General features: G+C 34.2%; 5 protein-coding genes across 7 annotated transcripts; 2 read left to right on the forward strand and 3 right to left on the reverse strand.

Annotated features, from left to right (window-relative positions):
• Positions 1–449: 449 nt before the first annotated feature.
• Positions 450–17,561, reverse strand: hpse (heparanase). Of its 2 annotated transcripts, none has more exons than XM_056447138.1 (12): positions 17,209–17,561; positions 16,987–17,129; positions 14,197–14,325; positions 12,798–12,968; positions 9,655–9,826; positions 9,505–9,552; positions 9,335–9,428; positions 9,117–9,223; positions 8,469–8,583; positions 7,809–7,933; positions 6,418–6,570; positions 450–1,902 (listed from the first exon to the last, which is right to left on the reverse strand). In XM_056447138.1, exons 1-12 carry the CDS (start codon positions 17,430–17,432, stop codon positions 1,743–1,745), a joined length of 1,641 nt encoding a protein of 546 aa, XP_056303113.1. In that variant the 5' UTR covers positions 17,433–17,561; the 3' UTR covers positions 450–1,742. The 2 variants fall into 2 exon arrangements, with proteins under 2 accessions (XP_056303113.1, XP_056303112.1); XM_056447137.1 differs by having other exon boundaries at positions 12,798–12,971.
• Positions 17,562–17,747: 186 nt separating this feature from the next.
• helq (helicase, POLQ like) lies at positions 17,748–36,376 on the reverse strand. Of its 2 annotated transcripts, XM_056446217.1 has the most exons (18): positions 35,927–36,376; positions 32,797–33,376; positions 30,392–30,570; positions 30,057–30,257; positions 28,961–29,033; positions 28,782–28,879; positions 28,608–28,706; positions 28,332–28,477; positions 27,090–27,329; positions 25,080–25,221; positions 24,434–24,538; positions 24,143–24,353; positions 23,349–23,506; positions 22,304–22,402; positions 21,794–21,967; positions 19,423–19,536; positions 19,207–19,341; positions 17,748–17,934 (listed from the first exon to the last, which is right to left on the reverse strand). In XM_056446217.1, the coding sequence occupies exons 1-18, from the start codon at positions 36,242–36,244 to the stop codon at positions 17,851–17,853; spliced, it is 3,156 nt and encodes a 1,051-aa protein (XP_056302192.1). In that variant the 5' UTR covers positions 36,245–36,376; the 3' UTR covers positions 17,748–17,850. The 2 variants fall into 2 exon arrangements, with proteins under 2 accessions (XP_056302192.1, XP_056302193.1); XM_056446218.1 differs by lacking the exons at positions 30,057–30,257; positions 30,392–30,570; positions 32,797–33,376; positions 35,927–36,376 and having other exon boundaries at positions 28,977–29,020.
• Positions 36,377–37,162: 786 nt separating this feature from the next.
• Positions 37,163–38,469, forward strand: mrps18c (mitochondrial ribosomal protein S18C). The gene is made up of 6 exons (XM_056446835.1): positions 37,163–37,291; positions 37,514–37,572; positions 37,659–37,742; positions 37,828–37,885; positions 38,159–38,218; positions 38,317–38,469. The coding sequence occupies exons 1-6, from the start codon at positions 37,219–37,221 to the stop codon at positions 38,391–38,393; spliced, it is 411 nt and encodes a 136-aa protein (XP_056302810.1). The 5' UTR covers positions 37,163–37,218; the 3' UTR covers positions 38,394–38,469.
• Positions 38,470–38,556: 87 nt separating this feature from the next.
• On the reverse strand, positions 38,557–45,682 carry abraxas1 (abraxas 1, BRCA1 A complex subunit). The gene is made up of 9 exons (XM_056446834.1): positions 45,467–45,682; positions 45,254–45,344; positions 45,070–45,106; positions 44,008–44,074; positions 43,730–43,926; positions 43,530–43,649; positions 41,826–41,910; positions 41,625–41,739; positions 38,557–39,091 (listed from the first exon to the last, which is right to left on the reverse strand). Exons 1-9 carry the CDS (start codon positions 45,551–45,553, stop codon positions 38,715–38,717), a joined length of 1,176 nt encoding a protein of 391 aa, XP_056302809.1. The 5' UTR covers positions 45,554–45,682; the 3' UTR covers positions 38,557–38,714.
• A 5,044-nt stretch (positions 45,683–50,726) lies between these two features.
• Positions 50,727–65,384, forward strand: gpat3 (glycerol-3-phosphate acyltransferase 3). The gene is made up of 12 exons (XM_056446188.1): positions 50,727–50,873; positions 52,496–52,562; positions 55,120–55,414; positions 56,222–56,296; positions 56,640–56,729; positions 58,805–58,898; positions 58,986–59,101; positions 59,181–59,236; positions 61,914–61,999; positions 62,085–62,213; positions 62,753–62,832; positions 63,464–65,384. The coding sequence occupies exons 1-12, from the start codon at positions 50,727–50,729 to the stop codon at positions 63,579–63,581; spliced, it is 1,353 nt and encodes a 450-aa protein (XP_056302163.1). The 3' UTR covers positions 63,582–65,384.
• Positions 65,385–72,089: the final 6,705 nt, after the last annotated feature.

The raw sequence follows: 72,089 nt of genomic DNA on the forward strand, positions 1-72,089 counted from the left end.
TATCCAGCACCCAGTCCTGGGAAAAGGTATGCAAAACAAAATTATGTCATCAAATGTCAACTATAAGAAATCAAAACGATGCTTTTGATGCTATATATATATATATATATATATATATATATATATATATATATATATATATATATATATATATATATATATATATATATATATATATATATATATATATATCATCGAAAACTAACAAAAATTGTAATTGAGACAGAAATTAATGTATATAAATTAATGTAAATTAATGAAAAAAAAAACATATTTATGACCCTGATATTATGAAAAGTTCAAATGAGGTGATATAAAAATATAATTATAGTATTTTTGACAATATTTACATTATGGCAAGGTCAAGGTTCTCATAGAAACTCAATGTGTGATTTTGAAATGAAAAGTCAAAGAACAAAAGTCTAAATATTTTTATATTTTGTCATAATCAAAATGATGACATACTCCCACGCCTTTTAAATATAAAATCTTTTACCAAAAGACTATAGAAAAAAGGTTAAACATATATCACAAACGAAAACCTCAACGAAATTCAATCAATAACGTGGTCTTCATTAATTCACTCATCTACTAACAAAAGTGTCCTCCAAAACGATCTGAACAGCGGTGAATATCGCCTCCTGCTGGCCGAAACAACACACTGCTGTCTTCTGAGTCACAGACTAGGCAGTAAATAAATTCAACTCCAAATGTTGTCTATTACTTAAAAATCTTTACACGCTTTAAAAATCCCCCTACCGAACAACGTTTTATTTTTGGGGAGAACTATCCTTCTAACATTAACAGCTTTTCACTTGTGGACGATTCTACAGGGAGCATTAACTATTGGTTTAATTGGTAATCAAATTAGTAATGAAGTTCATATTTCTGTTTCTTTTTCCTGTTCTATTGGCACAGGAAATATCCTATTTACTATCATATTCTAAGAAACAAAAGTTCAACAGCCAATAAATGCTCCCTATTCTTTTTCATCCACCCTGTATATGTTGGTGGTGTGCATGTTCATGCAAAGCTCTTTCAATCATTTTAAATGCTAAATGTTTATATTACAAACTTGCCATTAGCAATCCTCCCTGACATGTAAACAAATTCAAAAGATTATTAGTGTTAAGTCTAGCAATATTTAATCCAGCTGTTCTCAAATAAAGCACACCAGATGTATGAGTGCTCCGCCATATACTCTCAAGTAAGTGCACAGACAGTAGAAAGTGCACTTAAATGTAGACCTCTTATGTCTGCGCTTTGACAGGACTCTTAAAAGTCTCTAGCACTTTTTGAAAATCTAAATGTAGCCGAATGCAGCACTTGAACACACAGATGCGAATCACACAGCTAGAAAATGATGAGAATCAAATGGCTTAATTGCTACAGCCGGCCTGCACTGAGAATAATAATGAATCACTCGGAAACGTCAAAAAAATAAAAGGAGAAATGAAAGTTCAGACTAATGAGAACTTTTTTTCAAATCTGTTTATTTAAACAGATATAAAATGGATTAAATCCGGCCAGTGTTGTGCATGAATTATTAAACACCTTCTTCAGAGGTTATTCTTGTTATTTAGAATAATAAATATGATTTTTTATAAATAATAAAAAGTTGATTTCATATTAATAGACATATTCATTTGATTCAAGTTTTAAGTGTTCCCTCGCATTAAATAATCTTACTGTGAAAATATTTACTCCCTGATTCTCCGGTAAAAGCAGTCTTTTGTAAGAGCTCATTTGCAGACCGCAGCTTGTGCATCAATCAGAACGTAGAATGCAAATGAGAAAGCGGGCAGCTTGATATGTTTATCAGACGGCAGCTCACGTCCCGTCAGTGGAGGAAGAGTTCGATCGTCCACCATCTTCAACAGTTCTCCATTTAGACGAACTGACCTGGAGACAGACAAAATGAGTGATTTAACAGCCTTGAGGTTCTTACTATGACAGCTGATGATGAGTATTTGGGGATTAAATGTATAGACCATTTTGATGGATGTAAACAAAAACAATGGTCCTATTGTATTTCCTGTTTTACATCTTTAATTTCTATAGCTTCCGAGAATCCAAAAAGAGACAAATATTAATAATGCTATGATAGCCGGCTTAACATTGAGTTATGATTGAATTGCCTCTTGTTACAGTTATGAAATAGTTTGACAATAAGCAGGAAAGGTTCATGGACCAATGACATCACTTCAAGAGTTCACACATAGCTGATGATTGATGATAAAGCGTGCTGTCCTGGGAGAGAGCCCTGAGCTCAGAATATCCTCGAGCCCGGGACTCCCTCCCGTTTGAAGGGCAAGAGGGGAGTTTAAGCTCAGGTAGGACTCGAGAACTCCCCTGCTAGTGAACATGCTGGGATTTAGCTAAGAGTTTGTCTTAAGATGCTACTTTGGAGTAGTCAATTTACTTATGGTGTATGTCTTTGGACGGTGGGAGTAAACCGGGAAACCCAGGGAAAACCCAACGAGCATGGGGAGAACATGCAAACTCCACACAAAAACGCAGACTGGCTCGGTCAGGGGTCGAACCAGTGGCGTTCTTGCTGTTAGGCAATAGTGCTAACCACTGAGCCACCGTGCTGCCCTATCAGGAGAAGGGGAGGAGTAGGAGTGAAAGGGGGATTTTTCAAGACGAAGATGACTGGAGTGGAAATCTCTGGTTATTTATAGTGAGTCAGAATTCACCTGATTGGTACAATATATGGAGCTAATGAGGTACCAGCAGTGTTCAATCATGTGATCCTCTCGAAATTAGTTTATAAATAAACCGCACTACATTGAAATGGTCTATATGAATAAATAAGGGAATAGTGAATATCTTGTAATTAATTTCTAGCAAGGTTTACATACAAAGTTGCAAATTTAACATATAGAAAAAAATGGCATGAATAATTAGCAAATAAAGTACTGTTTTCATCCCATGTTTAATAGAACAGAATTGTTACTTTGTGGAAAACTGCTGCAAATTATTAATAAAAGTTGCTATTCTCATTGAAACTGCAGTAGTTTTATAAATTTAGGCAACATAAGGGGTGACTGGGTGTTATTTTTAGTAACATAAGGGATGACTGGATGGAAATAAATTAATCAAACAGTTAAGCAATAAGTTGGCAAATGTGTTACGTTTCCAGTTTTCTAACCATACATATTAATCTCAACTGAATGCACAGTCCATTCCAAAGATTTGTACTGAGTATTCAGCAATGCTCATTAAAAATATTTGGATGTAAACATAGCTTAAGCTATTAATCTCAACTGAATTGATATTAAGTTGACAGTTGAGATTAAAAGTTTAAGCTGTTTACATACACACATTTTTAACGAGCATTCCTGAATAAACAATACAAATATTTGGTAGAAATTATGATGAAGCCTTTATTTGTCACATACACTTTTGTATCGAAATGTATCGAAATTGGACCCCCCCTACAAATACAAACACAAACATCACGCATTTCAGGGGAAGACCAGTCAGACGAGAGGTAGCTTTTAGAAAGAGAAAATTTACATTTGGGAAGAGAGAGGGGGGAAAAAAGTCCCTCAGACTGTCCTTGAAGTAGGGCAGAGTGATATCAGACAGGAGTAAAAGTAACCAGCACATAAACACATAGACATAACATCATAACAGGGAATGTGGACATAGTCCGATGAGGGCGACAACCATCTGGTCCTGGCGCTAGAGACACAAACATGCCTACCCACACTGGTGGGTGAAAGCACACAAAGGCGTGGGGTGTGGGGCTAGGTGATGATTGTCTAGCTGTAGCTGTGTATCTGTGTAAGCCTGTAGAGTCTCAGCAGGTGTCCTTGGAACAGGAATTTCAGAGAGTCTCCTTATCTTGCTATCTCGGGGAAGTTGTTTGTCTCCAGCCGAGATAATAATTAATAGATATTTAATGTCTGTCTCAGGTCTCTAGGTCTGACCAAATCTTGTTGCAAAGCCGCTAGTTTCACCTGATGTTTTCCAATTTGCGGTTCAAGGCCACAGTTTGGTTTGTAACGACCCTGCTCTCCACCGTTCAATCCAGCCGGCCAGCTTGGAGGGGTTTTGAGCCGCACTGACCGCTTTTATCAATCGTCGATACCCCAGTGGCCCACATAAGCCCATCAGCAAAAAAACTTTTATCAAAGTTCTGAACAGATAGATATCTTCAATATCCTCCAGGGATGGAGCAGCCAGACACACGATGCGTCATCTCTCCCACCCATCCATCACGTATTCAGCACCCCAACCCCACATCCCACGCCTTCGTGTGCTTTCACCCACCGGTGTGGATAGCAGTGTTGCCAGATATAGCTGACTTTTTCCAGCCAAACGCTGTCCAAAACCCACCCAAACATACACAAAAAGGCCAGAAATATTAGATGAATATTTTATTTAATTTTAATTCATTTCAATTGAAATTAACCTCGTTACTTTAACTGTCATATTTTTTAACCATACAGCAACCAACACCAGCAGTTACAGAACCACAACATTACCGGATCACATCAAAACACTGCCCCTCTCACCCACACACTGCACTTGTGTAGATTACACTACCTAAAGCAGGGGTCACCAATCTCGTTCCTGGAGGTCCGGTGCCCTGCAGGGTTTAGCTCCAACTTGCCTCAACATGCCTGCCTATGTGTTTCGAGTATACCCAGTAAGACCTTGATTAGCTTGTTCAGGTGTGTTTGATTAGGGTTGGAGCTAAAATCTGCAGGACACTGGACCTCCAGGAACAACTGGTGATCCCTGACCTAGAGTATGTTTTACTTTGGAAATGGGGTATAAATTAGTCCCATTTGCCATTTTAAATCCTTTTGAACATAATTAGGTGCTGCTTGTTAATGTTAACGCTTCTATGTTTGTTCTTGCTGTCAAAAAATATATATATATAAAAGTGAGTTTAACTGCAGCCTCTGCATGATGCGCGTGCATGTGAACGGGAGTGAGATTTGTCAGGGAGTCAGATTTTGATACAATGTTCCTTCACCTTTTGAGGGTGGGCCCACACGGTTAGTGCTATGCACTGGTCACTACAAACTGAATGAAGTAGGAGCACACAGTTATGTTTTGTTAAATAAGTTGCATATTAAAAATAAAGCTTCAAAACCACACAACTTTTGTCAATCCCCTATGCTTTTTTTTTTACCCCCACAATCAAATTCAAAATCACCCAATCTGGCAACACTGGTGGGTAACCGGGTTTGTGACCAGCGCCACTGGTTGCAGAACCAGATGGCTGCCGCCTTTATCAGACTATAGCCACATCCCCTGTTGCGATTCTATGTCTATGTCTGTGTTTATGTGCTGGTTGCTTTTTTCCCCCTGATCTCACACGACCCTACTTCAAGGCCAGTCTGAGGGACTTTTTTGCCTCCTTCTTCCCAAATGTATCTTATTTCCTCTTTCTAAAAGCCATCTTTCGTCTGACCTGTCTTCCCCTGAAATGTGTTGTGTTTGTGTATGGTCAGGGGGGTCAATTTTTGCTACATGTAAAAGTGTATGTGACAAATAAAGGCTCTAACATCATCATCATATGACATAATCATTTGAAGATGTTTTTTAAAGGCAACAGTTTATTGAATCTTTAAACAAAAGTTTGAAGATTTTCCTTTTTGTTGTGTGCACCATTCAAATCTTACCAATTAATATGCTGTATTTAATTGTGTGTATGGCACTTTGGTGAGCACCTGTTGTTTTTAAAAAGCACATTATGAATAAACATTAACTTGATTTGACACATTAATATAAAATATTATTGAAATATTTTTTAAGGATACTGAAAGACCTTTTACTTGTAAATAAATTTGAACTCTATAAATAATGCAACAGAAGGCATGTGGCATATTGGGTATAACTTGTTTTTCGGCCTTTATGTTTATAATTTTAGCAAGAAATCAGCATATTAAATATGACACCATAGGTTTTCAGCTGACAAATTAGAAATTAACCATTAAAATGAATAAAACAAACAACATTATGTGTAGTCTTTTTAATAATATGAGCTTATAAAGTGTATTATGGGATAATTTTGTCAAAATTCTGTCATAGTTTACTCATCTCACACTGGTTTGAGTTTCTTTCTTCTGTTGAACATAAAAGTAGATATTTTGAATAATGCTGTAAAGCAACAGCCATTGACGATGAGCCATAGTATTTTTGTTCCTATTATGGATGTCAATGGCTGCTGGTTTCCAACATTCATCAGAATATCTGCTTTTTTGTTCAACAGAAGAAAGAACCTCAAATAGCTTTTGAACAAGTGTAGGATGAATAAATGATGACAGAATTTTCACTTTTTGGTTTGACTACCCCTGTAAGTGCACTAAAGCATGTGACACCTGAGATTGTACTGTGCTAGGAAACAGATTTTCGGGACAACATTCCACACATTGTGAGATTATGAGCCATTACCTGGAATAAAGGCCTTGTTCGCCAGCCTCATCTGACTGCAGCACGAACGCTTCAATGGAGCCGTTGACCATACGAGCTGGAAGACTAATCGTGGCTTCGTTTTGATTCAGGTTTAAGGCAAATAAGGTCACAGCTCCTTCTTTGTATTGTGTACTGGAGAAGAAAAAAACAAATGCCATTTTAAAAATATGTTAGGCTTTGTTTCATTCGGTTTAAAATAATTGTGAGCCTTCACTATTCTAAAACCAGATTAAGTAAAATATTTCCCTCTGTATCTCCTAAATGTGACAGATGTGGTGGGGCAGAAGGGACTTTGAGACATTTATTTTGGTTTTGTCCTGTTCTTTATGAGTTTTGATCCAACAGTTTTAAATTGTTTTCCAGTGCTTTTGGAACCGATATCCAACCTAACTACAATTTGGCTATTTTTAATTATTCTAATATAATGGACACCTTTCCGTTAACCCAACAGCAAGCTCTGATGGTTAGCATGATTACAGTTAAAAAGATGATTTTACTTAATTGGAAATCTCCAAAGACTCCCTGTTATCAGAGATGGTTAAATGAGCTGCGTTTTGTCATTCAAATAGAAAAACTAAGTCTTGAAACTTCACAGAAAAAAGCTGAAACCATATGGGGACCTATCTTCAGACTCTTGGCAATTTAGCATCTTAAGTTTGTAAATCTTCATCTTTATTTCTTACCTTTATATTCATGACACTGGCTTTGTAAAAATGTGATTATTGTCATCTCTTGTTTATATGTTTATACTACACACACACACACATATATATATATATATATATATATATATATATATATATATATATATATATATATATATATATATATATATATATATATATATATATATATATATATATATATATATATATATATATATATTTGGAATATTAGGAATGCAACGGTTCTCTGTAAAAATCGTATCGTCCCATTGTCCTCCCATGGTTCAGTGTGCCCTGTAATCATTCCAATCATTCATTCATTAATAATGCAGTTTGGTGATAAAACCAACTGCAACAAAGCAAAAACATTTTACTTTTTAAACGTTAAATGTTTTACTGCACATGCGAAGACCTGTCCAATCACATCTTAGCATTTAAATCTGTTGTTGACTTCACGTTTCCTCATGTGTCGCTGCGTGTGGAGTTACTGTGCGTTTCAGTATGGCAAGTGAAGGAGATACAGCAAAACCGTGACCATAAAACCATGACATACCGAACTATGAGTACACTGAACCGTTGCACCCCTAATATTTTATAACCCAAAGAGACAATCCCTCCTTTTTTGTACCGTTTTGTTAAATATCTTATACATGTTAAATAAAACAAAATATTATAAAATAATTGTGAACAAGACAATAAAAGTACCTCATTTTGTTTGTGCAGTGAAGGTAAACCCGTATTGGTTTCTTTAGTCCTGAATTGAAAGTAACGTCTGCTTTTAAGACCTCTTGACCAACAAGCCTTTTGTAGAGCAATGACAGCCAGTAATCCTGATTTAGGAATACAAAATGTAATGTTATGAAAAGCAAAACATATATATTAAAAAGAAAACACTAAAAATAACAAATTTTTAGACTAATATAGGGCTAAATAAGGATAATTTTTACTTGCCCCATCAAAACACTAATTCTAATTATTTATTTCTTTGCCACATATTTTAAATAATATGACAAAACAAGGAGACCCTAGTTGTACACATACTGTTTTTTCAGCATAACTTAAACTAAATGTATGAACAACAGCAGACTGATAATAGTTCTAAATCGAGATTTGTTAAAAGAGATTTGTTACTGATTGAATGTGTGTTGGATTGATTGGGTAGCTAAAAATGGAAAATGAAGACCTGTTTAAAATGATTTAAGACCTACAAGACAATATTTCAGACAATATTTCCTAAACTTATGTTTTTGAAATTTAAGACCCCGTAGACCCTCTTTAATAAAAATAAAAGTAAATATAATTGAATAAAAATAAAATAAAATAGAGTCTGGAGTAATATAATTATACTGAGTGATTTACACTTACTGGAAGAGGATCGAGGTTATCATCCACTAAATGGTACGTGCCAGAACCAATTAAAACCTGTCTGATAACAACATCCAAACCAAGCTTAGCAGCAAGCCCCAGTTTGTCCAACCACCTTTAATAAATAAAGAAAAGATACACTCATTAAAATTAATACACCAAATATTAATAATAAATTTAAATATATATAGAGGATCGTTTTCATTTTTTTTTTTTTTAGATCCAAGGTATGGATGGATTTTTTCAGCAAGGATGCATTACATTTATTTAAATTTACAGTAGAGACAATTATAATGTTAGAAAATATTTGTAAACATTTTATATTTATTAAAAATATATGAAAAATCGAATGGGGAAAAAAAACTGCATAAAATTAATAAAATGCTTCACGAGAATGACTCGATCACCATATTAGAACAAAGGATCATATGACATTGAATGAATGAATAAATAAATAAATAAATAAACAGAAGCATTGAACTAAATGAGTATTCCTTCAAAATAAATGGGTTTTGCATTAGAACAGATGGCTAACACCAGAACTGTCATTTTCTTATTTGTTTTCTATATTTAATTGTTAGATTTTTTTTTCCTCACAATCTTACAAACATTCATCTTAATTGGCATGAGATGGATGAACGTCCTCACATGAAGCCCGCCACAAACGTGTCAGAGAGCCCAACGGCACCTCCACCATATGCTGAACTGGTCTCTCCCAGCCAAACCTTCTTCCCCGGGGAAACAGCTTCAACCATCTGAGAGCACAGTTTACCAGTTAATTCACTTCATTTATCTCATATCTCTTCTCTGCTGAATGTCACAGGAGAGCTCCAGTTTTAATACATTATGCAGAATTATTCCAGTACCTTGAGGACCTCGTTAATTTTTGTTGCCAGAGAATCAAGCACTTCAGGGTCAAGAAAATCCTCTAAAGACGTGTCTCGGCCATTAACATAATAGCTGTTCAAGAGTAAAAACATGATCAACTTAATGAATTATAAAAATAAATTTACATGAAAAGAAAATCCTAACTTACTGATGCCAAGTGCATGCATTAATGACCTTTCCTCCAGTCTCCAAAAATCTATAAAAGTGAATAAATATTCATTCAAATTAACTTTAACTCAACAAATGCATTAACAAGACCAGATGCAACTTTTCAAATATTGTTATAAAAAGTGTTTACCCAGTTAACAAATCCTTGCGGTGATCTTTTGGTTGACTAACATCTGGTCCATAAAGTCCTGTTGAGTTGTAGATAGCAGATTCCTGAAGGATTTTATGCAAATGAACGAAATCCTGACCAAGTTGGTATCCATCCACTCTAACCCCTGCTTTCTTCTCATAACTGTTGGGTTCTAACATGAGATGAAGGACTGTGTTAAATAAACTGGTCAAATTAGAGAAACTGCAATGACATATAAACACAGATGAAAGTGTAAAGTTTTAGAAAGGATTTCTAAATTTAAAAAATGCATAAATAATAGAGTACAAAAAAAGAAAACACAGACAGATCATTTCCGTAATGACTAATGCAGTAAAGAAAAAAGCAGAGTGAACAGTAGCTTAAGTTTGTGTAATGTTGGATTGCAGCATTCAAATAAATAGATAAATAATTAAAATAAATAATAAATAAAAGTATGTAAATAAGTATATTTTAAAGGATTTCTTAATAAAATAAACTGAATAAATAAAATTGTACAAAAAAAAAAGAAAAAAATAGCGCAGACAGATCAATTCTGTAATGACTAATGCAATAAACAAAAAAAGCAGAGTGAACAGTAGCTTAAGTTTGTTTAATGTTGGATTGCAGCATTCAAATAAATAAATAATTAAAATAAACAATAAAAGTATGTTAATACGTGTATTTTAAAGAATTTCTAAATAAAATAAACTGAATAAATAAAATAGTACAGATCAATTCCGTAATTACTAATGCAATAAACAAAAAAAGCAGAGTAAATGCAGCTTAAGTTTGTTTAATGTTGTATTATAGCATTCAAATAAATAAATAAATAACAAAAATAAGTATAGTATTAAAGTATTTAAATAAGTATATTTAACTATTCACACAATTAGAATCTATAATAACTTAATTTATATGGAATTACAAAACTGTTAGAATATCTAAAAACACTTATGTAAATCTAAAGTAAAAGGAGGATTCAACCTTCCTTCGTTCAACATTATTACTGGGCTGCAAATTTACAGTCCCTTGCTTGGTGGACACAAACTCACACATTAAAGAAATACCAGAATGGGCTTTACTAGAAAGAACCTCCTGTAAGGCAACATCATTAAAAGCTTTTTTGAATAGTCAATTAAAAGTTGAACCAAAAATGTATAATTAAAAATATTATGATAAATAACTCACTTAAAATATGGAAACAGATTAAACTATTCCTCGGTCTCCCAAATACTTATTTGGATTGCCCAATAAGATCAAATCATGCCTTTATTCCTGGAACTCAAGACAAAACATTTTCACATTGGAAAGAAAAAGGATTAGTACATATAAGAAACTTATATGTTGATAATAAATTTGGCTAATTTAGTCACCTAAAATCTAAATATGATCTTCAATCCTCTGAGTTTTTCAGATATTTACAAATAAGGGATTTTACTAGGAAAAATTTCCCTGGGTTTGATAATATAACCATACACCAGACACTTGAGAATATAACAGAACACAACCCAATAGAAAACGGTCCTGTCTCTTTTTTTATAACTTATTATTAGATGAGGTTAATTTAAACACTTGGCAGAGCATCTTTAATTTTATATCTGAAGTTTACAGGATTGATCTGTCACCAGAGTCAAAATTGGGCATTTTTGGAGACACCTTAGAAATAGGAGATAAATGTATATCACAGGCAGTATCTTTGTGTATGACATTAGCAGAGAAAATAATTTTACAAAAATGGAAGTCAGATTACGTGCCAGTCTTTGAAACTTGGATTAGGGGCTTAAGTTACGTGTTGCCCATGAAAAAAATGCGATATGGGATGGCAAACAAACTAAACACATTTTTTAAAATCTGGAATCCAATTATGTTTTATATCAGTAATGCTGACTTGTAAGTCTTTATAGGTGGGATTGGTTTGGCATAAGTCGAGTTGTGGAGCCTACACATTTCTCTGTAAATTATTATTAGCTTTTTTATATTTATTTCTCTTATGCTTTCTGGATGATATTGTATTATGTTGTGTCCGACTTTGTGTGTATTTTGAAACGGCCTTTGTACCCTTTACTCTTTTTTTTTTTTTTTTTTCTTTTTTTTGTTCTGTTTATGTTATTGTTTATTTTCTTATGCTAAAAACAATAAAAAGATTATAAAAAATACATTCTGTAACTAATTTTAAAAAAAGTATATTTAAAAGGATTTCTAAATAAAATAAACAAAATAAATAAGAGTACAAAGAAAAAAAATTATGCATAGAGATAATTGCCGTAATGACTAATGCAATAAACAAAAACAAAACTGCAGAGTAAACGTAGCTTAAGTTTGTTTGTTTTATCACAGTGTTCAAATAGATAAATAATAAAAATAAATACTGTAAATAAGTCAACAAATTAAATAGAAATAAGTAAATAAATAAGCAAAAAAAAAATATATATATATATACAAATATTCAGAAACCATAAAATTATAACAGAATAAACAGTACATGGTGGAAAGAAATTAAATGTAATATAGGAAAGAATAAAACTAGTTGAACAACGCCCTAATTCAAAGTTTAAAAAACAATACATAAAAGTTAAATTTTAAAATAAATAACAGGGAATTAATCAACGGCACAAAGACCAGTAAACTTACTAAAATAAACTGTAAAAAAATCATGATTCATTTAAATATTCTCCTTTTGTAAATTTTGTATCTAAAAGTGAAATTCCAATAAATACACAAGCAAAAAAAAATCAATGCAAATATTCAGAAACCATAAAATTAAAACAGAATGAACAGTACATGGTGGGAAGAAATTAAACATAATATGGGAAAGAATAAAAGGGTAAAAGGACCTAAAAAGGGTAAATATTAAATCAAATAATGAAATGAAATAATGGCACAAATGCTTTGTAAATTTTGCATCTGAAAGTGAAATTCCAATAAATACAAAATCACGTGAAACTATGTCAAATGTCTGTGTCCATGCCTTGATGTTTCACTGCACATATAAAACAGTGGGTTTGTGTTCATGCAGGCTGTTAGTGAATCTGCCTTTTTTGTGGAGGCAAATAATAAACTAATAATCTCATCATAATTCAAAACAGGAGCATCAGCACATGTACAAGCTAAAAAAAACTCAAAAGAAATCTCCCAAATCCTACCATTGCCCAGCTCCCAGGACATCACATACTGCCTGGACTCACAGTATTTCAGCAGCAGTTCTGCATTCCCACTGTTCCAACAGTTTTTGCTGGTTCGCAGCAAAGCATTTAACCCAAAGATGAGCTCCAAACCAGAGCAGTTTGCAAACGAGTACAGCAGGTCCACAGAATCTTCTGCGAGAAAGACAAACATTTGACTTTATTTTCTTTGCAAACAAAAATGGCAAATTTATTAATTCAATTCATCCTTATTTCTACAGCACTTTTTACAATGTAGATTGTCAAAGCAGCTTAACATAGATAAAGTTCAGTCTTCACAGTTCAAGTTCAGATTAGTGGAATAATGTAAATGTCACTGCCTAAAGTCAAAAAACTGTAGAGCAACTCCAACGATGCGAAGTTCCACAAGTCCCAAAGTGATATCAAATGATCTTAGAAATAGATTTATTTATAACTGCTGTTCATTTTTTTTTCATCTTCTATTATCTTTTTATGTTATAGTTCCCATAAATTCCCATACTTTTCCAGACTCAACTTTTCAGTCTGCAATATACATTTGGCCTCAACTATAAGATGAAATTCAGATAGGTTGTAATGTAAATCAGCGAGTTTGTGACAGTACAGTGACTTTTACCATAAATATTTTGCCATGTAAAAATAACCACAAATCTGGGAAAAAAAGGGATGTTGAGGTATAAATTACCAGGCTAAAATCATCATTGGCTGTTTGTTCAAGCATACTCGTAAACACTGTTTAGCAAACAATTAGGAATAAAATATTTAACAGTTTTATATTAAAATAATGCATTATGTATATTAAAAAAAGGATTAGCTCCCAAAAATTGAATCTTTTTGTCATAATTTACTTACCCTCATTTTATTCAAATAAATAAAATATTTTCTAAATTTAATTTATGTATAAGGGACTGAAATACCTCAGATGCCATTAAAAAAAACTCATTTGTGATCATAAGATCTAATTTAAATTAAATTGTTATGGGTTTAAAACAACAAAGAGGTGAAAAAATTTATGACAGCATTTTCATATCTGTATGAGCTAAACCTATAAAAACTCCTTTAAACTTAAGAATGTTATTGGCTTCAAGTATGCCTGACCTGCACTGAGATAGAAGGCTACATCATCACAGATTTATTTACGTTTAGACATTTTTAATTTTGAATATTAAAAAACTAGGAACAATTATGTGAAAAAAAAACTGTTTCAGACCTACAAATTGTTCAAATTAAATTCCAAATTTTTATAAACTGCGAATAAACCCTGTTATGTGTCAGCAGGACTTGATCTGGCATGAATTTATTTTGCTGAAACAGAACATTGTTTCGCTTACTGACTCATAAAAAAACTCCATAAACAGAAGTGGAACAGAATTAAACTGACCAGAGAATTTCGTGTTGCGGTATTTTCCGTCCAGTTCCTCCAGAAGTAAAGACTTTGACTGTAGGACCCATTCCTGCTTTAACCGGTTTTCCAGCAGTGGAGGCAATTCAAGTCTCTTACATACATTTCCTGATGAAACAATATTAAATGTGACTGACTGAATGAATGAATAAAACATTAAATGCATTAATAAATAAATAGCATAAATAAATAAACACATGCATATATAAATATATAAATAAATGCATGAAAAAAAATGTATAAATAAATACATACAAACATAAATATATAGAAACATTCATGAAATAAGGAAATTAAAACAATATTTTATGGGGTCATTCTCTGTCAAATTTTAAATATATTTAAATACATTTTTAATCCCATTTTGTTTTATTTAATTTCTTTAATGAAATTAAAAAATTTTCTTAAGATAGACAATAAAAGTCATGAAACTCATAATATTAAAATGTAATTGATATATATGACATTATGTATAAAATATCTAATAATTTTGTACCAATCAAATGTCAAAAACTTTTATTAATTGTTTTATTAAATTGCCAATGCATAAGAATATAGCCTTGGGGTTAACATGCAGAACCTTGAAATAAGCTTAACAGCCTACAGACCCATTCCTGCTTCATTTATGCTTTTTATTTTATGCTTTAACATGAATAAAATAAACATGCATTCGATTAAGATACGAGAAAAACATTTTAAAATAATAAATTATATAAAAACAATAAATAAAAATAACATTACAATTACCTTTAAACAAATATGCACTAGTAAAGCATCTAACTACAATATTTTTTCCTTTAATCTCTCCATAATATTTCAAGAATCTTAGGTTTTTTATGCTTTATAAGATTTTAGGAGTAATTGTTAGTGTTCCAAGGGAATTCTCAGAAAAGTGATGGCTTAAAGGGATAGTTGAACAAAGACTACTATCATTTACTGATCAGATTCATCTTGCCCCAGATATGGTTTGGAGCCAGCAGATTGGAGATATATGTTCTGGGAATGCCCTAGATTAGATGAATTTTGGACTGATATCTTTAGATCATTTTCATCTACTCGTAACAAAGATATGGATCCTAATCTTTTGACTTCAATTCAAAAGACGCCTGATTTCTCAGGTAGAAAAAAGTAAACCCACCATCCCACAAACACTGGATATTAGAAGTGTTATCACATCTTAAACTCGAGCACCTTAAATACACTCTCCAAGGCTCTACAAAATGTTTTATGAGGTTTGGCAGCCTTTTCTACCCTACATTGAATGCTCAGGGGTTACTATATCCAGTAACACTTTATTTTGATGGTCCATCTGAGTATTAGTAGACTCTCTGCTTAATATCTGCTGATACTGCTCCTTCAAAAGACATTTAACTGACTATAAGAAACTTTGCAAGTAAATGTCAACTTACACTAACCATAACCTCAACCTGCAGTCTACTTATAATCTAATGAGAATTAGTAAGCATGTAACTTAAATTCAACAAACGGACCATCAAAATAAAATGTGACCCTGTATCCTAAGTGAAAGTTTATTTCTAATTTCCTAATTAATTTTATTCATCTTTATTTATCTCTTTTTATATTTTTCTTTCTCTCTTTTTCTTTATGGGGTGTGAGTGTGAAAATTGAAGACTATTGAAAATTAATAAAAATATTTTAATAATCATTTACGGTTTCATTTGTTTCAAGTCTCTTTCAGCTCTTCTGTTGAAAAGCAAATATTTTGAAAAAAGCTGGAAACCCATAACCATTGACTTTATTATTTGTTTTAATGCCATATCTGCAGCATTGGCTATATTCATGGAAAAACATATACTACATATACAATATTTAATCATATAATTATATCAGTTTCTTAAAAAACAAAAAACAAACAAACAAACAAACAAACATACAAATAGCAACAACACTAAAAAGTCATATACAATCTTTTAGTTTGATTAAAGATAAATATTCTAAAATTGCTCCAGAAGGGACCTTTTCAAACATTTCAATTAAAATACTTGCTGAATAAAAAAGTTGTCTAATATCATTTTAAAATACACATTCTGTTAAAATCTTTTATCTTCAAAATATTCCTTCACAAGTAACAAATAGGTATTTTCTTTCAATAAATATGCATGTGTAAATCTTGATTGTCCGATTCTACATCTCGTCTGTACAATCTGGGCATGTCTATTTTCAAAATAGTATTTATTTCTTTCATTTACAAATGGATTCACTTCAAACATTTATTGTCATTTCTACATTCATCCCATTCCATTAGACTTGGTGTTTGTTTTTCTTACTATGGATGCTACTGGTTTTAGCTGCAGGTTCCGGTTAAAAATAGAAAAAGATACCTGAATAGATATACACATTCACTTACTTCATATCAGTGAATCTAATATCCTTTTCAGTGAATCTTTCTTGAAAATATCTTATTTTGTGTTCTGGATATTATTGGGTTCAACTACATAAAGAAACTCGTTTGGAGCCACTTGAGGGTGAGCACTGGACATTGCAAGTTAATTTTCAGTTTTAGGTGAACTATCTCTTTAAGCATAAGCAAATCCATCAACGGCAGATGCAACAGGTTATACAGGGGCACTGTAGTATGCAAGGAATGTCCAGAAAGGTCGTGTGAATCCGTTTACTGTTCCCCTATTAAAGAAAAACTGGAATCATGCCGGTAAAGTCAGATGACAACACAGAACACAACACAGACAGCTTACTCAGCCAGAGGATGTGGTTTACAAGTCATGTTGTGATGATAAGAAAAAAAAGTACCCTGTAAAGCGCTGCTGCTGTTTTCTCTGTCTTGCAAATAATATCTTCCGCGTGGGCTGAATTTCAGAAAATCTTGTTTGGTGCCTCCAAATCGCAGAAAGGCTGGGGTCAACGCTTTGGAGAGGGTTCTTAACTTTGGTGAACTGCAAAAAAATATCCTGTCTTTTACTTATTTTAATGTTTGGTCAGTCTGTTCATATGAAAGCTTTAAAAAGTACTTACTTCAGTAGGTTCATAAACTTCTCTTCAGTTAATAAACTCGCATCAATAGCCACGGAGAGAAACCTTTCGTCCACCCGTCGGGCAACACGGGATAAATCCACATCCACACGTACGAAGTGACCAACATCATCCACAGATATCACTGTTTTAGCCTCGAGGTAAAAAGCGTCAAACAAAAGAAGAGCGAATGTTATTCTGGAAAGCGCTGTGGCTGCAGACTTCATCTGTTCAGAATGCCGGTGTCCTCATTCACTGCTGAAGTTTCATCCGAAACACCCAGGCGAATTTGATAACGTAGATACTTCCTCATTTCTTATTAGACTGAGGAATTGGTTTATGACTACATTTTTAAAACATCCCACGGCAGCGGTTGATGGGCGTAGCTTCGGGACGGTTCCTTAATTTGCATACGCGCGCTGATTGGCTGGAACTGATAATAAAAGAGGTTGTTTGTGAGTTTGCTCCACCTTTGGTTGTAAAGTCTTTATGATACAAAATAACATCACGAGTAACAAAGGTGCTACAAGTTAACTTCCACTTTTATTTCAGCCAGACATGCAGGTACACGGTTGTTTACATAATTACAGGTGGATTCGATAATATACATGCCATTTACATCACTTAAATACAAATGTACAGAATCTACAATGACGGGAGATCCGATGGCATCATAAGCAGGTCGTCCACCTCCTCCCGCAAGGCTTCTGCTTTTTCTGTTAATAACATCTGAAAATGAACAGTGAGAAAGTTAACTATTACAGAAGTGTGAAAAACACCCTCAATCCGGTTAACGTTAGACTGACATTCTGAGAGTAATTTAGTTCCTGAAAGCCTAGTCAGTGTTTTGAATATAGTGACAGTGAATTTGTCTCCTCAAAAAGTATTCAAAATCATCACATTTTTATAAAAGGCTGTCTCTGTTATCTATATCTTGAGGCATATGATAGCAATCATGTGAGTTAATGCCTTTATGATGCTTTTATGATACGTCTGAAACTTTTGTGATGCCTGATATCAGCATTTGATTTCCATGCAAGGGGAAAAAACCTATGTAGATGTGGTTTATTTTATAAAAATAAATGTATAAATAAATACAAAACTAAAATATAAATAATACATAAATATATATATACACACATACACACACACACACACGCACACACACACACACATATATATATATATATATATATATATATATATATATATATATATATATATATATACAAACACACACACACATACATATATATATATGTGTATGTGTGTGTGTGTGTATGTATATATATATATATATATATATATATATATATATATATATATATATATATATATATATATATATATATATGTGTGTGTGTTATTATTATTATTATTTTTTTTCCAATGGTCCTCAAAGATTGAATATGAGTATATAGTGAATTACTTTAGAAGAGCAGAAGAGCATTCTGATGATCATTATTGATGATGATAATGTGTAACACAGCCATAAATGAGGTTGCAAATATGTAATGTAATCGTAAGCTTGGCATTCATTCATTCATTCTCTTTTCGGCTTAGTCCCTTTATTAATCACGGGTCACCACAGCGGAATGAACCACCAACTTATCCAGCACGTTTTATGCAGCGGATGCTCTTCCAGCTGCAACCCATTACTGGGAAACATCCATACACACTCTTTCATACACATATACTACGGACAATTTTGCCTACCCAATTCACTAGTCCCACATGTTTTTGGACTTGTGGGAGAAACTAGAGCACCCAGAGGAAACCCACACGAACACGGGGAGAACATACAAACTCCACACAGAAATGCCAACTGACCAAGCCGAGGCTCGAACCAGTGACCTTCTTTCTGTCAGGTAAACATGCTAGCTTGGCAAACAGTTTTGGAGAATTTGATGATTCCCCATTCAGACAGGCATTTCAAAGATGGCCGCCAAGTGAAATGACTTGCCTTAAAAGGACTTTGGTATAATGCAATACTATACTTACTTTTGCCGATGCAACAATTTGATACGCTTGTTTCTTAAAGAGGTTTTCAATAGTTTTGACCAGAGTTCGTGGATCTGCATTGGCTAGATGTGCTAGTGTCTTGTAACCAGCACTGTATAGCTGCTTAGCACGATGCTAAATCAAAAGAGAATAAAAAGCAAAATGAGCACACAAATATCAAAGCAAATATTCTGGTCATAAATATTGTACACTTACCTCCAGAACTCCAGACACCTCCATGAGAGGAATGAGCTCAGCCTGCACACAGTAAGTCAATCTCCGGGTCAACTCGGAGAGAAGAGCTTTGTATGCCCAAAACTCCTCCAGCTCCTGAAATGACCAGACAAATTTGATTTAGTACCCAAATCAATTTATAACACTGTATAAGAACACAATAAAATTGATACACGGCTAATACAGATACAGTTGAAGACAAATTATTATTAAAATGATAGTTTTTATGACACGTTTTAAACATTCATTTTAATAACTAATATATAACTAAATTCTTTTGCCAAGAAAAGTTCTCATTTGGCTATCTTTTAATCTAGGCTTTTTTAAACCAGCAGCTATTTTAATGTCATGTTCATGGTGTGATTTATGCAATAGTTTTATATTAGCTTATATTGCGAGACGTATGTCGCTCTCGCTCTCTCTCTCTCGTTAAATATGCTTAAATACTTGAGCTACATGGCGATATAAAAGCTTTTTTTGTCCTAAGATATAAGATTTAAGGTTTAGACACATTTCATATCGGATACATTTCCACATATGATATGAACAAGTCCTAAATCTGATTTGAGTAAACCATATATATACCATATATATATGTCATAATGTCATGTCATTTTCATACGCTTATCTGGGGCCGGGTTGCAGAGGCAGCAGTCTAAGGAGAGAACTCCAGACTTCCCTCTCCCCAGACACTTTCTCCAGCTCCTCCGGGGGGATCCCAAGGTGTTCCCAGGTAAGCCGAGAGACATAGTCCCTCCAGCGTGTCCTGGGTCTTCCCTGAGGCCTCCTCCTGGTGGGACATGCCTGGAACAACTCCCTAGGTGGTCATCCAGGAGGCATCCGAAACAGATGCCCGAGTCACCTCAGCTGACTTCTTTCGATGTGGAGGAGCAGCGGCTCTACTCCGAGCTCCTCCCTGGTGAAAGAGCTCCTCACCCTATCTATAAGGGTGCGCCCTGCCACCCAGCAAAGGAAACTCATTTCGGCTGCTTGTATCCGAGATCTTGTCCTTTCGGCCATGACGCAAAGCTCATGACCATAGGTGAGAGTAGCGACGTAAATTGACCAGTAAATCGAAAGCTTTGCCTTTCGGCTTAGCTCCTTCTTAACCACAATGGACCGGTACATTGACCGCATTACTGCTGCACCAATCCGCCTGTCAATCTCACATTCCATCCTTCCCTCACTCGTGAACAAAACCCAGAGATACTTGAACTCCTCTACCAGGGGTAAGGACTTTCCTCCAACCTGGAGATGGCAAACCACCTTTTTCCGGTGGAGCCTTGGACCTGGAGGTGCTGATTCTCATCTCATCATATATATATTCAGTGCAGTTAACTCGACCTAACTAGGTTAATTGGCTTAACTAGGCAAGTCATTGGAAAACAGTGGTGTCTGTAGTTAATTGAAGAAAAAAAATCCCAAGAGAACTAATAATATTGAAAAAAATCAAAAAAATATATTTACACATTTAAATTTTTAAAAAATACATACATTTATTCTAGCCAAACTTAAAGAAATAAGACTTTCTCCAGAAAAAAATATAATGGGCAGTACTGTGAAAACTTTTCTTGCTCTGTTACCGCACAGAAGAACAACAACAAGTCTGTTGGAGTTTGTTTTCATCCAACTGAACATTTTTAATCTGCGTTTGTTGGATCGAGGAACGCCTGAGCAGTGTGATATGGTTTTCCAACAAATAGCAATAACCTCGGACTTAATCTGAAAAGATAAGCTTCAGTAAATGTCTGTTTAGCCTTGAGAAGGATCATTTAATTAATTATTGAACTATTGTCAGGGCGACACAGGGGCACAGTGTGTAGCGCTGTTGCCTCACAGCAAGAAGGTCGCTGCTTGAAGCCTCAGCTGGGTCAGTTGGCATTTCTGTGTGGAGTTTGCATGTTCTCCCCGTGTTCGTGTGGGTTTCCTCCGGGTGCTCCGTTTTTCCCCACAAGTCCAGAGACATGCTGTATAGGTAAGGATGAGTGTATGGGTGTTTCCCAGTGATGGGTTGCAGCTGGAAGGACATTCACTGCGTAAAACATATGCTGGATAAGTTGGCGGTTCATTCCGCTGTGGCGACCCCTGATTAATAAAGGGAATAAGCTAAAAAAGAAAATGGATGAATGAATGAATTATTGTCAATGGCAACTGATGGGGCAGCCTGAACATGACAGTATTTTTTTCCCAACATTCTAAATACAACTACCAACTTGTTTGTTGGTGTTTGTTTGAGTGGTTTGAATTGGGTTATATATTTTTGGAACATAATTCAAATGTCTTAAAATAATTGTCTTCAACTGTATGTAGGCTTATGTGTATTCAACGGCTTTAACAAAATGTGTCTCTCAACCTCAGTAAAGTGCAGCACAGAGGATCCAAAAGCAGACGCTGAGCTGAGGAGAGTCTGAACAAAACCTCTATTCAGTTGGAATCGTTCGGACACAATCCACAGGTTTGTTTCCTTCAGTAAGGAGAACAGGACCAGAGCCAGATACAACCTGTTCACTACCACAACATCCACAGACTGACACAAAGAAACAAACAAACAAACATCATGAAATCCACCTCAGATGATGATTCAGCTTTACTCACAGTAAACCATTATTTTCATTTCTTTCAGAAACGTGAGAAAGGTTAAGAGTAGATTTAGCATTAATGCTCTGCAAATCCTTTAAGAGGATTAGGATGAAGGAATTTCATATTTAATTCATGGCTAATGTTTAAAAAACACTCAGCTAATGATCTCTTTCTACTGCTTTCGTTGGCCTATTATACCTAAGCTGTTTAATCCCAAACAAAAAATGCTCTGAATCACTTGTATGGTATTGTGAAGAATGAGAGGAATGCTGGTTTCACCAACCTTCCTCACACTCTGTCCTGCTGCCTTTCTGGCCACAAAACTCTCAGGAACTCCAACCGTGGTGGCCATCTTCTGCTCAGCAGCCGACAAATTTGTGAACTGGTACAGGGAAACATTTGTATTGAGGATGAATGCAGAATTGAGATTACAGAATAACCAATTGATCAGAAACTAAAATTAGCACTAAAATATAAAAACAAAAAAAGAAATGAATTACTGCAAAAACAACATTTATCTCTTTCATTTAAATGAATATAAATTATAAAAAAATATATTTTGCTTTAAACATTTAATCAACAACAAACTCAAATTTTGAAATGGAATTGTAAAGCATACAAATAAAATCTAATTAAATTATTTTAGGAAACTAAAACAGTATCTAAATAATACAAAAATCATGTTATTAAAGCATATGCTCACTCGAAATACCAAACTTGTAGGTGGTAATCAATATTTAATTAACAATTTATATAAAAAGAAATAATAAGTAAATATACAGTATAATAAATAGCATTTATTAAAATAAATAATTAATAAAAATGTATTAAAAATAAAAGAAATTAGTACTTGTGTTCAGGAAAGTTGCATTAAATTGATTAAAAGTGACAAATGTTATATATTCATAATGTTCTAAAATGTTATTAGAATTACATATTATTACAATGTTACAAAATATTTCTACATCAAATAAATGCTGTTTTTTACTTTAAGCAACATTATTTTATGATCATTTCTAATCATACAAAATGTTTTTTTGGAGAACTAAAACAGCATATCTAAAAATACTTTCTGAAAGATCACATGTGAGAGAGACACTGAAAACGTAAGTATTGATGTTGAAAACTCAACTTTGGCAACAACAAAAAAAACCTAAAATACTACAAAATAGCACATATATTTAAAATTGTAGTAATACTCCAAAATGTTATTATTGTTACTGTATTTTTAATCAACGAGACTTCATTTAAAAAGAGGAAAAACAAATTCAAACATTTGAACGATATGGTGCAAGTAAACCAGGATTAACCTGATAAAAGCATCCCACCTGCCTGAAGTAGATCATCCAATCCGGTTTGCACTGATGCACCATGTCATATGGAGTAACCAAATACACTAAGTGCAGGAAACTGTTGAGGAGTAAACCCTCCAGCCCTTTTGAGAGGTCTCGATAGAGCACATCACAGTAGCTTAGGTCTACTGAACCTAAAAACACAGGTAATAAATCAAATGGAAAACATTACACGTGGAAAAATTCTAAATAATGAAAATCTCTGAAAATTCAATAGTATCTGGATGCAGCCTTGATGATGCAAGCTAAGACTGCAATCTCAGACACAATGCATTCAATGGAGCTAGTGACCTCACTGTTGAGGGGTAGGTGAGCGCATTAGAAAGCATAGGTACAGCTCAGATTGCACTGCATCAGGTCTGCATCCAGACACCTCTTGAAAATTTTGGAATCAAGGTAACACTGCCACCCTGTGGTAAAACAGAATTCTTCAATTTAAAGGGATAGTATACCCCAAAATAAAAAATACTCACTATTTACTCACCCTCAAGTGATTTTTTTCTTCTGTTGAACAAAAAGAAAATATTGTGAAGAAAGCAGAAAACATGTAACCTTCGTAGATTCCTTAGTAAGAAAAACAAATACAATTAACGTCAATGATTACAGGTTTCCAGCTTTCATCAAATTATCTTCTTTTGTGTTCAACAGAAGAAAGAAAGTCAAACCGGTTTGGAACAAGTAAAGGGTGGGTAAGTGATGACAGATTTTTTCAGTTTTGGTAGAACTATCCCTTTAAGCCCTGTAGCCACGCCCCTATTTCTTTTTTTTACCTTTGTATGTAGCTCTTCCAAGCCTGGTGATTTGCAGAATGTTTTGATTATTTACATCAGAAGAGACTTCGATGAGGTTCTTCTGCTTCAGTGTCTGTATGGATTCCACTGTAAGATCCCACAAACTCTTCTCTGGACTGACCTGAGCCTCCTGCACACTGAGCAATGTGCCTTTCATCAAATCCCTCACCTGATCTACAGTTTTGGTTATCTGAAATTAAAGGAAACAGGTCAGTTTTTGTCATGCTTGATTAGACCACTTTTAATAGTGCTTTAAAACATTTGACATACTTTCAGGCCAATGAGAGACAGGATGAGGCTGAGTAGGCCCCGTCCTCCATCATGAAGAAGGTTGCTATAACACTTCTCCATTGGAGCACACAGTAGGTTTTTGGCCTGGGAAGAAAACAATTGTTTAGATGCATTAACATTCAAATGAACAGTAAGATTTGGATTGGTAGGATTTTAAAAAATGATTTAAGTATTATTTGATGACAAAGGATTTATTTACTAAAAAATATTGAAATAAGTAAAAATATTAATATTGTTCAAATTATTATAATCTTTGTAATAAAAATTAAGATTTTCAGCATGATTTATCCAGTCTTCAGTGGCCCATGATTCTTCAAAAATCACTTTATGCTGATTTTGAAACATATCTTTGATATATTTTGTCATCTTAATATTGAATTTTTAATAAATGGAAAGTTCACGAGAAAAGCACTAAAAATATATTTAAATCAATGTACATTAATCAGACTAATGACAGAAATAAATGTATAGACCCAAACATATAAATTGGAGCTTAATTAATTGTCAAGCATATTAATGTAAGTAATTAAAATATATTTATGATCATAAATAACTAAAATGATAATTAGCATTATATTAGACTATAATAACTGCAGTCTTTTAAACTTTTTAAAGAATGAATTACCGTGTTTATATCTTTGTCCTGCAGGATGAGGATGCTCTCGCCCATGGCATCAATTCCAGCTCGTCCTGCTCTGCCCACCATCTGTTTGTACTGACTTCTCTTTAAAAAGTCTGCAGCCACATATGGGGAGCGCAGAATCACTCTGAGAATCGCCACATGCACATAAGAGATCAGTAGTAAGTATGATCTGATTTAAGAAAACTTCAGCAATCAGAACAGCTGTTGCATGAGTCAAAGATTAGACGTCTTTTTTTGTTCATACTATTGATGTTTTGTTCCTACTATGGCTGCTTTTTCTCTCCATTCTTCATTCAGTGCCTTGTTTTTTGTTTCTCTGCAATTCATAAAGCTTTAGAACCATTTAAGTATGAGGCAATCATCATGAGTAAATTATTATTTTTGCATGAACTATCCCTTTATGTTGTTAAAATATTTATCAATTAGTACTTTGGGACTCTTTTGCCATTAAATGGTTCTTGTTCTAAATATGCCTAATAAGAGTATTGTGTTATATAAGCTACACTAAATTACATTTTACAGAATGTCTTCACGAATTCAAGTAAAAATGTATGAATATTGTTATGTCATGCTCTTAGAAAAAAAGAAACAAGACACTCTAATGATGCTATTGAAAAGTCCTAGTTCCCACTTATAAAGTCACTATTTAAAAGTTTGTCGCTTTAAAAAGCTTTGTTTTTGAAAAGATGCTGACAACCGTATAAACATTCTCTGCACTAGACAATCAGTTTGCTGATAACCCTGGAATTTCAGTCAAATACATGTTAATTTAACGGATTATCAAACATAAACTATGCTTCAAATGACTGTACTTTACCGACAAGACAAGGTGATGCAAAAGTTTTGAAAAACGAATAATAATAATAGCAGTCACGGCAATAATCACTCTTCCCTAAACCACATTGAATGTTTATGGTTTTTGTCATCTCAGATATCAGAATTATCTCGATGCTGTTTTTGTGAAAGCTTTAATGAAACTATTTCACATTTATTTTGGTCTGGCCAATATACTCAACATCTTCGGATTAATGTTGAAGCTTTTATTGCTCATAAACATTTTCCTTATCTTATAATCATGTGATTTGGGGTTGTTATGTTAAGGATCGCTCATTAAAAGATGCTGTTTTTTTAATAAACTTTATTTTATTAGTAAATTTCACATACACATATCCAAGATTGCAAAAAGCAAACCTCTCTCTTTATGGTACCAGAAAATGAGATTAAAATATATATAAAAGTGATTTCCAAGTCTAAAAATTTAATAGAAAAGCAATTACAACGATAAACGATGCTCCTCCTTTAACATTTTGGCATAAAAATATTTGTATACAGGTATTTTATGCACTAAAAGTGCACTTAATAGCTTTTATTAATAATTAAAATTGAAAATATGTATAATATATTTCTATCCAATTTATTTTTTCTTTATTTATTTAACTTCTTTTCTCATTTAATCCTTCTTGTTAAGGAATGTGAAGTGATTTTGTAGTATAATAAACCTGTACATGCTGAAAAATAAATAATAATAATCATCTCAACATTTCCAAGTTGTAAACATTACCTAAGGGACCAATTGTGTCCAGTATCCCACTAGAAAAGTCATATTCACTCAACGTTGCAAATCTTGTGTGATATCGACGCTGAAGTGATATATTGTGCAGGCTTAATTTACAGTGATTCAAATACACATGAAAGTAGCATCATATACGACAGAATGAAATCTGAATTACACCTAGATCAGAGGTGTCCAAACCTGTTCCTGGAGGATCACTATCAAGCAGAGTTTAGCTCCAAATCACACCCACCTGAACCAGCTATTCAAGGTTTTCAGACTTGCTAGAAACTTCCAGGCAAATGTGTGTTGGAGCTGGTAATAGGTCAACTTTTGCAGGACAGCGGCCCTGGAGGAGTAGGATTAGACACCCCTGGTTTTTATGCTCGAAAGCCGTTTTTCATTTTGGCCAACATAACTCAACACTGCTCTAGACAAACCTGCGTGCAGGAAGATTGATGCCCGCAGCAAGAGTAGAGGTGCAGGTGAGGAGACAGAGCACTCCAGAGGAATAAGCCTCTTCTACCAGCTTCCTTTCATCGCTGGTCAGGCCGCTGTGATGGTAAGCCAAACCAAAGGGTACAGTCTTCTGCAGCACAGGACACAGCGAGCCGTTCCCGCTGCTTTTTAGCTCACCCAAAAGAGTGGCTTTTTCTGACTCCTTGTGTTTTATGAACTCTCTGAAAACAAATAATTACAGAGGATTGATTTTATTAATTATCGACTTTATAAACAAAGAAGAGCTTTTATAGGTCAGTGTTTCATTTTGTTGATGAATTGTATTTCATTATATATATATATATACATATATAGTTGAAGTCTGAATTTTTCCCCAATTTCTGTTTAACGGAGAGATGTTTTCAACACATTTCTAAACATAATAGTTTGAATAACTCATTGATAACTGATATATTTTATCTTTGTCATGATGACAGTAAATAATATTTGACAAGATATTTTTCAAGACACTTCTATACAGCTTAGTGACATATAAAGGCTCAACTAGGTTAATTAGGCTAGGCAGGTTAGGGTAATTAGGCAAGTTATTGTATAACGATGGTTTGTCCTGTAGACTATTGAAAAAAATTTTAGGCCAAATGGGCTAATAATTTTGACCTTAAAATGGATTTTTAAAAAATTAAAAACTGCTTTTGTTCTAGCTAAAATAAAACAAATGAGACTTTCTCCAGAAGAAAAAATATTATCAGGCATACTGCGAAAATTTCCTTGCTCTGTTAAACATCATTTGGGAAATATTTAAAAAAGAAAAAAAAATTTGAAAAAGGGCTAATACTTCTGACTTCAACTGTATATATAATGGTAATGGTAATCTTTTGCCCTACTATGGAAGTTAATGGGTACTAGCATCCAGCATTCTTCAAAATATCTAAATATTCAAAATACAAAAGAAACTCAAGTAGGTTTTAAACAACTGAAGGATGAATAAATGATGACATAATTTTCATTTTTGGGTAAAGTATCCCTTTATCTGCAAATTTTGATTTAGATTTTGTGTGTTTTAAATGGGATTTATTGCCGTCCGAAGGGCAATTTAGAGTGATAACAATGGCCACCATATTGAAGAGAAATAAACTCTACATGAGGGAGAGTAAATTATGAGGTCATTTTCATTTGGGGGTGAATTATGCCTTTAAAATGAACACTGCTAAAATCATACGCACTTATTTAAATACTTGCAGATCATTCCGGCTAGATTCTCGCAGTTCTTCTTGGTGGCACAGAATATGAGGCAGGACTGCTGCGGGATGATTTCTGTAGCCAGAGCTATGATGTGGTCCGGGTCCATTTTCTGCATTCCACTGGAGTACTGAGAAAGTCCATCAAACAAAAGGTTCAATGAGCTCAGTAGATCAATATCTTATTGAGCTTTTTTTTTTAAAAAGGAGCTTGAGCTTGGGTGAACTTAGCTGAGCTTGGGCTTGAGTGAGCTTTCATACCTTAAAATTCAGGAGTCTTGAGAAAGTGAAGCATGGCTCTTCCTTTGGGTCAACTTCATATATGCTGTCCTTTATTTTCACATATTCTTTCAGCTCAACCTAGAGAATCAATGGGTGTTTATTAGAACCAGTTTATTGAAATATTGGCAAATTCTTAATGGCAGTCATTCTTACAGGCCTGAAGTTATTAGTGTAGTTTTCAGCTTTTAGGAAGCTCTGGAGATCTTTCACATTGCCTAGTGTCGCGCTCATGCCGATAACTTGGGTTGATTCTGTTTTGATTAAGAAATAACATGATTATGAGGTTCAGATTGAAGTAAACATTACAGATGTATTTTTTTTTAGAAACGTACTGCTCATGTAGAGAACCTTGGACAAAGTCATTTCAAGGATCGCCCCTCTGCTCCCATCACCAAGCATGTGAAGCTAAAAATTAATAAAATATACATTCATTTCATTTCATTTCATTTTAATAGCTTATCATATACAGTTAACGTCAGAATTATTATTATATATTATTATTTTAAGATAATTAAGAATTATTATTATATATTTTCCCCCAATTTCTGTTTAACAGAGAGATTTTCAACACATTTCTAAACATAACAGCTTTAATAACTAATTTATAATAACTGATTTATTTTATTTTTTCCATGATGACAGAAAATAATATTTTACTAGATATATTTCAAGACAATAGTACTCAGATTAAAGGCATATCTGGGTTAGTTAGGTTAACTAGGCAGATTAGGATATTTAGGCAATTCATTGAACAACTGTAACTTGTTCTGTAGACAATCGAAAAAAAAAATGCTTAAGAGAGCTAATAATTTTGACCTTAAAATGTTTTTAAAAAATTAAAAACTGCTTTTATTCTAGCTGAAATAAAACAACCAAAACTTTTTCCAGAAGAAAAAAATATTACGAGAAATACTGTGAAACATTCATTGCTCTGTTAAAGATCATTTAGGAAATATTTGAAAATGAAAAAAAAAATGAACAGGAGGGCTAATCATTCAACTGAACACCAGCATTCTCAAGTTTAGGATCAGACTTATACATTAAATAAATAAAATGCTGCCGAAATAAATGTTTATGGTTTCCTTAAAAATATTAAGTGGCACAACTGTTTTAAGCATTAATAATTAAAACAAAATCATGAGAAACAATTCAATGTATTTCAATAAGTAATATTGTAATGGCTACTGAAAATTCAACTGTCATCACGGAAAAAAATTATTTAAAAACACTTAAATACATTTTATTTAGACGGTGAGAAAGTTATTCTCAACAATATTACTGTTTTTCCATATTTTTAATCTTATAAAGATATCTTGGTGAGCATAAGAATCTTTTAAAAACATGAAAAATCTTACAGACCAACATAGTATGAAAAAAAAGCAAAATAAAGAGAAAAGTTTAATAATAATAATATTTTTGAATACACACCTCATCCACAACAACCAGGCCAATATTGTCTAAACGGTCATTTTCGATTAATGAATTTACAAGGCTGTGTCCCTTCTCAATGGTTGTGATGTAGAGAGAATTTTTATTTCTTCTCTTGACTGGAGGAAACTTCCCTTTACTACCAGCATACTCCTCCACCATGAAATCCAACTCAATTCCAAAACTAGACAACCCTCGAACCTGCAGGCAAATCAATGCATCGGTTACATGAAATGGGATTAATAATAAAGAATACAAAATTGCTTATATTACAATTGGCAAAATTATTATTAATTTTTGTTTAGATAATAAATAAATCACGCATGAATACATACCTTTTCCTGAACCAAAGATATGTACGGCAAAATAAGCAGTGCATCCTTCTTTCTACACAAGAGCTCTTTAAATATGAGAATCTCTGCCACAAGGGTCTTTCCTCCACTTGTTGGTAAAGAATAAATAAGATTTCTCCTCTGCTGAATCGAATCCAGGCTCAAACAGGTCTTCTGCCACTCTGAAACCAAAAGCAAAAAAAGAAGCGATTATAGAACATCAGTGTTAAAGAACAAAAAGCATCAAATATGTCAAAGTGTAAAACAGCTTTAATTTTTTAGCCATACATTTTACCCAAACATAATATGACTATCATGCATTGTCTAATCATGATGATTTACAGAAAACACCCACTCAAATCTCATTCAGTTATACAAAGTTATTTTGTTAACTTTAATTTTGTGAGAGATTAGATGTGATTAATCGCTAAACGGCACTAATATTAAAAGACATATTAAAGACATATTAAAAGACACTATTTTAAATAACACAATGCAGTACCTAAATTATCATTCCCATTTTAGATCTTTATATTTAGCCTATCCTAGGATTTGAGCATTTGCCAGCAAGAATATGAATATATTTTTAAATATGTAATTAAATATACAGTGCTCAGCATAAATGAGTACACACACACACACACATGCACACACACACACACGTTGAAAATGAATATTTTTATCTGTTTCTCTGTGAATTTAGGCAATATACTTCTGTGCATTAAAAAAAATTCTTAATTCAATATATTTAATAATGACTTTTTGGGGTTTTTTCATCTTTATTGTGATTTCAGACAGGAAAGCATTGGGAGCAGAGAGAGGGGAAGGATCGGCAAAAGACCTCTAGCCAGGAATCAAACTTGGGATTGTTGGTGCTATATGTCAGTGCACAGTATCACTAGATTATTGGCGCCAACTATTTCAATATATTTATTTATAGACCATTTCAATGTGGTCATGTCTTTGGCCCATGAACATTTCCTGCATGTTGTCAAACTATTTCATAACTGTAACAAGAGGTGATTCAATCATAACTTGTTATGATTATAACAGCTATCGTAACATTATTCATCAATATGTGAAACTTTTTGGACTCTCAGAAGCTATGGAAATGTAAAATGTAATACAGGAAATAGGTCAGGGCCATTGTTATTGTTTACATCCCTCAAAATGGTCAATAAAAAGAGAATACGGTTAAATTCATTTAAAAAAATGTACAATCTACACATTTTCAACAAAACTTCATTCATTCATTCATTTTCTTTTCGGCTTAGTCCCTTTATTAATCTGGGGTCGCCACAGCGGAATGAACCGCCAATTTATCCAGCATATGTTTTACGCAGCGGATGCCCTTCCAGCTGCAACCCATCACTGGGAAACATCTATACACACTCATTCACACACATACACTATGGACAATTTAACTTATTCAATTCACTTATACCACATGGTTTTGGACTTGTGGGGAAAACCAGAGGAAACCCACGCAAACACGAGGAGAACATGCAAACTCCACACAAAAAACGCAGAACCAGCAACCTTCTTGCTGTGAGGCAAACATGCTACCCACTGCGCCACCGTGCAGCCCTCAACAAAACTTTATACATTAAGTTTCTCTTGATTCTTGCTTTTTTTTTTCATTTTAGTTCAATATTTTTGTCTAACATATAAATTTGGGGTACCGTTATCATAATTTTTATCATTATTTTGTTAGATTTGCTCCATATTTGGCTTCAGTACTGACTAATACAATGTACATCCACACATATAATATTGCAAAGCATCCTATAAAGTATGAATTTAAATGACAGATTTGTGAGAGCTGTACTTATATACATTAGGCACTATATAATTTACTTATTATATAAAAGTACAATTTAGAATAACAATGTTGTTAATTTTTACACACACACATATATATATATATATATATATATATATATATATATATATATATATATATTTATATATATATATATATATATATATATATATATAATACGTTGAATGATAATAGACCATTATTTCAGCCATTTTTCAGCTTTTTTTAAAGAAAACTACATGCATTTAATATGCTTTTTAGGTATATTATTTAGGTGTATTTAGGTATATTAAATTGGTAACACTTTATTTTGATGGTTTATTTGAGTATTAGTAGACTTTCTGCTTAATATCTATTGATACTGCTCCTTCGACAGACATTTAACTGACTATAAGACACTTTGCAAGTACATGCCAACTTACAATAACCCTAACCCCAACCCACCAGTCTACTTATAATCTAACGAGAATTAGTTGGCATGTAAATGCAATGTAACTTAAATTCAACAAACGGACCATCAAAATAAAGTGAGTTCATTTGATGAGGACACCAAGACTTCTAAAATAGCATGGCATTAAATACTTACCATACAAGTCTTGGATTCCCTTTAATCTGAAAATAAGATCTTTAACTTTGGACGGAAGCCCAAAAAAAGGACCCAGGTCTCCCTCAGTGGTTATGGACTCCATAGCCTGCATGGCATAACTCATTTCTTCATTCATCACAGCTTCTTTTTGCTGTACCATCTTGGAGATGGTGCTAGTCGTTGCTGCATTATCCATCAGCACTTTCTTAAGATGGTCCTTCATGCTTCTTCTGGCCTTTGAATGTGGCTTGTTGACGCTGAGATCAGCATGATTGACAGCCGGCCCGGGATTCATCAAATCATTGGTAGAGGAGCTGTGCGCACCTCTGGAGGGGCTTTTGTGTGGCGTTGTGATAGCTTTTTGAAATTCAAGTTGAGAGCTTGGTAAAGCTCTTGGTGACGAGTCTCTGAAATCCTCAGCTAAGATGGAGTCAGAGAGATCATCCGCACAGGCGTTGGGAGTTTGCTGATCGTAGCACTGCCTCGTCTGGAGCTCCACGTCTTCAAGCTTAGCCAGAAAAGAGCTGTCAGCCACTATGCTGTCATAACCCTCAAAGAGATCTTCATTGTCACTGCAGCACTGAATTATAACAGAAACATTTTCATAGGGTTACATAGGTATTGTAGGGTGACATTAAAACATGCTAAATTACAGCAACGTCTGTGGTATGTTTATAATTCTGTAACATTAGAAGCCTAATGTAATGTAATAAAATGTAATGTGTGTATTTATATAGCGCATTTATTGTGTACGGCCATACGCTTCACAATCATGAGGGGGGTCTTTCCATACCAATTCAATTCACCTTTATTTGTATAGCGCTTATACAATGTAGATTGTGTCAAAGCAGCTTCACATAAGCTTCTCATAATACCACCACCAGTGTGCAGCATTCAATTGGATGATGCAACGGCAGTCACAGGACAATGGCGCCAGTGCGCTCACTACACACCAGCTACTGGTGGAGTGGAGAGACAGTGATAGAGCCAATTCAGTGAATAGGGATGATTGGAAGGCCATGATGGGTGATGGCCAATAGAAGGAATGAGGACAGGCCTAAATAACCATTGTGTATTTTAGTGTGTGATGAGCTGACTTTTGGAAGTTTCACTGTAAAGTTCACTAGAATTAGTAGATTTTCCTTTTTGTTCATTTTAAACTGTGCAAAACAAATATATAATATTCACAGAAATATACACAAATATAGTATCTGGATATTTGATTAATAAAGGTTTTTGTCCTAAACCACATGGAAAAAATACTAAAGTAACTTATGCAATAGGTGACGCGGTGACACAGTAGGTAGTGCTGTCGCCTCACAGCAAGAAGGTCGCTGGTTCAAGCCTCGGCTGGGTCAGTTGGCATTTTTGTGTGGAGTTTGCATGTTTTCCCATGCGTTCGTGTGGGTTTCCTTAGGGGGCTCTGGTTTCCCCCACAGTCCAAAGACATGCGGTACAGGTGAATTGGGTAAGCTAAAATAGTCTGTTGTGTATGTGTGTGAATGAGAGTGTATGGGTGTTTCCAAGGAATGGGTTGCAGCTGGAAGGGCAACCGCTGCGTAAAACAAGTGCTGGATAAGTTGGTGGTTCATTCCGCTGTGGCGACCCCAGATAAATAAAGGGACTAAGCCGAAAAGAAAATGAATGAATGAATTTATGCAATAGTGCAATTACAATAAGGATTTTGAACCAAGCAATAGTAAAGTAGCTGGATTATTCATTCATTTATTCATTCATTTTCTTTTCAGCTTAGTCCCTTTATTAATCAGGGGTCGCCACAGCGGAATGAACTACCAACTTATGCAGAGGATTCCCTTACAGCTGCAACCCATCACTAGGAAACACCCATACACTCACATACACTACAGACAATTTTAGCTTACAATTCACCTATTGCATGTCTTTGGACTGTGAGGGAAACCGGAGCACCCGGAGGAAACCCACACGAAAATGGGGAGAACATGCAAACTCCACACAAATGTCAACTGGCCTAGCCAGGACTCGAACCAGCAACCTTCTTGCTGTGAGGCGACAGCGCTACCCACTGTGCCACTACGTCAACCTAGCTGGATGATTCTGCTGTGGTAATTATGTAATTGCTGTGGTAATACTAAACTATGGTAATATAAACAAACTACCCAAGACTGTACTTAGCTTTCTATAATTATATATTATACAACAATACTGCAGTTTACTGTAGTAAAAACTAAGGTGTATGGTAAAGTATTTATTAATATTTTATTCATATTTAAGAGGTGTACATTCTATAATATGTACAGTAGGGCTGCATGATATTGGGCAAAATCTGACATTGCAATGTTTAGTTTGTCTGTGATATATATTGTGATATAAATATAATTTCACAAGATTACTTATAACTAATTGGAATGAATTACTTATTTTACATTGATTGTGATTATTTTGTAGAGGAGTATCTGCATGAAATACAATATAGTTGAACAGGTGCAAATGAATTTTATGGCTTACTGTGGAATGTAACAGTATTGCCGAAATTCAATATTTTGTAAAATAAAACTGTATATAGTAGAGTCTCCATTTTATAAATAATCATATTTAATTATTTTTGGTTTATATACTGTTACAAACTCTCGATTCAAGTTTGCTTAAATCTTATGCAGTCACAGGTTTTAAAAACACATTCAAATAAAAAATCTTTCATTCTATTTTAAGGTTAAACTTTGCGATGACCCCAAAAAGCACATGTTCTGAAACTGTGGTGCTGATCTACTATAATCCCACCTGACATAACAGATCCTGCGATGAGACTACTGTATGTTCACATATTGTAATATCGATGCTGAAACGATATACTGTGCAGCCCTAATGTGCAGTATACAACACTTTATTGTAGTATGGTTAACAAACACTATACTATTTACTATACATTACTATAGTACAATTTTCCATATGTAATCATTCGAACGTTTATGGATGTTATATAAAAAAATTTGATTACTTAATGTATGAATTACTTTAAGAAGTTCTGAATGAAGACTTTACACTCTGTAGTCTATCTGTTTTTGTTTCTTTAAATATTGTGTCCAGTATTTATTACATTATTCCATTATGATTGAAATCTATTTTACTGAAAAAAGAAGAGGCATCTTACCAGCTCTACCCCTTCATTCTCCGCCATGTCTTGAGTATAAATCTGTTCTTTATCGGTTAAACATGTCGTTGTTGATGTAAAACTGGACCTTTTCTTGGCAGGAGTGACGTGACTTCTCACTCCATCCCTTGACCTCTTTCTTGAGGACGAAGTGTTGCGCTTTACCACAATGTCGTGTAGTTGGTTGTCAGTATACATCACTATTGTAAAGATACTGTGCGCTGGGATGTCAGCATTGAGCGATATTATTAAAATAAAGTCAGAGAGCCGACAACAGCAACTAAGCGATAACAATGAAGAGACAAACTGTTTATTCATCCACTGCCATGTCTGTATAACAGCTTGGTAACTGACCTTAGGAATTGCGTCAAAACACCAAACCTAAACCAATAAGTAAGTATCCATTATTATCCACAAAGTAATGCTAGAAAATTAAGCGACAATGCACGAGCAAATGTTTACGAAAAGACTTTTGAAAACACGATTGCTAGAGTTGACCAATGGGAGTGCGTCTTTGGACCACGTGACTGTTAAAGCAAAGCAGAATAAAAGTCCTTTTAATGGAATTTGGTCCTACTTAAAATTGAAGTTTAGAAATGTTTCAAATAATTAACTAAAAATATCAATAAAAAACTGATCAGTAAATAAAACAAAAAATGATGTATTTAAATACTCTGATTTCACACACACATACACACACACACACACACATATATATATATATATATATATATATATATATATATATATATATATATATATATATATATATATATATATATATATATATATGTATGTATATATATATATATATATATATATATATGTATGTATGTATATATATATATATATATATATGTATGTATATATATATATATATATATATATGTATGTATATATATATATATATATATATATATATATATATATATATATATATATATATATATATATATATATATATATATATATATATGTGTGTGTGTGTGTGTGTGTGTGTGTATAGTTTCATTTTGTGTGTGTGTGGAATGTCTTTTTGTGGAATCAGAGTATTTACATGCAGCTAAATTATTATTATTATTTATTATATATAGTCTTAAAATAATTTGTTTAATTAAAACGAAGCATTTCAAACCCCTATTTCAAAATGTTTAAAACATAAATTTCATTCAAAACATACTCCTATACTATAGTTGGCGGTATAGCTCAACAATCGTTCAAACTCGCGCTAATAGACTCCACAGAAGAAGCGAGCAGAAACTGTCATGGTGGTCTCCTAAACAGATCGAGAGATGTTTGTCCTTTCTGTCAGTCGCCTGTTAGTACAGGCACTCCCCAAGCAACCAGTCCTTCCTAGAGCCTCAGGTACTTCTGCAGGATTATCTTATCATTCGTTTTATCTCTAAAATGTTTTCCGGAGCAAGACTTTATATTTCCGTAAGCACGCTTAAGAGATGCACCGTTAACACAACATCTAGTATAGTACAACTTGTAATTGTGTGGTTGTGTTATTAACCTAGATGTGGTTGAAGTATGACATAATACTAGTAATGAAATGTTCAATTATTTAATTTAATCTGTTTTCAGCACAATGCGTCAGAAGTTTGACAACATCTCAACAAGATCCTGCCAGTAAAGATGACATGGCAAGACATTTATGTGTTTCTACAAGTATAATTGTTGTCGTTTACTGGAACCATCTGAATATTTATTTGCATGATGTATTTTACAGCCCATTAAAATGGAAAACCCATACAAGCAACCTGCAAAGACGTGCATCTTGTGTAATGTAACTGTGGACTTCAAAAACGTTCAGGTTAGTAAATCTACAGAAATATAATTATTATTTACCATTATTTCTTATTTTTAAAGCAATAACTCTTTTGTAAATCTTTCTCCAGCTCTTGTCTCAGTTCATTTCTCCACACTCTGGCAGAATATACGGCAGGCACATAACAGGTGAGAGGCGTATGAGCTCAAATGTTCACTTTAATTCTTGTAATTCAGTCATTCAAGACAGTGTTTCTCAACCACGTTTCTGGAGGAACACCAGCTCTGCACGTTATCCATGTCTGCTTAACCAAACACACCTGATTCAGATCATTAGCTCATTAGCAGAGACTGAAAGATCTGTAATGGGTGTGACAGACAAAGGAGACATGCAGTGTTGGTGGTCCTCCAGGAACATGGTTGAGAAACACTGATTTAGGACACTGTAAATTTTGCTTACAGGCTTGTGTGGTCGAAAGCAGAAGGAGGTAACGAAGGCAATAAAGAAATCTCGATCAATGGGTGAGAATTAATAGCTGCAATTAATTTTATTTTATAACTGTGAAAATAATTGCGCCTGTGCTTTCAGTACAAATACACAAAGTTTTTTCTGTTCACAGGTTTCATGTCAGTCACCCTGAAGGACCCGCTGTTTATTAAAGACCCTGAAATTTGTGGTATTAAACACGTTGAGTAGGTTCTGGATGAAGATTATTCCTGTACAAGCTGTTTTTGTGTTTCTGTAACTGATTTATATTAAAGTGTGAAACAATTATGTCTGAAAAAACAGAAATTTATGTCTTATTAACTCTAACAACAACGAAAAAACATTTCAATTATAAATAAAAACACCTCTTCAATTCACTTTTTAATCCTTAAGAAATGTATAAACATTTACCAACAAAGTAAATAAAAACATTAAGAAAAGAGCACAACCTCAGTTGAGCACGCCTATCAAAACAAAGGTATAAAATGTGAAACGCTTTCCAGTCATGACTAGATTGCTCTATCGGTATATTTAAAAGACAGGAGAGTTACTTCCACTCTGTCCGTTCATCTCGATCTCTGTATCCGAGCCACTTTCAGACGCAGATTCGCTGACTTCACGAGTTTTCCTCTTCCTTTTGAGTCTTTGAGGAAAACTGGCAACCAGGCATTTTTTCCTGAGTCTGGGGGCCGTGACCTTCCTCCTGGAGTGCTGATTCTCCAGAATCTGAGGCAGCTTGGTGGAAATATCAATGTTATGGTCTGTATTACAGCACAGTTGTAATACAGGGAAGCCGTGAACAGTGAGGGTTTGAGTCCGTAATGAGGGAACAGATGGGAAGAGTGTCCTCAATGCTGAGCACAGAAGTGTGTTCTCTTTGGGTTCTTCTGGACAGGCACTTATTGGGGCTGAAATGCAACGTTATTCATAGGGTTACTTCTGCAGCATTACAAGTAGATCTGCTTTGGGAGTATCATTAAAAGTGCAATAGATTAGTTTGATTTAATTGTAATACATGCTTTTTTATTATTAAACTGACAAGCAGCTGTGCTTCAAGTAAAATATCTACAAATATAGTATGTGGTCATTTGATCAACAAAGGTCTTAGTCCAATGTACAGGTTTTACAGCAATCATACTGAAGTTGTGGTTTCTAAAAACACAAAATATATTTAAGAATTAGTTTTTAGGTTTGCCACCCAATAATTGACCAATCATTAGTAGATAATATTAGGTTTGGTCAAATCAAATGGATATTGGTCAGTTTGTCAAAAGGTGAAAAATAACACTTGTTCATTTGCTAATTACGTCAGACAGCAGAACCAAAGTGTGGGATCAGAGAGGGTTGAGGATTGATACAAAAGTTGATGGCAAACACTCACCCATCATTCATTGACTTCAAGAATGGCTTACAATCAATAAAATGTTAGTTGTAGCCTAACATGATCTACTTTGTTGTTATTATTTGAATTGATCTTCAGATTTAACATCATCCACTAACTAGCTGGCCACTCCACATCATCAAATAAATGCAGTTTTAGACACATTTTCAAATACATAGGAATAATTCATGCAAATAATCTGATAAACTATAAATTAAAGTAGTATTACACTACTATAATGAAAAAGTTGAATAAAATGTATTAATTTGTACAAAATAGGGCGCTGAAGTCCTATTAGATTTTAAATTTGCTATGAGAACCTCAGATTGTTGTGTGTGGCTGGCCTTACAAAATTTCAACATGAGGCAGAGTTACACAAATCAGTTTTCAGCTATTTAAAGAAAAAAAGCTTTTATGTATTTTGGCTGTTTATATACACGGCAGCATTTTGTGGGCCTGAAAATACAAACATATTTCAAAGTGCAAATATTTGAAAAGAATACTGTTTTCTCTGTTAAAAAAAAAAAGATTTTGTGAAAACAGGTCCTTTCTTCGTACGTGGATTACTCAAGCTGGATTTAGTTATTCACAATTTGACAATCCAGGATCATTTAGTTCTTAAACTCATCCGAGATTTGTTGTCATAGCAACAGCTCTGGTAGCTCAAACCTGCTTAGGAGCAGGCTTATTTCATATAAATAGGATTAGATCGTAATAGTGAAATTATGTACTGAATTCTGATATTTTCTTACAGTAGTAGTTGTTTACATTTGGTAAAAATAGTGAATTGTTAAAAAAAAAAATTTAAAAATATGTATGTGCATATATGTTTAAAAAATATATATAAATAAAATGTACGCAATCTGCACTCTGAAATAAAAGTACAAGCACCATGGGGTTGTTCTTAAGGGGTTCAAAGAGAACATTTATTAATATGGACTTTTTAGACACAAACATACTATTTTAAGGTACCAGCTTTAGTACAGTTTGTGTATGATGACAGACGTACAATATTCCACTTTTTTTTAAAGGAATAATATATTTATGCAGTCATGCACGTGTTTTAACAGCTAATATGATGGTGATTTGATGCTTTGCAAAAGTTGCAGACACCTTTACCAATATCAAAATGCTTTTTTGATGCAAAATTAATTTAAACAGCCCGTTATTCCTTGCTGATTAAGAAACTTGATATAGGTCTAGGCTACTATAATAAAGAAAATCCACCCTAAATGTAAAACTAAATAAATTGTTAAATACTCTTGACAGATATAAGTGTAAAGCCTGCAACCCACAACAAATGTGTAAAAGTTATTGCGTATCATATTTACCAAACAAAAATTTGATGGAATTTTGCTCGCATAGATAATTGAATATTAATCAGATGATGTCATTACGCTGCTTTGAGGTCAGCAAATTGTTGCATTGCTGATCATGATTTCAAGGATCGATAGATCTGTCCTTCACAACACATGCAGCGATCTCAGATCAGTTCATCCAGACATTTTAATCTGATAAGCGAACTTGTTTGAAGAACCAAATTAGCCAGAGATCAGTTATCAAGATTAAAAGATCCAGGATCCGTCAAATCATCTTAGATAATTTAAGTGAGGTACGAAGAATGGACCCCTGATCTCATGTTTCGTCTAACAAAAACAACAATAGCAGATTAAAGGAGTGCAGTGTTTCTTTTAAAAACTGCTGGTCTGGCATCTGTAATCCAACATAGCAGAAGAAGTCACTCATACCTGTCTCTATTGGATTTTTAAATCGGAAACTATCATGATGGTTCTTTTAAAGGTCACTGCTGTTGGTTTTGTTAGTGTCCATCAAAGTATGCGGATGGTCTCTGTTTTAGTCCAAGTCAAATCTATGCCAAAACAGTAAAGTATACTTTTAACTGAAACAGTAATACCACACTTTTGGTTCTTTCTGAGGATCCATTTGAACAGTTATCATTTTGACAGTGCTTTCATCTGTACACGAAAAGAATAACACAAAAGAATGTTGCATCATCGTGTAAACATACTCTAACAAGTACTAGGCATTATAAATCTTACTTTCATGTTCCTCTGAGGGCTTCTTCTGCTTCCCGATCGCCTCCTTGAGTTGTGCAATGTCTTCTTGAAGTTTCTCAACTGCTCTTTCACTCTTCTCCACTTCTACACACACTTTCTGTATAACAAAAGGTGGATAAGAAACATTAGCTTCTAATAATAAATATCAGTGGATAAACTTTCACAACTCTTACAACTACCAACCTGCATTTCTGCTAATAATTCATCGTTCATGTCACTGACATTCTTGACCTCTTTTAAATCATCTCCAGAGCAGAAGAATTTAGCCCTGTGAGATAAGAGAACGTTTATTATAAACAAAAGAAAAATGTGAATGTTTGCCAGTATAAAACATGTCACTGCACATGTACTGCTATAAGGTTTAAACGTTCTATTGCAATGAGGTTTCAAGGATAATTTCCTCCTGATATCTTTGATATTCTGATCTCTAGAGCAATTTATTACATTTTAAGATCATATTAAATTTCTATACATTTAATTCACAAAGAAAACATCACATACGGTAAGGCATACAGTAAGGCCCTACTTTATTGTTTTAAAAAGCCTTTTTTGAAAATAAAATGTCAAAATATGGATAAAATAATGTTCCTGCAAAATTGTCATTCAGTGCAACGGTCCTTTAATTACACCAACATATCTTTAAGCCTTGTGTACTGTTCAAATGTTCTACCCTTTCATTATGTTGTTGGCTGTTTTTGCCCTATTGACTTCCATTATAATGACAGTTTTTAATGCAAAGCTATGACAGCATGCAACCATCTATTCGTGATTGTTACTGGTTTTAATTGTTGAGAAGAGGTAAAATGTGTACTTTTTACTGTTAATCATCAGTTGGCAGCATTAAACCTTTAGATAGGCTTATGGAGCTGAGCTGCTTATTTAGATTTTCTCAGACACATCAAGCACGCACTATACTCCAGAGGGTGTCCAAACTCGGTCCTGGAGGGCCAGCGTCCTGCAGAGTTTAGCTCCAACTTGCTTCAACACACCTGCCAGGATGTTTCTACTATGCCTAGTAAGAGCTTGATTAGGGTTGGAGCTAAACACTCTAGGACACCGGCCCTCCAGGACCAAGTTTGGGCACCCCTGTATACTCCATATAGAAGGCAGAAACTACTTTATTTGCACTGCAGCTGATGATCAACAGTAAAAATGACAAATTGCACCTCTTCCTAAGAGGGAAATCCACCAACAATAAGGAGTGCATGATTATATAGCGCCATGGCTTTGCAATCAATAAATGCAATTATAATGAAAGTCAACAAAAGAAAGGGTAGTAAGTTTGTCCAGAGTGTATTATTGAATTTAAAAGCATTTTTCCAAAATCTGTGTCAAAATAAGATTTGTCACCAAAAATCATGTCATAGCAACAGCTCTGGTAGCTCAAACCTGCTTGGGAGCAGGCTTATTTCATATAAATAGGATTAGATCGTAATAGTGAAAGTATGTACTGAATTCTGATATTTTCTTACAGTAGTAGTTGTTTACACTTGGTAAAAATAGTAAATTGTTAAAAATAATAATTATATAGCGTCATGGCTTTGCAATCAATAAATGCCATTATAATGAAAGTCAATAGAGCAAAAACAGCCATAGACATAACAAAAGGGTAGTGAAGTTTGTCCAGAGTGTACTATTGAATTTAAGACTTTAAAAGCATTCTCCCAAAATCTGTCAAAATAAGATGTCACCAAAAATCATTCCATTTGCTGAAACACATAGTAAGTTGTGGCCAAATTAGGACTCAAAATCACCCCAGAGTGGATGAAAACATCCCGAACAGCACACAAGGGTTAAGTAAAAATCAATTTATGTTTAAATAAGTCATAGCAGCGTTATATAAACTTGTTTAACCACAATTAATTTAAAACTCGTGAATGTACCAACCTGTGTTGATTTACAGCTTGACTCTGTCCTAAAGAAGGACATGTGCTAGACACTCTCCAGTAGTCCTGTTGTTCAAGGTTTCCCAGGTTGCTCACAGAGATGGGGATGTTCATATACTGGCTGCATAAAGATAATAAATGCATTCACTTCTATAGGTTTTCCAAGTTTCAGCTGTGTGTTGTCAAAGGTCCAGCTCTCACCTGCTGTGCCATATGAACGCTGAGAACTCCAGCCGATGAGTGGAGCCTGATGCTGTTCCCTGAGTGGGCGTGAGCAGCATGAAAACCAGTTCCTGATTGGACAGAATCTTTCTCATATTCCGATGAATCACTTGTTCCATGAACGTCATTTGCTGTCTGGTGTTTCTTCGCTGTCTGTACCAACCAATCACATTCTCCTAAACGTAACATGTACATTTGTTAAAGTAAATCGTGTTTGAGTGGACAATGGCCAAATTTATTTATAAATTAGGAAATACCTCTTTGTAAACAGATAAAATTTGTCTGATTTTCTGCTCACTCACATCACCAACATTACTGTAAAAACTTTCAAGAGGGATAACCAAGGTTAATGAAATGTCAGCAGATTGTAACATTTCAGTGGTTCTCAACCAGTTGGTTGTGGTGACAAAAATAAATATGTGATAAGGGATCGACCAATACAGATTTTTTTTTCTTATACTAATAACTACAATATCTGGAAGCCAATAACTAAAAAAGAACAACTTACTATTTGTAAAAACCAAACTGCAAAGAAACATATCAATCTTTTTTCTCACAAAATAATAAGTCTGATAAGTCCGCCTCTGCGCACCTGTGGCGAGTTGTGCTATTACAAATTGACTCTAAATATGGACTGACGTTGAGTGGAGAGACGTGGAACGGGCTACCTATGTCCATTAGAACAATCCCCAAAGAATCTTTAATCAGAGGGAAGCTTAAACTCCTAGAAAGAGCTTTGAATTGGGAGAAAATGTATCCTATTGTACCTAATAGAGATAAAGTTGGTTTTATATTCACACATTCAGACTTCCCCCTTAATAATATAATTTCGTAAAAGTATTATTTGCAAACTCTAAATAGTGAAATCATATGATCAGCCAACGACTATTAAAGTACATCATTGCTCACAGTCAAATCAGTCAGTTCAAGTCATACTTGCAGGTTATTTCAGACCGAATATTCAAAGTGCCGTGGTAAACAATATAAGGAGTGTGTCACAAGTTGTCACTGAATGAATGAGTGAATATAAAACCAACTTTACCTCTATATACACCTATCTGGTGTCTTGTTATTTATGGTTGATGCTGTGTGGTATGTTGGATGTATTCTATGTTGTTTTATTTGTTGCTGTCTATTTTTGATAATTTGCTTTTAGGTCTGTACAGCACAATGGTCAACAACTGTTGTTTTATTGCGCTTTATAAATGATTAAACTAAACAATTGATGCCCAAATGTAACATAACATCCCAGCAAAACTAGTTGAGAACCACTGCTTTATATGAGGTTTTGCATAATGTTAGTAAAACAATCAACTTACCTGTGCAGTTCATGACAAGGAATGTGTTTCTGAATATCTGCAAAAGGGGGAAAACATAATGATGACACTGGTGTTTTGTAGGTGCAGCTGTCACTGATCATGAGATATTTCTTCCTGGTTACACTTTGGGTTTCAGTTTGTGACCATCATATGAAAACTCATAATAATAAGCAAGTCAGCTTACTTAAAGTGTGTTCAAACTGAATGTGATCAATTTGGGAGTCTGTGATCCTGCAGTTCTCCTCTCCTACACTCTCTCCGAGAATAAGACCTTCCTTTAAGGACAGCACAAAATTAAACACAAGTTACGACTGAGGAAATGCTTAGCAGACGTTCAGTTGATCGTTTAATGCAAAGCCAATGATCAAATGGTTGCGTTGGGATTTCTGCCACTTACCACATCCGCATCACTGTTCAAATGATGAAACATCAGTGAACTCAACACGAAACCTGATATACGGACAGTTGTGTTGAATTCCTCCATGCTTTCGGACTAAACCGTGAGTTAATTATCGCACCGTCATGGTTTTAACTTAGAGTTAATGGGCTACATGTATAAACTTTCTGCGCTCGTAGGTTTCGTTTAGTTATTCTGCTCTCGCGTAGAGGGAGTTTACTGACGAATACTTGCTTATGCTGCCACCACGTGGTGCGGAAGAACCATTCAATTGTAGATTGTGTCAAAGCAGCTTAACATAGAAGTTCTGGTAAATTGAAACTGTGTCAGTCCAGTTTTCAGATATGAATTTCAGTTTAGTTCAGTTCAGTGTGGTTTAATTTTGACTGCTGAACGTCCAAACACTGAAGAGCAAATCCATCGATGCCCAGCTCCACAAGTCCCAAACCAAGCAAGCCAGTGGCGAGGAAAAAACTTCACCAATTGATGAAAGTGAAGGAAAAAAAAAAACCTTGAGAGAAACCAGGCTCAGTTGGGCACGGCCATTTCCTAGAAAAGTCGTGACATAATATATTATTTGCAGTTGAATTTTGGACAAATAAGGCAAAACTGAATTGCTGGGACTTCATGGTTGTCAAATGTTCTCATTATTAAATTCTCCATTAAGCTCAAGGATTCCGTGAAACTGTATTAGAATAACCCTATGTAATAATAAAATTACTATTTAAAATTTAATAATTATGAATTATTAATATGTGATATTTATAATGTTTCCCTGTAAGTTACTGGGTTGCAAGCTGGAAGGGCATCCTCTGTGTAAAATCATAGTGTAAAACATACACTGGAAGTTGGTTCCACTGTGGCAACCCCTGATGAATAAAAGGACTAAGTGAAGGGACTGAATGATATTTATAATAAAAAAATGAATAAAGTCGGCGCCAATAGCCTAGTGGTTAAGTTTGCTAATATATAGGAACATAGTTCTCAGGGCGACCCAAGTTCTATTCCCGGCTTGAGGTCCCCATCCTTCCCCTTACTCTGTTTCCATGCAATGCTTTCCTGTCTGTCTTCCACTATCCTATCTCAATAAAATGTGGAAAACCCCTAAAAAGTCATTTAAAAAAATTTAAATAAAAAATACAAGCAAAATTATTTAAATGTTAAGATGTGCAATATTTTGTGTAGCATACAAGTAGATTTATACTGCTGTTATTTGGCAAAGATATTACCTCATTAAATGGACGATTATATTTTCATCTTAAAGTGAAAGTTCACTCAAACATGTAAATGTATCCACCATACACTCACCCTCTTCTTGTTTAAACTCTCAGGTGTTTTGTTTTTTCTGTTAAAACACAAGAAATTCTGAAGAAAATGAGAAAGCTGGAAATCGGTAGCGATCAACTTTCAAAGTATTTGACTGTAGAAGTTTACAGGTGTTGTGATGAGAAATGCACCCCCTCATAGACTTTCATTAGCATTCTCAGACTACATTAAAAAAAATCAAAGGCCATAATTGAATAAAACGTAAAATTATGATTATTTTGATGGATAAAGCAAAGTCAGCGCACTATGTTTACAAATAAATGTAAAATTATATTGACTGTAGTGTAGCTTAAAATTAGTCTCTTTGGTGGGTTTTAAACAGACATTTAAGCTACATGGAAGACAAAATTGTTGTTACTGTTTTAAACTAAACCACACATTAAACAATTTACTTAAGCTCATTGGTATTGTATTTATTGTATCTTCTGTACACTGTAAAAATTAAAAAGTTGAGTTAACTTAAAATTTTAAAGCAACCGGCTGCAAAGCTATTGTGAGGTTATTCAACTTCGGTGTTTGAAGCTGTGACAAATATTTTTTCTAAGTTGAGTTAACTTACAAATTTTAAAGCAACTGGCTGCGAAGAAATTAAGAGTTTATTCAACTTTATTTTTTAAGTTGACTGAAAAGGGTGGTTTAAATCAAGTATACTTCATGCAATAAGTCGATTCAACTCAATTAAAAAAAATAATTTGGCACAACTTCAACCACTGAAGTTTAAAAACTTACTATTTCTTTTTTAAGTTAAGTCTTCTTCTTTAAGTTAACTCAACTTTTAATGCTTGACAGTGCAGGAAGTAAAATTTACGTCTCCTCAACATGTTTCATCATTGAACAAACAGTCGTAAACATGCAGTTAAATGGTTTCTATGAGTAAACTTAACACTGAGCTCAAAAATATGTCCACCTTACTTAGAATTTTAAACTGAGTTTGAGGGAAGGGTTCCATTCAACTCAAGTCACTCTCATTAGCGTCATATTATTATTATTATTTTTTTTTTTCAATTTCAGTTAATACGTGCACATTTCAAAAGGGGATTTCAATGGTCACAGATTATGGCAACATTTTTCAGACTTTCTTGTGTCTTGTTTTATGTTCAACTGAGGTAAAGAGGGGGCGTAATGATGCTATAATTTTCATTATAGGGTGATTTATCCCTTTAAATACGTGTATGTTGTATTCATTTGTTGTCATATAAGCAAAAATAAGACATTATTCAATCTGGTAAAGGTCTACTTTTGCATAAACCGTGTAAAAAACACTAATAAAATAATTTGAAATATGACACCAGCGTTTTTACCACCAGGAGGCGCTGCTGCATCATTCATAACCATATGCGCCCGAACTTTGTAACCAGAAACACGAGAACTTTTTTTGGGGACATACTGTTCGGGATTTGGGACATACAGTATATGCAACATCAACTTCAGTCGTCTGGATGGAATGAAGAGGTGAATATTAAGTCGGTGTTGTGAAGGTGTGTGAGCTGAGTCTTAATCCTCGCTGTTGTTTTGCTGCTCATGTGATACTGTTGTTACGCTCTATGGCACAACGGTTTCTTATAACGGAAAGAAACTGACAGACAACTCAAGCCTTCAAAGTTTACCATTACTATTTTATAGGAGACATTATAGCAATGATACTTTCTTGTACGTTAGCGGTTTCAGGAAGAGTGTCTGGGATTAATGCAGGATTGCAGACCCTTGCATTCAGTTTCCGCCGAAATGCCACTGTTATTGTATTGTAGCATTCATCGCTATTCGCCACTAATGTTATAAACAAAGACACATTATAATAAAAACATTTCACAAGTTAAACAGATACAAATGCCATAAAAATCCAAATACCACAAGCATTGCAGCCACAAAAGACGTAAATAAAAAAAATAAGTGTTTATGAATACCAAAATTACGCGTATAGCAAGCCACAAAAGTCATGAAAGCAATTAAAACGAAATACAATAGTTATTACAACACGTATTCTCGAGGAATTACTGAAATAACATAAAATACAGCTGTTACTCACAAACTGTCATATAGCAATACACAAATATACTTGATTGAACATGTAAACACAGACATCACCTAGATACTAAATAACTGCAGGTTAACTATGTTTATAAAACTTTAACTGTTAAAAGCTATTAGTTACCAGTTAATTAGAGCGATATTAGCAACTAATAAAGTTATGGTAACTAACAACCTTAACGTTTCTGATTTTTTGTAATGCAATAATGTGCATCTTTTGTAAAGCTACTTTAAAATAACAATTATCGTGAAAATCACTATACAAATAAATTTCAGTTTAAATTCTATATATAAAAAAGTAAAAATGGCATAATTACTGCAACCACCAACATCATAAAACAAATAACACATCAGTAGTTATTAGCCACAAATGTTGTAAAGGTAAGAAAAAAGAGCATACAAGTAAAGAAACAATTATTTTAATTCCTGCATGTCATTTGTGCTGTGATAATTGTACTGTTTTATACATTTTTTTTTGTATTATATTTTTTGCTAATAGCTGTAATAACTGTTATCTTATTAACCTTGTATATTTACACTGCCAGTTAAAAGTTTGGGGTCACTAGGATTTTTAAATGTTTCAAAATAAGCTTATCCTGCTCAGCAAGTCAGCATTTATTTAATCAAAAATACAGTACTAATTGTGAAACGTTATTGCACTATAAAATAACTGTTAAAACGTAGTTTATAATGTAATCTAATAATTTATTCCAGTGATTTTAAAGATTAATTTTCAGCTTCATAACTCCAGTCTTCAGAGTCACATGATCCTTCAGAAATCACTCTAATATAATTATTAATAATTATTATTATTAATATTATTATTATTAATGGTAATAGTAATAGTAATAAAAGCAATAATGACAAGAGTAATAATTTAATTTGAAACTACATACGATAAGCAGTTATTTAAATTTGTAATAAATATTTAACAATGTAACATTTTATTTTTATATTTAATAAATGCCGCCTTGATGAACACAATAATTTTCTTTAAAAAAAAACATGAAATAAAAAACTCACCCCAAACTTTTGACCGGTAATGTATGTTTATAATAAAGTAATTACTACAGTGAGCCACAAATATAAAAATAAAATATGATAATTTTACATATAATATAAAATAGCATAGTATACTAAAGCTACTAAAGCCATAAATGTCATAAAAAATTGATGAAATAAAATAAAAATGCGCGCTACAGCTTTAGGCCTATTAGCTGAAACAATGATAAACATAAGAATATAATACAATTATATAAAAAAGACAACAGTCAAATAAATTACTTTTCAAACTACGTATTTAAAATTAGATGAAGCAACACAATTTTTAAGTCTTTTTTGGGACAACTTGATTATTTTATGTTCAATCCCCTTAATTTTGTACAAACGATTAAGCTAACTTAATAGATTTGTGTTGGGACGAAATGAAAGAAATTGTGTGGGACCCAGCATTTTTTACAGCGAAAAATAATAAGAAAATTTTGATAGCCGTTTGAAAGCTGTTTGATATTTTAATTAAAACATTATTTTAATATTTTTATATTATAAGAATAATCACAATAATAATAAAGTTAAAATGATATCAGAGTACAATGAACACCTTAATTTTTTTATTCAACAAATTAAAATCAATTAAGCTGAGCATTTTTATATTAGTGTTTTAAGCATATATACACATTATTTTAAGGTGAACTCAGAATAAATAAATAAATACATAAATTAATAAATTAATAATTGTCATGCATTGTACAGTAATAGAGAAATAGCCCAACCACAAAAAAAAAAAAAATTCCCAGAGGCCGTACATTTGATTACATCATTGTCCTCTGTTTTGGCTTTTTGTTTTAAGGACTTGTTCAGATGGCCGACCCCATAGACTGACAGGCAGACAGACAGGACAGCAGAGATGATGGAAGGTGCTTGGGACATCGCTTTCGTGCTTCTCCATGTGTGGATGTCCATAGTAGCGGGTCTCATTGTGTTACCTGCTATGTTCGGTGTGTCCCTGGGCTTCACAGACATCTACATCAAGCTGCTGGTTAAGACACTGGAGGTAAAAAAAGAAATACAAATAACTGTTTGTTTACAATATATAAAACAAAACAAAAATCCTAGTTTCTGACAATTCTGTCAATTAAATGAGCAAACTTAAAAAAGAAAAAAGTTTTGTACTTTGACATATTAGAAATGGATGATGCCAAGACAAACTTGCAAAAGAGGGTCAAAAGGCATGAGACTAAAATAAACGTCATTGTCAGGGGGTTGTTTTTAGTATTAAAATCTGATATATAGTCAAGTCATTTGTTTCTGAATGTGGGAGGTATTGTGTTGCATAAAACATGCCAGAAATGATTGAATTAATTAACTAATGTAAAAAAATAAGCAATAGTTAACACCATACCCAGCTGAATGATTACAGTTCTAAAACACATAGTACACAAAAATCTCAACACGGAATGAAATCAGGTTAAAAATGACTTATTGTAATTGGTAACACTTTAGTTTAAGTCACAGTTCATGCTATGAACCACTGGCGTATTACCTGTCTGTTATTGCATTATTAACAGTTTGTTAGTAGTTATAAAGTATGATTTTATTCCAAATCCCTAATCCTACTCCAAACCTAAAACCAGCTTCCACCTTACTAGCCATTAATAAGCAGCTAATTAGCAGTTTATTGAGCTCATAGCCTTAGTTACTGGTTTCTTGATTGCATGAACTGTGACTTAAAATAAAGTGCTGCCAATACATTTGTTTGACATTTAAGAGTCACACAAAGTTACCGGGAGGATTTTTGGTATCTCTGGGTATTATAATTTCATAAATACTGTGATCACCCAGAAAAAAATATGGTAAATGATGTATTATTTTTGTAAAATATGTAATTAGGCTAAATGTGTATGGACATAATCGCTGGTGAAAACCTTATAGAATATATAGGTGTATGTAAGTGCTGCTATATAGGTGTATGGCATATTGCATTATTAGAAAACATGGTAACACTTTAGGTCACTATTCACGTTATTAACAAACCATTAACTAACACTACTATCTTAATAAACTACTAATTGGCTGCTTATTAATAGTTAGTAAGGTAGAAGTTGGGTTAGTTTTGGGTATGGATAAAGGATGCAGAATAAGATCATACTTTAATAATAAACAGTTAATATCTTAATAAGCAGGTTATAAGCCAGTAGTTTATGCCATGAATTGTGACCTAAAGTGCGACTGAAAACATTTGAGAAAACAAAATTTTTTATAGATGGTCAGATCTATATGATGTAATTTGGGAGTTTTGTTTTTCCATGAGACTGATGATGATGTCAAAACAAACCAGCAAATGAGGGTCAAAAGGAATAAAACCAGCCATATCATAACTATTACATGGGAAACATAACTATTTTATGTACTGTTGTCAGAAAAGTGGCAAATTCATACAAATTCATGGAATTTCAGTTGTATGAAAACATATGAAAATGTGTGGCGTGCCCCCAAACCCCAGCCCCCATTGTGGGATAAGCAAATTTTACTAAAATGTACAAATGACATCACACAAATTAACAAAAATTCACCACTCATTTCAAAAGTTAAAAATTGTTAATAATAAAACCTGTTATTGTCAGTTAAGGAAACGTGTCAAAGGTTACCTGAAAATAAACTTGTTCTTTATTCCAGTGGGCCACTCTCAGGATCCAAAGAGGACAGAAAGAACAGCCAACACTGCCATTACAGCTAGCTAACGGTGAGAGAAAATCTGTCAATGCAAGCAAGACATCATGTGCATACAAAGGTTTGATTTCATGGTGATGTCAGGACAGTGTCATGTGAAGCCACAGCTTCCTCTTCATTTTGTTGATGATGACTGTTAGATAATAATTTACACGTTTGCTTTCATTTGCTGCCTTTGTTGTTTAGTTTTAGCAGTGCATTGATATGACTACAGACATTTATAATAAGACAATTAACCGTTATAACTGGTTATTTTTTGGTATTATGGAGAAAATATCATTTTTCTATTATTAGTTTGAACTATTACTCTGTAAATATTGATTTTATATTGATTACACTGACTTAAAATATTCAATTAAAATACTTACACGATGTAAAAATAAAGTTGCAATCTTATAAACCTCTTACAATATTCATGTGATATGAAAACACATCTAACTAAGACCTTTACTTAGCTGCTTATTAATAGTTAGTAAGGTAAAGTTAAGTTTGGGTTTTGGGTATGATTAGGGATGTAGAATAAAATCATTTTTTATAACTACAAAAAAACAGTTAATATTTCAACAATTGACAGGTAATAAGCCTGTTGTTAATAGCATGAATCGTTACTTAAACTAAAGTGTTACCATAACTTCTTTTTTATACACTCAGAAAAAAGGTGCAGGAGCTGTCACTGGGGCAGTATCTTTTCAATATGTACATATTTGTAACTAAAGGGTATAATGGTACCTTAGAGGTACTTTTAAGTTATATTTGGGCACTAATATGCACCTTTGAGGTACCACTGTGGACTATTTGGGTATAAATATGTATCTTTTGAAAAGGTACTGCCCCAGTGACAGCTTCTGTACCTTTATTTCTGAGAGTGTATATTAAATATGTGGGTTTTCACGGTGGCGCAGTGGGTAGCACAATCGCCTCACAGCAAGAAGGTCGCTGGGTCAAGCCTCTGCATTTTTGTGTGGAGTTTGCATGTTCCTTCTGTGATCGCGTGGGTTTCCTCTGGGTGCTCCGGTTTCCCCCACAGTCCAAAGACGTGTGCTATAGGTGAATTGGATAAGCTAAATTGACCGTAGTGTATGAGTGTGTATGGATTTTCCCAGTGATGGTTTGCAGCTGGAAGGGCATCCGCCACTTAAAACTTATGCTGGATAAGTTGGCAGTTCATTCCGCTGTCGTGACCTCAGATTAATAAAGGGACTAAGCTGAAAAGAAAATGAATAAATTAAATATGTTTCAGTTAAAGAGCCAAAGAAACTGGAAGCTCATTTCGGTTAATTTAGCCAACCGACAACTTACCCGAATATTAACGGTTAACTAGTCGGATTAATATTAAATCATTTTTAATTTAAAAAATATTAATAGATGTGTCTGTTTTGTGTTTGACACATTAAATGTTGCATTTTATTTTAACATGCGAACAACAGCATACAGAACATACGCAGTTTTCATCAACAAGTCATTGGGTTATGTTTGGTTCGTAGATTAGGCTATGTAGGCTATTTTAAAAATGGATAGTTTATAAGAACTACAGTATTAATAACTGAAATTTTCCAAATGGAAAAAAGTTGGTTTGTTGGGTGGACACTAAATCTGATATTTTTCTCCAATTGTGTAAAAAAATGGAGGTGTTTATGACTCAGATCTAAGAGAGAAGCATCACCATCAGCGCTGGTTTGGCATCATCTGTGGTTTGGCATCATCGTCTGTGTCAAAATGTGACCACCAGTGTCTTTCTTTTATTCAGCTTCTTTGACAAAATAGGTCTGTAGGCACGTGTGGTTGCGTGTGTTACCATCCTGCGAGTTAACAAATATGTGTTGCACATTTATGCAGCCAAACTTAAAAAAATAAAAACTAATATTTTTAATTGTTTAACTGATACCATTAATCGGTTAAAAACGCACCCTTTCGGTTAACAGTTAATCGGTTATTATGAGCATCCCTAAAAGAAAAAAAAAAGGTTTTAGTTTTAGTTCTAACCCTGGTGTTCCTGGTTGATTGACACTTTTCAGATATAGCAGGAAAATAATGTCCTTGCTTTTATTATTGGCCTGATGCCTGTCAGTGTGTTTAACCTACTGTAACTGCTATTGCAGCAAGTGACTCATTTCATAATTTCAGAGGAGATTATTTATGAACTTTACCCGGCTTTACAGACATTTTTAGGCTGTATGAATCCTGAACTCCAGACACCTTTGAAATAAAACACTGCCTGGACGAAAAAGTAGCTGCTTGGATTTAAGTAAAAGTCAAATACTTAAGATACTGATGACTCTAGATGTTTACAGTCTGTACATTAGATAAAGGCCAATGAGAAAAGTTGTTTCTTTTTGACATTAGAGTGTGACGTTGTTACAAAAGGCATTTTGGGAATTCCTTTTTCGGGAACAGTTTTGTGAAATAAAATGTTCTGTATAATCAGGCAAATTAGGTAGAAACAAATCCTTCTAAAAAAACAACAACTTCAAAGTATATAGATATAAATACAACTGTAAAGTTTGCCATATGTACATCATGTCGTTTTCTCCTTTATCTTGTCTCATTTCAAATTCATCATGTGGTTCTAGGGATCATCGAGAAAGATGACGGCTCTATGGAAGAGGAGATCGGAGAGCTGCGTCGCTCTCATCCTAAAAATCTGGCAGAGGGAAACTTTACGCTGTGTGACGCCTTCTATTTCTGTAAGAAAGGCATTGAGAACATTGTGGAGGATCAGGTGACTCAGCGCTTCTCTTCTGAGGAACTGGCCTCCTGGAATCTCCTCACACGAACCAATAACAACTTTCGATACATCAGCGTGCGCCTCACCATCATTTGGGGCCTAGGAGTTTTTGTACGTTACTGTGTCTTATTGCCTCTCAGGTGAGACTGGAGTGCCATTTCCAATCAAGGATATAGTCAGTTGATCAGAAGTGACAGAGAAGACTTTAACACTGTTACAAAATCAACTTGTATTCATCAAAACATGCTGAAAAAGTATTAGGGCTTAGAAAAATATATATTACAGCACAATATTACTGTTTTACATTTATATTTATCAAATAAATGATAACACAGCAAGAGGCTTATATATAAAAATGAAGAGATTACATACGTAAGTAAAATACATATTTTTATTTTGTTTATTTAATTTTTTATGTAAAGTACTGAAGATTACTTTCAAATTTAATATAAAATGATGTTTTTCTGCTAAAAATAACAAATACATGCTATATTTTGACATGTTTATATTTATTTTTAGACAATACAATGCCAATGTTTTAAAAAACATGAAAATATTTTATTATGATGTTTATTCTGTTGTTTTCTTAAATAACAATATAAAACAAATAAAAATAAATAAATAAATAAAAGTGCCCGAGATTGCAATACTTTTGTGTGAAATTACAAAGAAATGTATTCAGACCTTTATAGAATATTACAAATATTAATATTTTACTCATAGCCATACCTATTAAATGCAGAGGAAGTGAGAATTTTCGGTTATCTAATTCTCTAAGTGGTTTCCTTATTTCTCCCTAGCTGTAAACTGTGCAAATTTGCATTGTCAGATCATTTTCTTTATACAAAAGTAAATCTCTTGCTCCTAATTCTGATTATTGTGACCTGTAAATGTCGGCTAAATGTGTTTTTGTGTATATTTAATCATGTTGTTGTTCTTTGTCATAGGATCACTTTGGCAGTCATTGGATTGAGCTGGTTGGTGATAGGAACTACTCTAGTTGGATTGCTTCCTAATAGCAAGTAATTAATACTGGATGTCATTATGAATTCTATCATATTGTTTTAATCTCTATCTACAGACCAACTGAATAATCCATAACACTTAAAAAATAAAGGCTCCACAACTGGTTTTTCACAGAAATGTCATACAGTAGAACCTTTCAACAAACAATCAATAAAAGAAATCGTTTTTTCATAGTGAGAATAACATTTAATATATGTAAATAACGGTTTTTCTCTAAATGTTAAACCTTCGTGGAACCATCAATACCAATTCAGAACCTTTATTTTTGTGTAGATTAACTAACTGTTTGCTATATATGGGTGAAATGCTTATTATTAATTAGGTCCGTGTCTTTTGCAGGGTGAAGAACTGGCTCAGTGATTTGGTTCATATTACATGCTACAGAATATGTGCCAGAGGCCTGTCTGCTACTATCCGTTATCATAATAAGTGAGTCACTGCTTCTTTTTTTAACACAGTCTTTCCACTTTAATCACATTATATCACTGTGTTCAGTTTCCCTCTGCTTCTCAGTGTTCTATGCTAATGCTTTGTCTCTCATGCATGCAAATGTAAAACAAATACACAAACAGTTCACTGAAACATTCAATATTATTCACTGTGTGATTTTTCTGAAGGTATTTAAAGGTGCAGTATGTAAGTTTGACACCCAGTGGTTGACAGATGGAAGACAGGAGTGAGTGATTTAAACCGTGTTCTAAATTAAAAACAACGGCACGCGATAGAAGGAATATTTTCCATATTGAAAGGTGTTTTTGTTCTAACCAACACCTTGAATTGGTATATTAGAAACGGCTTCTATTTTTCACAGGTGTACAACAGAAAACTATGCCAATGATCACCTTAGGTAAACCTCATGTGCTTTATTTAGTGTTAAATGAGTGAGTCTGTATGGCTGTATTAAGATTTCTGTCGTGTTTTGTCCAGTTGCAAACAGCCAAATTGCTTTTCACTGCCTATCTGGTCACGAAGCGTGTTGTTTAGGACACAAGGTTACATTGTAACCTGCTCACCTAATGTTTACAGTCGTAATATTTATATCTTTGCTAATTAATAACCACCTCATGTGGAACTCTGAATCTGCGTCTCATTTCAGAGTCTGCTACTGTCCACCTGAGGTCACATTTCGGTCACAGACACATGCTTTGAGAGCCTTTCTGAATGAATGAATGGAATATGCAGTTTTCCAACAAGGCAACCCGGGGTGCTGATATATAATTGGACAGCGGTCCGGCACGGAAAACACATTTTTAAAGCAGAATATCTGACTTCAGCATTGTTTTTCAGATAAACAAGAATGTTCACTTGAAATGTTTCTTAAATATCTGCAAAAATATTATGGTATTTTTATGCTTTAGAAAAGTCAAAAACATGCATACAGCACCTTTAAGTTTATTATTTTAAATTTTTTTAAGCATTTAAGTATATTTTAAGTAATACTGCATATTTTTACAGCACTTTCAAGCACTTTTGGGTAAGTATAGAAAGCAAAAATGCTCCTCCTATAAGTTTTTTAATAAACAAAAACAATTTTGGCTAGCCAAATTAATAAAAGAACATAAAGCAGGATTTTTGTGGGCCTTAAAAAGTTTCACAACACTGTTCCACAATTGAAAGTCTTAAGAAAGAAAGTATTTTGGCATTAAATGTTAAATGTCTCCAGATATTAAATATTTGGCAAATATCTATTGTTTTAACCTTTGCATGTTCTCCCCGACATGGGTTCACATGGGTTTCCAAGTCCAAAGACATGCGCTATACATGAATTGAAATAATTGGCCATAGTGTACGAGTGTGTGTGTGAATCAGTGTGTAGGGGTGTTTCCCAGTAACTGAATTGCAGCTGGAAGGGCATCCGCTGCATAAAACATATGCTGGATGAGTTGCCAGTTTATTCCGCTGTGGCAAACTCTGGTTGAAAATTAATGTTCACACTTTATTTTAGTGGTCCGTTTGTTGAATTTAAGTTACACTGCATCTACATGCCAACTAATTCTCATTAGATTATAAGTAGACTGTTAGGCTGGGGTTAGGGTTAGTGTAAGTTGACATGTACTTGCAAAGTTTCTCATAGTCAGTTAAATGTCTGTATCAACAGATATTAAGCAGACAGTCTACTAATACTCAAATGGACCATCAAAATAAAGTGTTACCAAATTAATGAATATTGTTTTAACCATAATCAAAACAACTTTGTTTTGATCAGTTTCAAAAGAGTTTTCTCTATCTCATCTAATTTTTCTACCCAAGTAAACCTTGAAAAACCCTGCAAACGATGCCTAATGAAAAAGAAACATTTCTTTATTTAAAAAGCAGCTATGGTGGCTTACAGTGTATTTGAGAGCATGACACTGAGAGATAATAAAACAGGTGTTATTATGTCTCAATGTTATTCTTGGCCCATTCAAACACACCTTTTCTTTTTCTCTTCAACACTCCACAATATATAGTGTAAAGTGTGATGATTGCTGTTACTTACATTTGTCTCATGGGATGCATAACAGAGAGAACCGTCCGAAAAAAGGAGGCATCTGTGTTGCCAACCACACCTCCCCGATTGACATTGTCATTCTGGCGAATGATGGATGTTACGCTATGGTGAGTCACGCTGACTGCATCACCAGTGTGACATTGTGCATCTGCAGAAGGTCTCAGGTGTCTTTAACTGGCTTTCATTCTCCTCAGGTAGGTCAAGTTCACGGAGGCCTCATGGGGGTCATCCAGAGGTCAATGGTGCGCTCCTGTCCCCATGTGTGGTTTGAGAGGTCTGAGATGAAAGATCGCCATGCCGTTGCCAAAAGGTGTGTTGATTTGTCTTGTGGAACTATAATATATCTCCTCGCTCACAACATAAAGCACTGCTTTTGCTTTTTCACACAGGTTGAAAGACCATATTGCAGATAAAACTAAGCTGCCAATCTTGATCTTCCCTGAGGGTAAACATTACATATTTGTGATTCTGAAGGTCTATAAAGTATTGTATATATTGCCAATTCTGCCAGCTACACCTATTTATTTACAGTTATTTAACTTTTAAAAGTTACAAAATGACAAAGAAAAGAGTTTCAATGTTTTCTGAGACCAAATTCTGTAAATATGAACAAATGAACTTTAATGGCTATAATACACTCCAAAAATGTAGTGGAAGAGGCAAGTTTAACACAGTGTCAGATTTTCCTTTACAGTGTTTAACTGTTTGCTACAAGCATTTTCTTGTGTTTAAAAGATGTCTAAAATACATCCAAACATAGACATTTTGGCTAAAACGAGACTAATTTTGGACTGTCAATGATAGTCTTAATAAACCAGGGGTTCCCAAACTTTTCAGCCTGCAACCCCCAAAAAAACAATGCCAGCGACTCACAACTCCCAATATTTTCTGAGGTGGTTATAAACATATAAACATTGAGCACAACGGCGCACACACACCAAAAGGCCAAAGTCTAGTCATCGTTTAATTTTGGAGAACACCACTGTCACCATCACCATCCTCCATGTTCAGTTGTGGCCTGTATTTATTTTAATGTACGTGAGTGACGTAAAGGTGTCAGAAAGTTTAATCTGATGCCATAAAATCAATGTGCTGCATTTGACACCATTGCTGTGTCTTTAATGTGATGTAATCACCCCAGGAGTTGGTGGCTGATAAAAGGCTGATGGCTTTTTATTCGCATGTTGTTTTTTAATGTTAATTATTAACATGTTAATCATGTTACTTTAAACTACTATTTTGTTCTTCAGTAGGTTATGGATAAAATATCGTAATTCTAACAGTTTAATAAAATGAGTTTGATTTTTGGAAATCGCCAAGCAACCCCCCCTCATTGTCTCACGACCCCCACTTTGGGAACTAATAGACGGCCAAAAATATTTTCGTCATCAAATAGATTAGACAGAATTATCATGTGTAGTCATTTATTCCTATCTATTTGAAGACTGGTCTGTTTTTGAACAATATTAAAATGTCTTATTAGACTTTCACTCACAGACCAAATTTGAGATGTCTATTAGATGTTGTTTAGACACACAAAAAAAGGTTGCTGGAGAGGATGCTAGTTGTAAGTTTTACAAACAAAATTTTGCACAATCTGTTAAAATGGTAATTGTCTGATTCTCCTTTTCACAATGGGCTATACGTTCACTAAGTGTTTTCACAAAGCACTGATGAAATCACACTTTTCTAGTACATGCAGAATGAGACTCGATTTAAACCACAACAAGATGGTTTCTAATGCAGTGTCATTTGCGAACTCAAAGTTGAGCACATTCAGCTGAGGTTTCCTGTTTGCTCTACACAGACTGAGATTTCTCTGTAATTCCTAAATCTTTTCACAATAAACACAGGCTCATTCTGAAAACAAAGCCCTATATACATTTCTGAAGATCATGAATTATGTAGCCAGAGCGTCTTTAAAACCAATGCTAGAGGGCGGCATGACGCCGTTCCTTTTCGCATTTACCAGCTGACCACTTACCTCTGTATGGACGGCTTTCCCACTGTTACCAGTTTGTCCAGTAGTTCAATGTGTACGTCAGCAGACTTGAGATGCAGAGCAGAGTTGACCATGATGACAGGGTTTGAGACTGGTGATGAATGGTTCCAGAAAGCAGGTAAGACAAAAATATAATGCAAAAAATAAAATAAACAAGTAAATAAAAGGGTGAGGATGTGCTAAAATCTGAAAACGTGGTAAAAATCAGGCTTGCAAGGGCTTTTCTCTTTCTGGATTGCTTTTCAAAACACTGCGGTTGGGTTTAGAGAAGGGGGGGGGGGGGGGGGGGGGGGGGGGGGGGGGGCGTTGATCTATCGATGCTTTTTGAAACACTATTGGTTGGGTTTAGGGAAGGGGGTGGGTGGGGATATTGGTCGGTTGGTAAGTCAGTCAGTTAGTCAACAGCAGCTTGTTGTGGATTAACAGCAGGCGCGAATGGCACTACCAGAGAAATCTCATATATGAAAAAGCATACACAACAGCCTCTAGGGGATTCGCGTAAACAAAAACTGCAAAAAAAAAAAAAAAAAAACCAAAATGTAGCTCCTGGGAAGTATTTGGCGCTCTCCAGAAATGCATATAGGGGTACATACTCAAAATGAGCCTGGGTTGTAAATACACTAGTTGATGAAAGACCTCATTTGGGAATTTTGCATTGAGAAATGTGATTTGTTTAAGGATTCTCTCATGACTTTTAGCTCAATGATACGCAATTATCCAACTTTCTTTGCAAAGACTGAAATGCTGCTTTTGTGTGTTCACAGTGTCTGTGTGTTTTCACTGCTGCATGTGTGCGCACTTAGATGGGTTAAATGCAGAGCACAAATTCCGAGTGTGGGTCATCGTACTTGGCCACGTCATAACTTTCCATTTTTTCCATATGCATATTGTGGGCTTTTTCAAAATAGTTTAATTAGGATATATCTTTTCATTTAGCCTCTGCCCAATCTTTTTGGAGTGTATTGAAGTCCTCAAAATCTAACTTTGTTTATATCTACGAAATACATTTAAGTTCTTTAGATAAAGGTTGAACAAACTATAGACTCTTGATTTACATTTCCAGCATTTTCTGGACTGAAGTTGCTAAAGTCCCAATTGTTTGTCTTTGTGTTGATTCTAGGAACTTGCATTAATAATACATCAGTCATGATGTTCAAAAAGGGAAGCTTTGAATATGGTGGAACTATATACCCAGTAGCAATCAAGGTATCAAATGCCATTTTTTTCTGCAGAATATAGTATAGTGGTTAGTCTCAGAAAGGAACAGACCTGACGTACGACTCTCTTTCAGTATGACCCTCGCTTTGGAGATGCCTTCTGGAACAGTGCCAAATACAACATGGTGAGCTACATCCTCAGAATGATGACAAGTTGGGCCATTGTGTGCAACGTGTGGTACCTGCCACCTATGACTCAACAGGTAACATTCATCTCGTCCTTTCTACAGACCACTTGTTCATATATTAGTTAGTGGGGATGCTCAAGCCAGAAGTTTGATAATTGAAAACCTATTTATTTATTTGATTTTTTGCTTAATTCCTGAATGAATGAATGAAATTACAAATTAACACCCTCTAGTGGCGATTATTTTTAGGTGCATCATTTCATTAAAATAATTTAATATTTCCATATAAAAATAAGTATAGTTTCATTATTTACGCATAAATAATGAAACAATGTGCATAACCTGCACAGTTTCAAAGAACCTGCCTGATTTTTTATTTTTTTTTTGCTAAATATCAAAGATAATGTGAAGAATGTTCACATTAACCTAAACTTGAAATTTTCATTAAAGGTAAAATCTCTGATAAATTAAAATTTCATTAATTTGCTTTTAATTCTATGAATGAATTGCTACATTATATGATAATTCTGTATGTTTTGATGGCGTTTTAATGATGGTAGATATGTCTAAACTTTATTTCATTCCAACAAAATATCTGAACATGTCTTTTGTAGGAGGGAGAGGATGCTGTTCATTTTGCTAACAGAGTGAAGTCAGCCATAGCACATCAGGGAGGACTGGTGGATTTGTCCTGGTAAGAATACAAACATTCCTATGCAACATAGTGTGTTATATATAGTGGTATACACAGTAATATATAGTATAATAGCTAAACTTAATGTTGAAATGACAAACATCTGGCCAATAAATTACAATTACAAATCGCTATAGGTTATATATACAGTTGAATTATAAGCCCCGTGTCTGATTTTTTTCCCCCAATTTCTGTTTGATAGAAAAAAGATTTTTTTCAACACATTTCTAAACATAATAGTTTTATTACTCATTAATTTATCTTTATCTTATATTTTTAAATATTTTACTAGGTATTTTTCAAGCTTATAGTGACATTTAAAGGCTTTACTAGGTTAATTCTGTTAGTTAGGCAAGTTAGGGTAATTGGGCAAGTCATTGTATAGATGTCGAAAAAAATGATTGCTTAAGGGGGCTAATATTATTGACCTTAAAATGTTTTTTTTTTTTTATGTAAAACTGCTTTTATTCTAGCCGAAATAAAAAAATAAGACTTTCTCCAGGAAAAAAATACTTTGAAAAATTCCTTGCTCTTTTAAACATCTTTGGGAAATATTTGAAAAAGAAAAAAAATCTAATAAGTTTGATTTCCACTGTATATTTGCTATAAATAAAGCATTATTGTGTTGCAGGGATGGAGGACTGAAAAGGTCAAAGGTGAAAGAGTCATTCAAGGAGGAGCAGCAGAAGATGTACAGCAGTATGATTGTAGGTTTGGACTGTCAAGAAGCCACTGTTGGACCCGCGTAAATCCTAACGCACACTATTTATAAACTTGATGAGAATGGGAGAAACACTTCTAGATCAGCCACCGAACACCATTACCGGCACAATATGATGTTCTGCTTTTTGATTCAGTGATATATATATATATTTTTCTAAAACTGGAAAATGTTTCCTAGTGATTTGAACTTACGTGTTCATAAATCCAAAAAAAAAAAAAAATGTGACGACACAGACAGTAGTTAGTAACTAGAACACGTTTGTCTCTTTGTTCTCAATCGTTTGGGTGCTAATATATGTAGTTTCACTTACTCTATATATTTGCATGTGAAATATTCACTTTGTGCATGTTCATAATGTATTCCTGTTAAATTACTTCTTAAAGATCTTCCAGAATGTAAGCTACTGTGGCAAGTACTACTACGGGACTTTAACAAATACTTCCTTGTTACATACTGGTACTTATTTCAGTATATAATTTACGAGTCAAAATTGCAACGAGTACTAGTATCTAATGAATAAGTGGTAACACTTTACAATAAGGTTGCATTGGTTAATGTTAGTTAATGCATTTCTAACATAAACAAACAATGAACAATACATTTATTACAGTATTTGTTCATGTTAGCTAACGTTAGTTAATGAAAACAGTTGTACATTGTTAGTTGGTGTTAACTCAGGCTGCGTTAACTAATGTTATCAAACATTATTTTGGATTTTAATAATGCATTAGTAGATGTTGAACTGTTATTAATAAATGCTGATTAAGTATCGGTCATACTTAGTTCAGGTTAGTAATTACATTAACTAATGAAACCTTATTGTAAAGTGTGACCATTTATGTAATAGGTTTTAGTATCAAACAAATAAGGGCTGGTATCTAATAATAAGTACCAGTATCTACTGAAAAAGTACTAGTATCTGATGGCTCATTTCCACTGAGAGGTACAGTTTGGTATAGTACGGTATGCATTTATTTACATTTCCAATGTCAGAAGTACCAAAATACCAAATTGTACCATACCCCTTTTTGGGACCCTTTCCTAAGGCTACCTAGCGCAACAGTATGGTATTAAAAGAAGGAGATTATCACCTGTTCACGCAATATGCCACAAGAAAAACAACAACGACAAGGAAGCCTAATTTTTAAATACACATGCTCAAACAAACTTGTCGTCTTGTGACGAACATCCACATGCCAAGAAGTAAAAACAACATGCTGTATGTCCACCACCGTTGTTTACAAAAACACAATTCATGTCACTTCCTCTCCCTATTTGCCTGCTCTTGTTGTGCGCTTACATTTAATACAATTAAATTGAGCATCCAAAAGATGTGATATGTGAATTAAGGCTTTCTTCTTCAAGCGAGAATGGTGGCAATCGCTACTTTCTGGCGTAACTTACAGCATGCTTAGTGTGAGGATACTTTTGGCAGTGAAAACACAAGCCTGATCAGGGTAACCTGTACCTAATCATACTGTACTGTACTGAATAGTACCGCTCTGTGGAAAACAAGGCATAATAATAGCTTCTAACCGATAAGTACCAAGACAGTGCCTATTTAATAGGCCCTAGTGTCTAATAAATGTGAATTAATATCTAATAAATAAGCACTAGTATCTTTTGAAGAAGTATTCATTATTAGATACTAGTACTTTTTATCAAATAAATGTCACTAGCTTGCCATAGAGCTGCACATGCTTCTCTCAGGTCCTGTGGGCTGTTCCTGTGTGGACACTAGAGGTCACTGTTACCAAACTAAAGAAAGCCTGCACCACATTGGCCAGCTCACTACCATCTTTGCTAATAAAATGCTGAAATTAAATAATCGGCTCTCAAAGCATTATTTTTTTTATTTTATATGATATCCTGCAATAGTATCACTCTTATCCCCGAAACCTAAAACAAGCACATAAAAAACCCACAACAGTTTCATTAAGGCCAACAAGCTCTTTTCGGCCCTCTGAGAAAAGGCAAATCTGTCTCCTTTGTGTCAATTAGTGACGGGTGATGCACAAAGCCCCATCGAGCCCTTGATTGCGGGAGCACCAGCTCATTTTACTTAGAGCTCCATTGAAACGTCCGCCATTATAAAGTCATTATGGATAGAAAGTGGACAGAAAGTTTCCCTGCGTAAGGCTGCAGTCACGGCAAATTCCAAGAGGAGATGCTGAGCAATATGTGCTTATACTGCGATGGCGCTTTAATAAAGAAAGCATAGAGTGTGAAATAGAACATAGTTATTCTGTGGCACAGAGGGCTGGAGGAGGCTTAGCTTTCTCTCTCTCTCATCCCCCAGACGATCCTCCGGCCCCCGCCAAAGCCAACAGCGGCCTTTAATAACAGTCCTGCAACTTAAATTGCTTGAACAGAAATGTTTGTTCTCCCCTAACAGGATTGTAAATTATTAATCGGATCTGAAGCCGATTTTATAACCCGATTGTTGAGGTGGGATTCTCCACGAGCAGTGCTCTGGCACACCATTTACTGTGATGTATGTGTCTGCACATCTTTATATCCAATTTAATGTGATTCGGATAGATTTCAAAGCGACATCATAAAAAGCATGGAAGTGACCCCGGCAGAGCCTCCGATGTAGACTCGGTGCGTCAGGCGGCCACGTCTCTGGCTTCTGATTCGATTTTCCCCATTTCTGTTTTTACCCACCATGTGATCTATACAAATGTAATGCCGGTACACTCAGTAAATATGAATAAATCGCTAAATTAGATCATTTTGCTGGAGAATGTAGTTCAAGCGGGACATGATTTTAAATCACGCTTTGCCTGGAACTGACTGGCGTACCTAATCAGAAGGGTAAATGACCCCGCTTTCTGCCCACGACCTGCCATTAGTTAGAGCCCCATGTTTTTTAAATACATTGTTCTGCCATCTTTTGTGCGACTCGAGTGCACCTCCTGCACTAATGCATGAGATCTTGAGGTACAATACGTCTCGCAGGGGAAAATCAATAGAGGAATGCAGGACCAAGTCTCTGCAGACTCGCTCTTTTTCTCCAAAAGCTCACCGTGAGTTTCAGTGCTCCATTAATGCTGCTTTATTCCTGTCATATCATTTTGTTTGTGCACTTTAGATACCTGCAGGATTACTTTAGTATCACTGATGCTATTATAGTTTTTATAAATTGTGGGCGTTTTTTAGTTCACAAAGTTCAAGTAAATGAAAATGGAATTAGCTATAATATCTGTCATGAATATTCCAAGGTAACTTGCTTTTAGTTTTTTTTATTTACCTTAAAATAAAACATTACTGTTGGTTTGGAAGCAAAGTGCTTATTAAATAATTTCTTTGCCTTTGCATTTTTAATCTTGTTTACATTTTTCTGGTTTGAGCAGTGCACTTTACCAATATCTACCATTATTATCTATTTTTCATTCAAGTTAACGTAATGAACTCCAAGTGTTACGTTGAATTAGTTTTAACAGGGTTCAAACACATTTTTACTACAAAAATTCCATGACTTTTCCAGGACTTTCAAGTCAATTTTCCTGATCTAATGTTTCATGTAATGTCTAGTTATACGTGGTAAATCATAAGAAAAACAATGAACGTTTAAATTTACTACAGCATATCATAAAACACGCAACAACCTCTTTAGTTTTAATTTATTTTTATATCCATGTAAAATAGATGATGCTTACACAGCACTAATTATGTTAGAGCATGTTTTTGGCCAAGAAAAGAAGTAAAAATATCGAACTTCCATTCCACTATGCAGATATTTGTCAAACTAAATTTAAATAATGTTAATAGTTTGTTAAACTAATAATAGTTGGTAAAACTATTTCTATTTTAAAGTCATGATCACATTTTCGCTCCATATACTTCCATTCAAAGGCATGCAAATGTGGCAGACATTTCAAGCTTGGTGAACGCTTACCTGTGAAATCACATCACTTGATTGCCTCGTGAGACTAATAGAAGATAATTTAAAATAAGAAATTTTAAATATGGAGCAATTGCTCACTTTAATTAATGTCTAATCATATAGTTTAACCCCGCCCCTTTTCACAGCGCCATAAGACAGAATTTCGCAGGTACAAGCTCTAGTGTGACCGCAGCTTAAGTCGCCTTGAACAAAAACGTCTGCTAAATCAGTAAATGTAAAGGTCATTTTTATGACTTTTCCTAAACTTTTTCAGGCCTGGGAAAAGCCTTGTCAAAATTCCAGAACTTTTCCAGGTTTTCCATGACTGTATGAACCCTGTTTTAATATTATTTGTCAGTACTGAGTATTTCAAGTGTGCACAAGCAAACCCAATAAATACACTTTTATAACTCAATCACTAAAAAATTATTCATCAGCTAATTCTTTTATTCTTCTTTTATTGTTTCATTTTTCTTAATACAATTAACTTGTGGTGTAATTTTACGGCTTTCTGTGGATTGTCTGCGATACTTTAAATAGATGTATTTTCCACCATTAACTGACTTTTTCCTTTAATAAACTCCTTCTTTGCTCATTAAATTAATAGCTAACAATGTTATTGTAGTGGTTACGCTTGAGTATGGGATATGATTAAAGGATGTAAAATTTCATAATTTGGACATTAACACGCATTATGAGAACTAATAAACATCCAATTTCCAAGCTAATAAGCAACTAGTTAAAAGTAGGAGTTAGATTCGCCAATAGCCTAGTGATTAATGCGTCGACATATAGCACACATGTGCTTGCTGCGACCTGAGTTCGATTCCTGGCTCGAGGTCCTTTGCCGATCCTTCCCCTCTCTCTCTGCTCCCGATACTTTCCTGTCTATAAATCTCCACTGTCCTATTAATAAAGGTTAAAACCCCTATAAAAATATTATTATTTAAAAAAAAAGTAGGAGTAGGTCACATATTATACTGCAAACAATAATAGTCACACCTCATTTTAAGGTACATTTCTAGTTATTAACACACCATTAACAATCAATTTTGCCTCAATAAACTGCTAATTTGCTGCTTACTAATAATTATTAAGGTAGTATTTAGGTTTAGGGGTAGGATTAGAGATGCAGCATAAGTTCATGTAAAATAGGCACTTTAAAAATAGAAATAAGCAGCTATAAGCTTCTATTAACATTGAGAATTGGTCCTAAAACTAAAGAGTTACCCAAATAATTTGAGTCCACTGTGCCAAAACACACCCCTATACAGTTCATGATCAAATTGGAAGATAAATTAAATAAATAAATAACTTGGTTTAGGTGATTCCGTGGAATTTTCTTTATATAACTACATATTTAAATAAAAAATTGTAGACTTGTCATGTCCTTAACTTGTTTATCAATACATTAGTCTACTGTATGAAACAATTACATTTTTTGAGAGATGTAAAGACACCTAGTATAAAGTAGGACTGCATCTTTGATTCATTTATCTTTTCTTCACACTCTAATTACTTAAAATAATTCATTTACCTTAAAATGTGGCATTAATCCTGTTTATTTTGTTTATTTGAACAGTACACTTCACAATTGGTTCTTCTTTACAGTTTCCAGTCAGACCTGGCTGAAAAAAATGGATTACGAAAAACATACACGGTCCAAATGAAAGAGCTGACGGAGTGTCTGAGGAGAGGACAAATAATACAATGAGAGAAGTGTGCTCAGCTTTTGTCGAGGTCTCGGACATGTCCTCTCCTGGACCATAGCTGGAACTAAACAATGTGTATGACGCTTTAACACGGTGCACTGGGAATCCAGCAAATACGCTTTCAAAACATGTTTCATTCGTCCTCGAACAGAAGTGTTTAAACGTAGCAAAGAGCAGCCTTTCGTGTACTATACATACATATATAGTCATGGTTAAAACTATTGGCAAACCTTTGGTAAATATGAGCAACGGATGCTGTAAAAAATAAATCTGCATCCATCACGAGTAAAAGCAAAGAGTTTAGATTTGATGTGCAGCAAAAGATTGTTAAGCTTCACAAAATAAAAAGTAGCTGTAAATAAATTGGTAACGTGCTGAAAATTCCACCATTAGGCCATTAATTAAGAAGTTCCAATCAAGTAGTGTTGATTTACATGTGTCTGTATTGTCTTGATGCACTTTGAGGAGGAGAGTTTGTGTGGCAAAACACTCTCTAAGGTCTTAAGGTCAGAAAACCTCAAAACCAAACATGTTGATCGGGAGTTTCACCAAAAAAAAAAAAAAAAAAAGAAGTCATTTGCACTCATTCAGAAACAAACTGCAGCATATTCAGCACTACTGGACCCTCAAACAGGATAGTTTTATGGTCAAATGAGCTAAAAATGAGCTTTTCAGCAGCAAACACAAGAGGGGTTAAAAAGGTCCCCCATGTCCAGTTAAATAATATACCATATTTTTTAGAAACTTCAGTTACAGGGTTGTCGTTTAGCAGATGAAATCCGAGATTTTGCATCCAGATGTTGGAGTGCATACCGTGTTCTCTTTTGTTTTTAGTCATGGTCCGGTATAAGATTCTGACAGTATAACCTTAAATAAAAAATATCAGAGTTTCACGGTATTATTGTGGCATATTTACTGCTGTAAAATATGTTTCTTTTAAATGTCTGGGTAAAAAACAACATCCATTTCCCCCACTGAATATATACAGTTGAAGTTAGAATTATTAGCCCCCGTTTATTTTTTTCTCCAATTTCTGTTTAACAGAGAGAAGGTTTTTTTTTTCACACATTTCTAAACATAATAGTTTTAATAACTCATTTCTAATAACTGATTTATTTTATCTTTGCCCTGATGACAGTAAATAAGTAAATAATATTTGACTAGATATTACTAGATTTCAAGACAGCTTAAAGTGACATTTAAAAGATTAACTAGGTTAATTAGGTTAACTAGGCAGGTTGGGGTAATTAGGCAAGTTATTGTATAATGATGGTTTGTTCTGAAGACTATCGAAAAAAATTGCTTAAAGGGGCTAATAATTTTGATCTTAAAATGGTTTTTAAAATGTTTTTAAAAACTGCTTTTATTCTAGCTGAAAGAAAAAATATTATCAGATATACTGTGAAAATTTCCTTGCTCTGTTAAACATCATTTGGGATGCAAAAAAAAATTCAAAGTGGGGCTAATAATTCTGACTTCAACTATATATTTCTTATTTTAAGAAACATTTAAAACATTTTGGAGCATTAAACAAGGCTAAATAATCAGGCTAAATAATTAAAATAAATCATTGACTTCCGCTGCCTTCATTAGTTTCAAAAACACAGATCTCTTTACAACTTGAAAAAATGTGAATCCACCAGAGGCCGCTGTGTAGATCTTAAATTTCTCTCGCGAGTGCCATTCGCACCAGATGTTCTTGCGTAAATCAACCAGAGGCCCGCCCACTTCCCTTAACCCAAATTTAAAAAGCAATTCAGAAAAAGAAAAGCCCTCATCTGATTTTTACCACATTCTCACCCTGTTATTTACTTGTTTATAAAATTTTTGGAATCTGTTTTTATCTTATCTGCTTTCTGGAACCGTTCCTCACCGGACTTGAACCCCGTCGTCATGGTCATCTCCTCTCTGCATCTCAAGTCCACTGACGTACATGGTGAGCTAACTGGACAAACTGGTAACAGCTGGAAAGCCGACTTTACGGAGATTAGCGGTCAGCTGGTAAGCTCAAAAAGGAACAGCGTCATACCGCCCCATAGCGTTCATTTAAAAAACGAAATGCAGCCATACGTCTTTCTGGCTACATAATTCCTGATTTCCAGAAATATATAGGACTACGTTTTCAGAATGAGCCTATGTTGTTTGATTTGGATGCTCCTTTTCTGCTGGAGATACTGTTGCCATAAATAACTTTTAAAATACCGTAGTAAAACTTAAAACCAGTTATCGCCCCAATTTGCTTCACGTCAGATTGACAAACCACCTGCATGACACACTCTCTCCTCTCCATATGCACCAGACACTTTGTTTCTGAAAAAACATTGTGCAATTTTTAGTGTGCTTCACACAGAGGAGGGGGCTTGACCTGCAGAAGAAACACTCTCTCCACGCGCATAAAAAATAAAATAAAAAATAATAATCAGACTTGTCAATACATTTATTTTTTGCTACTCTCTGATGATCTGAAAAAGCTTCTTTTATCCTTACTTGTAAGTCTGCTCAATGAATAAATGTAAAAAAAAAAATTCAGGCTTCTGATTGGCCAACATGATTTATGCTTAGGGTTATATCTGTTTGCGACCCAATTCTGAGTTTTTTGCTCCTATGTGACACAGATTGGATCTGTTCTATTTCCTCCCACAGTTCAAAAACAAGCACCCTAAATAATTAATAATTAATCTAAAATATTTTCGCCAAGCTCCGAGTACACCTTCTCAGCATCCATATCTGATACTTAGTTACACTAAGCAGAGGGGAGTTATCGAGATCTACCTGAGCTCAAACTCCCCTCTCAAACGGGAGGGAGCCCAGGGCTTGAGAATCTGATAAGCTTAGGGGTCTCTCCGGGGACAGCACGCCAAACAAGCTTTATTATCAATCATCAGCTAAGTGTGAACTCTTGAAACACAAAAAAATGCATGCATTCGGATAT

This window comes from Danio aesculapii, chromosome 21 (genome assembly GCF_903798145.1).
Source record: "Danio aesculapii chromosome 21, fDanAes4.1, whole genome shotgun sequence".
Classification (NCBI taxonomy): domain Eukaryota; kingdom Metazoa; phylum Chordata; class Actinopteri; order Cypriniformes; family Danionidae; genus Danio; species Danio aesculapii.

Coding starts and splice junctions, on each gene's coding strand:
- hpse (XM_056447137.1), bottom strand. CDS start 17,432: ATGAAGTCTGCAGCCACAGCGCTTTCCAGAATAACATTCGCTCTTCTT. Junction 9,429..9,504: donor AATGCATGCACTTGGCATCA/GTAAGTTAGGAT, acceptor ACTCTTGAACAG/CTATTATGTTAATGGCCGAG. Junction 1,903..6,417: donor GAACAAGGCCTTTATTCCAG/GTAATGGCTCAT, acceptor GTCTGTCTCCAG/GTCAGTTCGTCTAAATGGAG.
- helq (XM_056446217.1), bottom strand. CDS start 36,244: ATGAATAAACAGTTTGTCTCTTCATTGTTATCGCTTAGTTGCTGTTGT. Junction 23,507..24,142: donor TGGAAGAGCTACATACAAAG/GTAAAAAAAAGA, acceptor CTGTGTTTTTAG/GTTCAGTAGACCTAAGCTAC. Junction 19,342..19,422: donor AGGTGTCTGGAGTTCTGGAG/GTAAGTGTACAA, acceptor CTTTTGATTTAG/CATCGTGCTAAGCAGCTATA.
- mrps18c (XM_056446835.1), top strand. CDS start 37,219: ATGTTTGTCCTTTCTGTCAGTCGCCTGTTAGTACAGGCACTCCCCAAG. Junction 37,743..37,827: donor TGGACTTCAAAAACGTTCAG/GTTAGTAAATCT, acceptor ATCTTTCTCCAG/CTCTTGTCTCAGTTCATTTC. Junction 38,219..38,316: donor AAAGAAATCTCGATCAATGG/GTGAGAATTAAT, acceptor TTCTGTTCACAG/GTTTCATGTCAGTCACCCTG.
- abraxas1 (XM_056446834.1), bottom strand. CDS start 45,553: ATGGAGGAATTCAACACAACTGTCCGTATATCAGGTTTCGTGTTGAGT. Junction 45,345..45,466: donor TGAACAGTGATGCGGATGTG/GTAAGTGGCAGA, acceptor CTGTCCTTAAAG/GAAGGTCTTATTCTCGGAGA. Junction 43,650..43,729: donor GCGTTCATATGGCACAGCAG/GTGAGAGCTGGA, acceptor ATCTTTATGCAG/CCAGTATATGAACATCCCCA.
- gpat3 (XM_056446188.1), top strand. CDS start 50,727: ATGATGGAAGGTGCTTGGGACATCGCTTTCGTGCTTCTCCATGTGTGG. Junction 55,415..56,221: donor TGTGTCTTATTGCCTCTCAG/GTGAGACTGGAG, acceptor TCTTTGTCATAG/GATCACTTTGGCAGTCATTG. Junction 62,214..62,752: donor TGCCACCTATGACTCAACAG/GTAACATTCATC, acceptor TGTCTTTTGTAG/GAGGGAGAGGATGCTGTTCA.